Source organism: Ursus maritimus, unplaced genomic scaffold (genome assembly GCF_017311325.1).
Source record: "Ursus maritimus isolate PB19 unplaced genomic scaffold, ASM1731132v1 scaffold_1, whole genome shotgun sequence".
NCBI lineage: Eukaryota > Metazoa > Chordata > Mammalia > Carnivora > Ursidae > Ursus > Ursus maritimus.
The window spans coordinates 27,768,594-27,836,771 of NW_024423343.1; the positions used below are offsets into that span (position 1 = coordinate 27,768,594).

Below are 68,178 nucleotides of genomic sequence, written 5' to 3' on the forward strand. Positions count from 1 at the left end.
TTTTTTTTTTTTTTTTAGGGGAACCCTGTTTTTAATTTATATGTAGTTTTCTTAATTTTTAACTTTGTTGCATTTTGGCAACAAAATTTACCTTTGCTTTGGGGGCTTTACAATCCTAAGGTTGGCATTATAATGAAGTTCCGCTTGGTTCAGGTTTCTTTGAACTGTGTGGTCTAAATTGGGAAAATATATTTCCTATACTTGTGTCTTTAAAAAAAATGTGAACAGTGAAAGCTTAGGTTTGCTATGACTGGGAAGTTGTTGGGTGTGCTTTTTCAGCTTGTTTTCTCCTTTCACTGCTTAAAGTGTCCAAGATGCTTTAAGGTGTGCTGCTTGTTTCTGTTTATAGTCCCTAAATTAGGGGAAACCCCAATTCATGCCAAGGAGGGGGAGCATAATGTGGTTAGGGCCTCCCCAAAGTGACAAGGTTAGAGAGTGTTGAACGATTTTGTGTGCCATTCTAGCTTTGTTTAGTCATCAAACTTCCCTTTCTTTTCTCTAGTACTTGTAATCATTCTTATTCTTAACAGCACCCAGCGTTGTCTTGAGTAAGTTAGAGGTGGCATTATAGAGGGCCGATATAAATATTTGGAAAAGTGAAAACCTAAGGGATGGTGTTTGGTTGAGCTTGAATTCTAGACTGGTAAAATGGCAGCTTTGTGCCAGAGAAGGAGTGGGTGGTTCTTAATAGGCTTCAGTGATCCCAATTTTTTTAAAAAGGAACTTGTGTTCTGATTTTGGTAAAAGTAAACCCCCACTCCCTTCTTCTGGAAGTACTTAGAGATAGTTGTTAAATGGACTGCTTTTTAGATTTAAGGACTAAAATGGATATACCTCCAGTAATTAAGTAAATTTCCAACACTTCTCTTATCTGCTCCACCCCCACCCCACCTCCTTTATCATGTTAAACAGTCTTTTTGCTTTTCTTATTCCTCCTCTCCTGGCGAGCTGTGATTAAGAAACCACACCCACCCTTGAATGGGGTGCTTGAACTGGGGGGAGGGAGGCTGGCTACCTGTGAACAAACATTGGCAGCAATGAGGGGAAATAAGTGTCCCTGGACTTTGGACTAGTTTAATAGCCAGATATTCCCAAAGCAGCAAAACGGCTTTCTGCAGTCTCTTAAAACCAATGACACCCATAATACACTTGTGTAAGCTTTTAAAATATGGGTCAGGGTCCTGCTACTGCAGGAAAATAGCTGTCCTCTCTCCCCCACATCAGTTTGTTTCTCTCTCTCTCTCTCTCTTTTTTCCTAAGAAAGCCTATATATCGATGAGCACACACTTGCATGCACCCACATGCAAATACACATGCACTTTGCTATTCGAGAATTCTGTTTGCTTTCCTCAATCTGCTTAACCATTCCTATACGAAAGTCTCTGTATGAACACACACACACACACACACACACACACACACACACACACACACACGGGTTTCTTTACTATTAAAGAATTCTGTTTGCTTTTCTAATCTGTGTAACTGTTCCTTCGTGAAGAGTGTGAGGCCATGACTTGGGGAAGGAGGTGATAGTGCATTGGCCGGCAAAATACCAGTGACCAGGGTCGAGGGGGGACTACATTTAGGAAGCTAAAATGGCAAAAACAATTAAATTTTAGAATGGCTTCCTAGGAAAATGACGAGTCTAGGCATTCGTGCTTCATTTATACCAAAGTTGGAAAAGTAAGATTTAAATCCAGGTCAGTTTTTACTTCGTGGGTATTAAGAAAAGAAATGCATAGCTCCTATAGTGAATTGAAACACTTTGCTGCAGGGAGAAGCCTGGTATTGGAGTTTGGGGACTCTCAAAAGCGGTTTGTGTTTATAAAAATGCACAAGTTAAAATTTCAGTGGATTCAACACAACTTAGTACATAGAGGTACATAACTTCTTGCTCGTCTTGTTCCTGTCCTTACTCAGAAGCTGCTTCTTAGAACCTTGGAGGAGATCCCCTGTCTGAGGGCCAGTTCTTCTGTTTTTCAAATGAGGACCTTTCTTGATCACCTTGACCTCTTCCCTCATTTAGTGTGTCTTCCCAGAAAGTACAAAGATTGTTCTGCTGCCTTCAGTCCTTGTGCTTGATTTGCCTTGTCCCCCTTACTTCTTTTTCTTTGTGCAGGAATCTAGAAACGATGCACAGTGCATCTAAAAGTGTGGCATGAAATGGATGAAAGTGGATTAATTCTTCATTTTAAAAAATTATTTTTTCATTGTGGCAACATGCCAAGCCCGAAAGAACAACCAATTTACTTTAAAAAAAAAAAAAAAAGGCTGTTGATAAAGGATACTAAGCCACAGAGAGGCAATATAGGTAATGCCTTTTGGAGTCTAGCTGCAGAACCAACTTTCTGAGGTGCCCCTCTGTTTTCAGTCTGTGTTCTCACCCCTGCCCTTCCTCTCCCTTCCCTCGCAGGTAAAGCCTACCTTCCTCCCTCAAGTCTTACTACTGTCAACCACCCCGCCCCTACCCGGTGGAGAGAGGTCAGAGCTACACTATTTTCCCTTGATTTGCATTTTTATTATGCAAACAATCCATACTCATGAAAACAAATAAAATGGAAGGTTGGCGGGGGGAGTCTAGCAACTTCTTCACAGATAGCTTTGTGAAGTTGGAGAGGATTTATGGTTCAGTTTAATGTCACAAGCACAGCTTCCAGGCTGTCCCTTTCACAGTTGCCTTTTGAGCATTGTTTCACTTTATAGATTGGGGGTGAACACTTAGAAAGTTGTCTAAAGGAACTAATGTGACTTCTTAGTGAATCCGTTGGCCAGACTCTAGGAAGGCTCTTTAACTCGTGTTATTTCCCTCCTCACATTTTGATGTTTTCTAAATTGGCTGAAAATAATTTTTCTTGGTGCCTTATTGGTTTATCTTTGCAAACCTTTGTCATCTTTCCACATGACCGTTCCCAATGACAGGCCTGTGTGGGGGTGTGTGTGTGTGTTGTGTGTAATTGTGCGCATGTACAAGCTTCAATAATGTGCCGACAGCACTGTTTCCAAGTTGGTATTCATTAGGCTGTTTCCTCCTGGGCCAGGGCTGCACTAATCCCGACACTGGCTGCCAGGAGAAAACCTCATGGATCCCACCCTGAACCTTAATAACAGCATCTGTGACCTGCACTCTCAAGCACAGAATGGGAACCCCAGAGCTAGGAAATGTAGTTGTATATTTTAATGAACTGCTACCCCTGCTAACGGGGCTTCTTTCACTTTTGTGCTCTGCAGAAAGACCAAGGGGGGCAGGAGGGACAAAGCTCTGAATAACTGCTTTCTAACACCAAATGTGGCAAACAGGACAGAGAATATCACAAATCTAGGCAGGTGTGAGGTACAGTGGCTGAGAATTGCCTGCTCCCTCTCTCCGCATGCCCTTTCTTGCCTCCAAAGTCCAGTCCAGTGATCCTGGGAAGAAAATATGCCTGGAGTGGGGGAGGGTGATTCTGAGGGGAAAAAAGCTACCGAGACATTAAAGCGGGGCAAAGGGTGGGCAGGATGTAAGTAACTAAGTAACGTGACTCAGAACTCTGGAAGGCTTCTAGCAGCTCAATGACAATTATAGGATTTATTTCAGCCCGGATACGGTCTGTGCTACATCATTTTGAAACAATATTACTTCATGTATTACAAACTGTATGTATAGTGTGTGTGTGTTGTGGGTGTGTATATACATAATATATATTATATATATATGAGAGATTTAGTGACTTTCGATACGGGTTTGGTGCAGGTGAATTTATTACTGAGCCAAATGAGGCACATACCGAGTCAGTAGTTGGGAGTCCAGGGCATTCAGTACTTTTTCTGACGTTCACATATGTGGAGTGCCTATCATGCAGCGTCCTCACTGTCGTGTCCAATCCAGAACTCACAAATCAGAGCCAGCGATATTTTATTTGTAGACAATCAACTTGAATCTATAAATTATTATTGGCAGATGATTATAATTTTGAATCCATGACATTAACAAAAGGAAACCCAGAGCATCTTGGTAAGTTGTGTTTCTTGTTTTGTTCCTGGAAGTCCGTAGAACAGCGGTTGTGTTAGTCTCAAGATACTTAATTTGCTGACCTTATTATTTCAGAAAAGATTTTGTATGTATTATATTTGTGGGAAGGTAAAATAATGGTTTGAATTTTTATCAAATATGGAGAGTAGTTATTTATGAAAAACAAAGAAATGTCTATTTTTGTTTCTTTGTTCCCGATTGATGTAGATAAATTTTAAAGTGCATTAAAGCAATGGTAAAGAAAATAAAAAGATGCTGTACACGTCTTTTTCTCCTCATGCTTTTATGGAGACACACACTACTTTCTAAGAGTCCCTGAAGAGATAGGTGGATTCTGACTTCGTAATCAGATTTCTCAGAGGTACTTAAAGTGGCAGTGTTTTTTATTAACATGAAAATCAAGCAAATTCCAGTTGCCAGAAGTAAAACTAATGGACACGTTTTACTCGAATATACTTCATAGGTGTCTCCTGCCGATCCTGTGATCGTATCATGATTCACTTGAAGAAATGAAGGAAAATACACGTTAGACCAGAGACATTGCCTGAGATTGTGTCCTATTTTATCAGCCATCCCCCTGTACTCTCTACTGAACCTCTTTGAATAGAAGTGATGCTGTTGTTTTGTGTGTCTGGTTGGTGGGCAGGGACTCTTAAAACTGTTTATCATTCAGCAGTTAGACCTCCAACTTGGTATTAAGCTCTAAATACAAGCCAGGGAGCCCAGATTAGAGGATAGAAATTGATTTAGAGTTGGCACCTCCCTGATAATCTGGACAGATGCTTAGTAAACCTGAGATACCATTGTCAGCTTACTTTCTGCCGGCTGCTGCTTTGGCCAAATGCAGATTAGCCTCCAGGCTGTGAACCACCGCCTCGAGCTCAGGCCGGGTATGTCAGTGTTCTCCGGCAATGCTCCGGGGCCTACGTAGTATGTAGGAGGAGCTGGGTAATTAGGAGCTTAAAATTTTGTTAGGGGGAGATAAGACAAATCCGATAAGAGGTGAATAACGATATGAGAGTATATAATTTAATGTCAGAGTGAGTGCTATGAACGTTATCAGATTCCTGTAGAAGTTAGGGCAGTTGGGAGAAGCAGAATGGAAAATACACTAGGTGGGCTGGATCTCGACAGAAGAGCAACTGTACCTCACATGTACAGGACTCTATGGTTGGCACATCTTCCCGGGGCTTTCGCATTGCTCATTTCCCCCCAGTGGAAAAGGGGGTAAGGGCAAAGCCACAGGCTGGAGCCAAAGGGACTGTAGAAACTTAGCAGGTTGGAGAAATAGGTGGGTCCAGAGTATTACTGGTGATAATTCTTTTAGTGATCCAGAGGTCTTTGGTTTGTCACTAGTGGAGACAGGGTTGAGAGGCAGTAGAATGGTTATGCTTAAGACTTGGCAGCTTGGGGTGCCTGGGTGGCACAGCGGTTAAGCGTCTGCCTTCGGCTCAGGGCGTGATCCCAGCATTATGGGATCGAGCCCCACATCAGGCTCCTCCGCTGTGAGCCTGCTTCTTCCTCTCCCACTCCCCCTGCTTGTGTTCCCTCTCTCGCTGGCTGTCTCTATCTCTGTCGAATAAATAAATAAAATCTTAAAAAAAAAAAAAAAGACTTGGCAGCTTGATGGCTAGGGATTCAAGTTCCAGCTCCACCATTTATGGGCTGTGTGATCCTGGACATATTAATCTAAGGATTTCAGTTTTCTCATCTGTGAAAGGGGGAGAATAGTACTTATCTTAGGGTTGAGAGGATCCAAAGGATTAGATCAGGTTTAGGTAAGGCAAGGAGGAAGTGACTGTTCAGTCATGGAATGGAAAGGGAATTGATAGGATCTTTTGGGGTTCCCATTTAAAAATGTAGATTACCAAACTTAAGCTCCAGGAATTGAAATTCAGTAGGTCTGGGCCCCAAGAAGCTGCTGCCCCCCCCCCTTTTTAGTAAACTTTATTTTGGAATTATTTTGGGTTTACAGAAAAGTTGCAGAGACAATCCAGTTTCTGTATACCCCTTTCCTATTTGGCCCTAATGCTAACACATCATTGTAACACACTGTCAAAATGAAGAAGTCAACACTGGCACGTTACTATTAACTCCAGACTTCCTTTGGATCTCACCAGATTTTCCACTAATGCTCTTTATCTGTTCTAGGATCCAATCCAGGATTCCACATTGCATGTAGAGAAGCTTCATTTTTCATAGGCCCTTTCAGCTGATGAGAGGTAGGTGGTCTGGGGACCATATCCTGAGAAATAATAGGACAAGTAAAGGACCGAGCAAGGTCAAATTGCCCCATCCTTGCCTTCATTTGAAGGTGTGGTTTTGAAGCAGAAGGGGATAAATTGGTGGAGGGGTGGATATAGAAGGCTGGTATTAAAAAGTTGGAATGGAATCCCCCCCATAAGATGAGAGGGCTACCTTAGGAAGTGAGGCATCTGTTCCTAATGCCGGATGAAATGAGTCTTGGAGCTGGAAGGTGGAGATGCTGCTGAGACCCGAGGAGATCCACCTCAGGTTGTGGGCAGGTCAGGGGAGTGAACAAGGGTAGTGTGCAGGGATCAGCTGCTTTGGGGAAACCAGGAGCTCTCTCAAGTAGGTGACTATAGAGGATTCCAAGGGGCCGGTTGGCCTGGAAGCCACATAAATCCTGTATTTCCTGGAACCTGGTAGAAATGCTTGGGAAGTGGGTCATAGTAGTAACCAACATCAAGCATTGCCACTGGATACTAGCAGAGGGGAGATGATCTTATTGAGGGAGGACTCTAATCAGCGGGAGGGGAACACAATGAAATCTGCTTTTGAGACTCCATTCCAAAATGAGGAGATAATGGGGCCCCCATCTGGGGGGCTAGAAGGTTAGTAGAATTGAGAATGGTAAGATGATGAAGGAATAGATGTTTTAAGAAAAAGCTAGCAGGGGTACCTGGTGACTCAGTTGGTTAAACATCCAAGTCTTGATTTTGGCTCAGGTCATGATCTCAGGGTGGTGAGATCAAGCCCTGCCTCAGGCTCTGGGCTGGGTGTGGAGCCTGTTTAAGATTCTTTCTTTCTTCCTCCCTCTACCCCTATCCCCTGCCCCAATGCTTGATGACTCTCTCTAAAAAAAAAAAAAACAAAAAACAAACAAAAACCACCCAAAAAAACCCCAAAACAAAATTACTAGCAGAATAATTTGAGGTCTTGAAGTGGATGCCATTGATAACCTTCTTGAGGACCTTAGGTTCTGCGGCGATCACCAGATTTCTCTAATCCATTCAGATTACTTAGTTCCCTTCCCAGCAGTTAAAATCATTAACACCTAACCTGTTCCTTCTTAAAAAGAACGTTAAGCCTTTTTCATTTGATGTCAGATTCCTCTTCGTTTTTTTTAATTCTTTCTGCACCCTAGAGATCCCCAACCACAAACCAGTATTCTTAAAATTTGTATCACATTAAGTACGTATTCTTAAAAATAGTGGAAATTGCCTCTGAAACCAAGCTGCTTGCACCTGTGATCTACAGGAATCGGCTTTGCTGAAGGGCTCCTAGATCTTTTGCTTTCTTGCGGTCACAGTGTCTGGCCAACCAGGTTAGTAAGTGGCTAACAACTAGGTAAGACTTCAGGCAATCGAATCCTTACCTCGATAGATGCGGCATGTTATCTACAGATTCAAGTGCATTTCGAGGTAGCCCTGTACTCAAGAACGCAGCTTCTGGGTGAGGCAGCAGTTGTAGTCATTTCCCACGTGAGTAGAGAGGTCTTGGTGATGAAAGATTTTAGCTAATTCATATGCTGTGGCTCAAGACTTCTCCAAAAACATTGTATGGCATGGATAGAGAGGGAATGGTTCTCCCATAAATACTGGCTTCAGCATTCTTTTTTAAAATCAAGGAATAGTGTATTTATACATATGGGAAAACGAAACCAGGAAATGAACCTTGAACTGTTATAAAACCAAGATTCAGTGGTGTTGCATTTCAATAATGTATGGGCATACATGGGGTACATTAAGAGTAAATGTCGAAGAGAAGGTCGTGATGGAATCTGATACAGCAAGAAGCAAGTTTCTCTTTAACCAGAAGCATTGGGCCTTAAGAATGTCTGCTGGAGAGCAACCATTTTTGAGCTATAAAAATGTCAATTTCATTTGGCTCAGACATGTATTTCAGACCTTTGTCTTCCCCTTGTAAGACTTAAAAACTCAGTTCACAATATTATCAAAGTTTCACCGAAGTCAGTATTCCAATAAGGAAAAAAAAACTAAAACTGAAGATAAAGGAGTTGAGGTAGTTAAGATATTCTTTTATAGTCTTATTTGGGGAACAAACTCTTCCTAGTCACGAAGCCCTGAGAAAACTGCCGTAGTTACTGCTCTACTAGTGACTAGTTTCTATGCCCTCTGTCAGAGAACTTGCTAGCTTTCAGGGATGTTTATTACTTTTACCCTACGTTTGACTCAATTTCCTATGTATCAAAATGGCCGTACTGCCATCGAGAATTAAAGCCAAAAGGGAAAGAACGATTTGTGATTCGACTTATTCTACCAACTTGCGCTTGAAGCTAGTCATGTCCAGGGTTCCTCCCCTCCCAGATTTTTATTCAACCTTTGACCACTCCTGTCAGCACTATGCTTAGTAGTTGGCACAGTAAGGGGTAGTGTCTTACAGTGATTTCTGGTAGATTGCCCCTCTGAATGAAATCAGATCATTGAAACTCGTCAGCAGTTTATCAACAACAAAGTGATCTGCTGAAGATTTGACCTTCGGTAGTGAATTAAGGTGGATGAAAATACAGCAAGATTGTCAGGGTTTAGAGTATTGCTCAACCTGGGTGGCTAGGGTCTTAAGCCTTATGAAGATCTGGCCATATTTCTCACTGAAATGTGAGGGTATTTTAAAGTCAAAACATGTGGGTGGTTTTTCTTTACAGCAACCACAAATGTAGTTCTTCCATTTACTTTCCTAGATTTTAACTGCTTAAAATCCTCATATAACTCACATTCTGTTTCTATACTATTCCTGTAATTCCTCTCTCTCTGGTATATTCCACCTAATTTAATCTTCCAGTGTGCTTTTTTCCCTCTTGGCACAATAATTAGCTGTCCAAAGATGCCATCTCCTGCACAATGCCTCGGAGTCCTGCGGCCAGTGATTCCAAGTGTACGACATGATCTTCAGGTGGAAGAGAGCAGAAGCCAAAGAAATACACGATGACACTGTAACTAGAGGCAAGGGTCAAACCAAATCATGAATGGTGAGTTTGAAAATGCTTTAAGACCCCACTCGCCATTAGAGCTGACTGAAAGCACTGAAGTTAGGCAGAGATGTAATGCTATGTGAACTGAAAGGTTATAAACACACTAGCCATATTTTAATTAAAATAGAGTTTATTAGCTTTTAATATAAACATGAGGAAGAAAAACCACGTAAGTTGTAGCATTCTTTTCAAAATAAAACTGCAATCAATACTTGACTCTCCAAGCTCCGAACTCCATAAACAATTTTTTGAGGTGGTAGATTGTAATATTTCATATACTGTTATCATTTGTGTGTCTGTCCTTTAAAAATGATGGAACCTGCAGCACTCAATATAATATGAAGCCTTGCTATACTGAGAGAAAGTATTCCTGGCCCAGAAAGGCTATGTTTACAGGCAAAATTCCTAGGATTACATTTGAGAAGGTAGGAGAAAGATTTCACATGGTTAAGAACACTAATCTTTTTTTAACATTTCAAGTTTAAGTGACATCATTACCAATCTCCTAGAAGATTGATTACTTAATTCCCTGCCCTTTAAAGCCTGAGGTGAGGGTTGCTCTTAAACAGCAGGACTCGAAATGAGACCCTTCCAGCCAGGTTACCAGGTAGGCTAGAAGAGCTGTTTCAGATCACCTACTTTCAGATCACTACTATTAGAGTCCAGTTCCTTTAGGTTTGTTACATGTGAATTACCACTGCTCTTCATACTCTTTACAAATGTAGAAAAAAAGAAATTCAGGTGACCAAAGCAGGTAAACAGCACAGCCCTGCAAAGAATGATTTTAAAAGGGGAGGGCACGTCTATGAACGTACAAAGCATCCCTCCAGTCTTAGTGCAGTTTTAAGCTTTGATACCTGTGGAAGAATAAATGCTATGAACTTATAAAACACCATTTGAAAGTTTAGTTATTTCTTATAAACTTACCCAGTCTTGTAAATTTTAAATTTTAAGCTTTTCATTTTAATTTTTTGTTTCAGCCAATGTGTGCCATCTTCAAGAGGGGCTGAAACAAAAAATTAAAATGAAAAGCTTAATATTTAAAATTTACAAAACTAGGTAAGTTTACAAGAAATGTAATTAAACTTTCAAATGACATTTTCTAAGTTGGTAGCATTTATACTTCAGCAGTGCCCCAGAGGGCCCAAGCACACTATATTAAAGCTTAAAGTTGCACTAAGATTTTCAGGACACCTTTTCACTACCTGCTTGTTACCACTGGACCACCATGTTGGTTGGAATTATGAAAATATCCTTTAATATGTGTGTTTAATAAAGAGGAAAATCATCAGAAAATGAGAAGCACCATTATAGTTCACAAGAAATGCAGCATGGACCCAACAGAAGTAGATAATCACTGATAACATACTTTCTCTGTTTATGATCCTAAACATACTAATATGCTAATAAGTAGTGCTTGCAAAGAATTTGAATGACAAGTGTTATTCAGCAGCTTTTTGGTTTAAACTGATTGCCAATAATGACTAGCAGCTTCAGTGATAAAGTAGGGAGGAAAAACCCTTCAATACCTAACAATGCTACAGTCTGTTCCTAAGTGGCTTTATGAGTTGTTAGGAGTCCCATGTTTTCATCGTAATACTGCATTGATTCTAAAGAAATATGCAGCAATATTGGGGGGAGGGGGGGGGCAAAAAATTGGAAAAACATAAAAGTTATATAGTTAGTGTCTTTAAAGTCTAAAAATTTAAACTATTAAAAAAAAAAACCCTCACTTAGTTCACAGCTATCAGCCTACATAGTAAGCAAATATCTGTGTGTGGGTTGGAGCTTTTGCTTTGGAGTGGTTTTTGTAACTCTGTTTACATTAAAAAGGACAAAAGAGTGTTGCATTGACAAGGTCCCATTCTTTCCTATGAGCATAATCCTGGCGGTCCACGAGTCTCTTGAATTCGAGGTCTGTCTTTTAGATGAAAATATTAACTTTGCTGGTTTTTGAGCAGGAGAGGTGGTATTTCTCCAGTCCTTGTAGATTGAGGGGTTCATGATGTTACAGCCCCTCCCTTCTCCCTTAAGAGAGGATGGCATTAGAGCGCTGAACACCAATGAAGTTATCAGCGCTGAAAGACCTTCTCATAGCAGCTCTACACAAGTCTTTGTATTTGTCTTCACACAATCTGGAAATGGCCTGGGAAAGTCAATGAAATAGAACACAAGAACAATTTAAAAAAGGGTTCCAACCTTAAGAAAAACCAAAAAGCATCACTGATAGGCCACACAGCCACTCTCCTTTAGATAGTTCACAGTTCTGCTACTTTGAATCGTGGAGGTCTACACTCCCAGATTCTGGGGATGCTACTTCCTGCCAATTCACTAAGGTAATATCCTTAAAAGGCCATGATTAGATCACTGGGCAAAGAATTTGCTTATTTACAAACTGGGTTCCAAAGATGTCAAAGATATTTTGACAGGCTCCTAACAGCAGTATCACCTGCTCCCTGTACACTTGTTCCTTCAACTTAATGAACATACACCTGGGCAAAAATCAGCATTTACGCAGCCATTCAACTTCTAGTCTTCATTGGTTATTACATCCTCAAAGCAAATTCTAACAGGGCAGGCGTGTCTGGACTTTATTGGAAGGTCAGAGGTCTAATGACCGAAGCACCAAAAAGTGCATATTTCACTTGCACATTAACCATGGTAGAAAATACCTATTGTAAAACTACACCAAGGTACCACAGAAAGTGTCTATGTTAAGTGTGTTTTGAAATTTCAGTTGTGAATAATTTTGCTGTATGTTCACTAATAGTTACAAACCATAATTCCTTTGTTTCATATACATTACCATTTCCATTAAAAACCCATGGGGTCTCTACGGCAGTACTTGAAACACACATTATACAGTCTGAGTCTCAGGTGAGCCACGGATGCTTTGTCTAATAAACTCATGGGACTGAACTGTATTATCTGTAGAAAACACTGGCATGAATTTGCAAACTGAATAAAAGACTGTTAAGAATGGTAGGTAGAGGGGGCGCCTGGGTGACACAGTCGGTTAAGCATCTGCCTCTGGGCTCAGGGCATGATCTCAGGGTACTGGGATTAAGCCCTGCGTTGCTCCCCGCTCAGCAGGGAGTCTGCTTCTCCCTCTCCCTCTGCTCATGCTCACTCTGTCTCTCTCTCCCAAATAAATAAAATCTTAAAAAGAACAGTGAGTACAGAGATACGATTAGGGATACAATCACAAATTATTATGTACATAGATATGATTACAGATACAATCATAAGAAATTCATGTATGATTATATGGAAGGGTAGAGGTTCAAATGGAAAACCATTAAGAACACGTTAAATCTGAAAAAAAAAGGACAGGTTAAATTTGACTTAAAATATTCTGAATTATGGTCACAAGAAATATCTATATACTTTTTAAAAATAATGTGAGATCCTTATATAAATCATAAAAGACAGGAAATATGCCACCAAAGGGTTAATGAGTTCTCCGATGTGTTAATTTAAAAGCTTTCCATTTTGCTAATCACTGCTTAATGAGATTTAGCGAGAGATGCTGGTTTTGGTGGCTGACAGAAAACCCTGACTAATGATTTCACAGCCTTACCTCTAGGTTTTGTGCTCTTTCTTTGCTAAGAGGAGCAAATAGAAAATTCAAGTTGTTGTCATCTGCTAAGGAGCGAAGGTCAAAGTAGTATTTGGCATAAACACTGGCGGGAACATTAATATTAAATTGAAGTAGCTCCAGAAAATGCCTTTCCATCTCGTTCCTGGGGGAGGACGACAAAACCAACGCAAGACAAGTTTAGTCAACCGGGCTATCTTCAAAAGTATCATTCTGAGCCACTGGGAAGGCTCTACATTCTGTTTTGGAACAAACAGAGGCTACCCAGTGGATTAGTACACAAACGTTCAAACAAGGTGCAGCTATTTGTGGTCCTTTCTGCATCCCAGCACTTTGAGTTTGGGACAAGGGGGAAGAGGTTATGGCCCTCTTATGCACTCCTGCTGCTGACTCAGGGGCTCATTCTTCAGAGTTCCATTAGTGCAGCTGTACGATTCATGCTCCACGCTCACTCACAAGGCCCCACTATAGTGATCAGATGAAAGGAATGATGTATGCTGTTTATTAGCTCTGAAGAACTTGCAGACATTTTCACCGGGCCGATAACAGGAAGGGGCTTATTGAAGTAGAGCCGCGCCAACAAAAGGAGTGGGCACATCACCACGGCAACAAATGGATCCATCGAGAGCCACTGCTATTATCTCTGAGGGGGAAAAACTCTTGAAGCAACAAGGATTCATCTCAAATAAATAAATAAATAAATAAGCTACGTTGGATGGAAAAGGGAATCCCCTCCCCCTGCCCCAGCGCATGGGGCTATGTCAAAGGGCATATATAAATGCAAGTCTCTGTTCACCTTCATTTTACTACGGCTAGAAATTGTCACTCTGACAGGACAGGATGCACTTTTTTAAACTTTGGAGGGCAGAACGATCAGAGATGTCTTGGCTCAACTAAACTCACTATGATCTGACCTCTTGTAGAGCACTGGACTCAAACAGCCTTTCTCTCCCGTTGGGAACTCAACCCCAAGACGTGGCACCACCCCCTCGGCAGAACAGAAGGCACACACCCACAGGGGGCGAGCTGGATAAAACAGGAAAGGAAATGTTGGGAGCAGTCCTTTGCTCCACATGACCATACGGGCTCACTTGTCCAGTGTTTAAGTAAATTAATATAAAATTGACCACTTTCACAGACATCCTTTAGAGAATTACATAAAAACCATAAATACCCGAACAAACATGAGCAGCTTACTTTATAACATATTTGGTTTCTCAGTTTTAAAAAGTGTTAGTATTTTATCCATTGGCTCGCTCAACAAATGTTGATGTTCTCCTGTACGGCCTGGAGAACGTTCAGAATATGAGCAGAGATGAGCTTCTCATTTGTTGAATTTTAAACCTGATTGAACCTACTTCCAAATTTAATTTCCTGTTCATATGGCTGTAAGTCTATAGAAATGTAAATCAGATAATGTTTTGATAATCAGCTAATCAGGACTTAATTTATACAGGAATAAATGCACTTCACTATCCCTTTTATATTTTCTCCACTAATACATTTTAATTGTGTGGAAATACAGTACTTCATAGGATTAACATGTCTATTAATAAAGGTTTAATCACTGGAGAAAAGCATTATGCCTATAGAATGTGCATCTTCTGGGTTTTTTGTTTTTTAAATAGCCAAACGGCTGAATAGCACACCATTTACAGGCACAGCAAATCTTCTGAATAGCAGCTGCTCAGTTTAACGTATTCTTTTGAAGGGGAATATATTCTAAAACATAGATGTTGGAAAAGTTTGAAGAAAAAGCTGATAGACACCAATTTTTCAATTTAGACTCAAAATGAGACTATTACAAATCGAAGTCAACAGCGGGGGAATAAAATGTGTATTAAACACTTTGTTGTAATGCTTTCCAATTTCCAAAGATCATAAACAAAAGCAGCTTATTATTATTAACATAGCTCCTGGTGCTTCTCTGTTTATACACAAAAAATATCGTTTGGAATTGGTCTTCCCGTAGCTAGACACTGCCATCACTGCTCCTGGAAAGTCACTCTTACGAGCTCACACACTTCCCAGCATGTTCTGAGGTTTTCACTAGAATCAGAGTCCCAGCCAGTTTCACTGAAGGTTTTGAGAAAATTTCAGTTGCCACCATGGTAGGGCTAGTGTTCATGATTACAAATTTTTCTTCCTTCAAGGGACCAGAGTTTGCATGCTGATGACAGTGGTGATCAAAGTCACTTTAGTTTCTGCAACTTGCAAAAGTACTTTTATTCATTTCAAACCCATTATTTGTCATAACACCATTTGCTACCATGGCTGCAAGCAACAGCTTCATGCCCACTCAGTGTCCACTATTATCAAAAGCCATTAGGACGGCCACCACCATCACTGGTCTCTTCTCCCAGTCTTAAGTATCCTCACTTCAGTTGTAAATACGCACTTTGGTAATTCTGAATGACAATCTTATCTAGAGTAACGGGCAAAGGTAACAAAAACAAACTTGCCACTGCCTGCCATGATCTTAATCTTCCTATGCTGTCCCATACAATCAAGACGTGTTCTTCCACATTTTCCCAAATGCCACCCACAAAGCCATTTTCACTCTCAGGTGGGCACTTCGAGAATCTACGAATCTACTGGAAATACCTTGCTGGCTCATCCTGCCTACCACCCTCAGGGCCCTTCACGGAAGCCATTGTGGCCAGACCGAAAGCCCTCCTTAGTCTGGTGTTTGACTCCCATGTCAGCGCGCCACCTGTGAGGAGCACCCTCCCGGTTGACGGAAGGCCCCACGAAGCACTGCTATGGTTACTGAGTGCCCCAGGAGATTTTTGAATGCGACAAGCACTGGGTGATGTCCCAGTGATGCTTTTTGGGACCTGAGAAATAGGAGCTTCCTAACTGAGTCCTCAGACCTATTTTTAAACAGGTGCCATACTCCTAGTATGGGAGGAGGCAGGAGCACTGGGATCTGAAACCTTCATACACGTGGCTACTTTTGTACCATGGTTTCTGTAACAACAGAACTTCAGATAAAAATAGGAGAATCACCAGCAAAAGCTGGCTCAGGTTGAAGGTACAAACTCTCAATGTTCTAGAGGCCCTAAGACCTTAACAGTGGCCATTTATTTTAAAGGTCAGACATAGGCCTCTTTAAAATGGACTGGAACTGGTAGGCAGCTTTAAGAAAGCCATGAAGATATTTATAATACTGTATTGAGTGTAAGCCCGTAAAATGTATGCCAAAAACCAGCAGAAATATACACTTCAATTTACCAAGCAGATTATTAAAACAATAACACATCAAGACCTAGCGATTAATGATGGGAAATATGAATTGTTATACCATAGCCAGATAGGAAATCTGTAATTTTATACCTATTTCAGTTCTTTGCACAATGTAACCTTTAAAAATATTTCTTAAAATGTACACTTTACTGGAGCAAAGGAGGCACTGGAAAATGGTTAGAAAGTTCACCAAAACCTTACAACTCACATGTCCTCAACTGTAATGTCCTTGAGGATCTGGCAGTAGTCCACATTCCACACGGCCTGATCGTCCCAAACCTTGGAGGCAAGAAGAATGGCTCCCAAAACAATTCTTTTCCAGTTAGTGGGACAAATGTCGATCTCAGCATAAGTTAAAAGCCTTTCTAAGTAAACCTGCAAAAGTAGAGCACTGATCTTTGATTTTAGTTCAGTTTAAGTGCTGTGATAAGAACTGTTAGGAATGACAGATTTCATCTGTTTTTGACATGCCTTTTATTCTTACAAAGGTCTACAAAGACTCGGCCCCGCCAGCCAAAGCCAGAGGCCAGGTCACAGTTGTAGGTCAGATACTTCTGTTGCCTACTCTGCCCATGTGAATTTCCAGCCTTGGTCACAGGAATGAATGGACATCTCGGCAAAGGGCATCTTGAAGACAGGTTATTAACTGTCCCATTCATAAACGGAACTGATTCAATACAACTGACTGCAGATTCGAGTTGTTCAATAAACCCTTGAGTGCCTACCCTGTGCAAGGTACCACATCTGGCTGGTCATTACACGGTCATTTTACACAATACTTGAATATGTAAAACCCTGGTTAATACTGAGCACATGTTTGCTTTCCCCTTTTCACAGTAAGTAGTCCTTGTGTGGCACAAGTGTGAAGACAGAAACTGGTGGTCAAGAGTGCCCCCCAGTGGCTGCTGTGTGGCACGGCAGGACGGCAAGTACAAACAGGTGTGCTGGAGGCTTTACAACTGTTAAGCAGTCCCCTAATAATGTCTTTTAAAGGAACATACATGCATACAAAGGACAGTCCTCCTGTCCCCTCATTTTCACATCTCCATTATCATCTCACTATAATTCGTTTCTGTCTTACGTTACCTGCAGCTTAGTCAATTCTGTTGGTTTTAAAGGGCTAACAGAGCCGCCAGGTTCTGCACCCAAGACTCCTCTAAACCCTCTGTGTGAGAGGACTCCAGGATCTCTCTCCCACCTATCAAATGTCCGCTCCACCAGGCCCTGGGCAGAGCTAACAGCCGAGTAAAGATTACAAAGATAAGCCGTGATTTGTTGAACTTCAAAGGGTTCTCTGAAGAAGAGCATATATGCCATTTGACAAGAAGTCCAATTTCAGAGTGTGTTTATTGTCTGAAGTTTGTCTGATTGCCAGCTCAGATTTGCCAATATTTTCCAAACTCAACTGTTTGCAAAAACAAATGGTTCTTGAATGTTATATGTTCTTAGTGAAATTCTGCTCCCGTTCCCCCAAACAGCCCTCTCAGGGATCCTAAAAATGAACAAGCTGAAGTGATGGTACCAGTTCCCCTTCCCTAGGAATACATGGAAGTTGCAGTGGTTGTGCGTGCCTACTGACACGTGGTATTATCATTCTTTTTAATTTTAGTCATTCTAGTGAAATGATTTCTTGATGTGGTTTTACCAGGTTCAACTCTCTACTTTATGGGAATAATTAAAGGCACTTATACAACGCTGGCATCTCTCAACTTCCTATCTATTCCCTTTACTGGCAAACTTGGAATCTGCCCAGCCTCCTTGATACCACCGGCTCTCCTGTGTCTGTGGGAGTGAGATTTCCTTCTTCTCACTTTAGTAACTCTTCTTTCGGTGATCCCATCCCACTTGTGCAGAACTGTTCACAAAATTCTTTTTGAAGACTTTTTTCCCTCTCTGCCAGAGATTTTCTCCAATATGAATGGATTTACATTGCCCATTGCCCCCACCCTACCCGCCCCCTATGCCCCCCTCACAGCTCCAGCCCCAGCCTGCTTCCTCTCATTTTGCTCACAGAAAAATGCCTCATGCTGGCTTCTCATCTCCCATCAGCTTTCTAACCCGTGGTAGTCCGCCCTGCAGCTGTCACTCCCCAGGTCCTCGGTGCCTTCAGCCCAACTCTGCACTCCCAGAGCCTTCCCTAGTAACCGAAAGGGCACTGACACTGGCCTCGTTGCCGGGGCCTCCATTTGACTTAATCCCGTTCCAATCCACCACCAGTTTTTGTTACCTCTACCTGCACTGGTGATTTGACTGATTTCTATCCTCACTTCTCAGCTGTATCGCTGGCACTGCCTCCTTACCTCTCCGCCTCCACTCTGACTCGCACTAGTCTGTTGTCCCCAGAGCAGCCAGGACAGCCTCTTCAATGAAGAGCACTTCATACCCCTGCTCGAGATCTGCCAGAGGTTTCCCGTCGAACCCTGCTCGAGATCTGCCAGAGGTTTCCCGTCGAACAAGTAACAGTTTCCCTTCCTCCCAGGCCTGTGAGCTCCAAGGCCCCAGAAGATACGCCACTGCCCTCCTGTGACCTCACCTCGCATGCTGTTCCCCTCATCCTTCCTCTGACCAGTGGCCACCTCGCTGTTCCTTGAACACTCACAAAACGTTCCCATCTCGGAGTCTTGCATCTGCCCCCTGTGCCTGTAATGCCAGAGCTCACCCTGTTCCTCGGGTAGGCCATGGTTCAGGTGTTACCTCTTCAAAGAGGCTCGTCCTGATCGCGCTATCTGAAATGATGAGCCCCTCTGATCACTTTACCCCTTCACACTGCTTTCTCTTCTTGCTTTTACCACTATCTGAAATACTCAGATAACACTCACTTGAAAAAACAAACGAAAAAACAACTCCTCTCTTCCTCGCTAGAATATAAGCCACATAAAGGCAAGAACTTATTCCACCTGTTTTCCCCTCCGTCCCCAACACTTAGAGTAGTGACACAGACTTGGTATTCAGCGGGCATGCGACGGGCATTTGGCCTTTCAACCACTCTCTCCTTGAATCTCTCATCTTGGCATCTCTTTTATTCCCTCCTGGGTCCTACCACTCTAGCCACTCCTCTGAGGACATGTCCCTTAAATGCTGTTAGTCTTTACAGATCTAGCTTCTATTCATTTTTTATTCTATACTTTTCTATACTCGTCTCTGCATTTGAACAGCTACTACTCTTAACTTCCCTACGTCTAGCTCGGATTCATACTCAGTCCATATATTCAAGTGATGACTAGACAGTGTCACTCGGCCACCTCACGGGTATGTCACGCTTAACCTGTCTACAAGGAATTCCCCCTCTTCCAACCCAGATGCTCTCCTTCCGGCATCGCCTTGCTCTCCATGTGGGAGGACCACTCTGCCTCTCTCCAGCATGGGCTGAGCACTCCAAATGGTTTGTAGCTCAAAGAAAGGGCCCGAGTGCCCACTGAGGGGTTTCTACTCAAAAGCACAAGCCTCCTCTCCTAAATTCTAACTGGATACTAAAGGAGGACAGGCACTGACTTAAGTATTCTTTCCCTCCAGACCATGCAGTTAACTTGCCCCCATAGGTATGCTGTACAGAGGAGTGAAAATAACCCCAGCTGCCTCTCACTTAAATAGAATTTATTTTTCAAATGATAAAATCTTACCACAGGAATTCGGTGTGGATAACGCAAAGGTCCTTACACAGCTGTAGCTTAGTAGGCTAACTAGCAAAGCCTTTCTGAGTACTTCTGGCACTAGAATCCTGGGCAGCTTCACAGGCAGGCACAAGAGGACACCAGGGATGGATGAACACCCATCATCCAAGGAACAGAGAATTCAGGGCAACAGTTCTCAATCAGGACACACGTGAGAATTGTGTGGGAAATACTGAGATAATCTGGGACTCAGCTTAGACCTACACCACATGAGTCTCTGCCTGTGGACCAGATGGTTTTGTTACTGCCCCTGTCCTACCCCAGCTCCCCCAGCACACCTTCTGAGTGTGTGCGTGTGTGTACTGTGTGCACATCTGTGTGCTAAGGTATGGAGGGAGAAACCAGAAATCTCTCCTGCTGCCTTTAATAGCAATTCTTTTGTGATTAGAAAAGCAACAGCAACGTTTTGAAAAATAATGATTATATTATTAAGCTTGAAGGTGTGTATTTTACTTTCAGTAGGTTTCTCTTAAACTTCTGATGATCATTTCAGGAACCTACTTTTATGTGAAAAGCAGGACCATACCCTGTTCATAAGACTGAAATTGAAGAAACAAGTTGTTAAGAAAGAAGAAATATCTTACCAAAGTTACTATTGCACATTCAGCTGTTAGCTGTGCAGCACTGAAAAGAGTACGAACAAATCTGTAAATAAATTTGTGTTCAGGATCATGCTTAAAGTATTCCTCTGGAACCTTCTCTCGCTGAAAGAAGAAAAAAATGCAGTATAAGTATCCACCGAAGAAAAACACTTCAGTGCCCATAATACAGCAGTCTTTGCATTTGGGCCCACGTGCCCAAAATGATTTTGATTAGGTGACATGTCTTTTAGTTTTTTAAATACAAACAATGGGATCTTAAAATACCATAGTGATTCAATACTCACCACCATTCGTTAAAGAAAAATACAGGCGTGACCTCAGAAAATTTATATATATTCCTTTCTAAGTGTAAACTATTTTTAGGCTCAACAGTCTGGTTGATCACCATGTTGTATTTCTCTGCAATCAACTCTGAAAAACATTTTTGGAGTGCCTGGGTGTCTCAGTCGGTTGAGCAGCCAACTCTTGGTTTCAGCTAAGGTCATGATCTCAGGGTGGTGAGATCAAGCCCTGTGTGGGGCTCCACGCTCAGCAGGGAGTCTGTGTGAGATTTTCTCTCCCTCTCCCCTCCCCCTGCTTGCCTGTCTGCTCATGTGCACACAGCACACGCTCTCAAATAAATACAGCGTAAAAAAAAAAAAAGAAAGAAAGAAGAAAAGAAAAACATTTTCAGTTTCCTCTAAACCATAAGACTCTAAGTCTCTGCTGACCTATGCGATAGTCACCAGCCAAATGTGGCTGTAGAGCACCTGAGGAAGTGCGTCTCAAAATTGTTATTTTAGGGACACCTGGGTGTCTCAGTCAGTTAAGCATCTGCCTTCAGCTCAGGTCATGACCCAGGGTGCTGGGATCAAGTCCCGCATCAGGCTCCTTGCTCAGTGGGGAGCCTGCTTCTCCCTCTGCTTGTGGGCTCACTCTCTCTGACAAATAAATAAAATCTTAAAAAAAAAAAATTTGTTATTTTAAAGGATTTAATATTTAAATCATTTTCTAATTTTCTTCATAGAGATCATAACATATTTGTTAGGCTTATTTATAAATATTTATATTGTTTGCAGTTACTGAAATTTATCTTTTAAAAAGATACACTTTCTGTGATCTGGGTACATTCACTCACTCTGGCTCACCGATTCTACAAAGCTGCAGCTCAGCTCTTGCTCTAGCATATTCCTCATACAGCATTCCTTTGGTAAAATGATTAGACACAACATGGGGTAGGGAAGAAGACTTAAGACAATTTTGACTTCAGGCTGGAGGGAGTAATTTTCCCCTGGTAATTAATTTCGAATCAAACCAGCATGAAATAAACTCAAGTGCATGAAAGAAAAATACAACTTCAATAAAACTGACACTTACTGTGAGTGGATGTGATCTCTCATCAAAAATATCCAAGGATCTATTTGCATCTCTATAAAATAAAAACATGCATCTTAAAAATTAATTCAGGAATTAATACCTTAGTAAAGTACCTGCTGGGAGTAGAGAGGGGAGTGGAAGCAGCTTAACTTTCAACAAAGCAAACAGTTTTACAAATTCTTTTGCATTTTGGCCTTCAGACGGTTTCCTGACCTCTGAAGTCTCTCCTACCACAACCAGCCAAAGCAGAGCTGTCTTTCAGAACACTGACTTTCCCTGGCAGGTAATGCTAGTAAACCAAAAATATTTTCACTCCTCTAAGCCCACAGCGGACTACATAAGAACATTTTATAAAGCAGTACTGGTGGGCAAAAAGGCTTTACAATTTAATAAATGTGAATACGAAATTCATGTTTTCTCCGTTTTTTTCCTCTCTGTAGTTCTCTATATTATGTACTACCACGTATTTCTTCTAGTCTCTCTTAAATGGTTTGAGTTAAAATGTGATTTTTTTTTTTTAATTGTAAAAGACACCAGTCTTTTAAAAGGTTACCACCCTACTATGTTGTGGCCATTTACACAGTGGTTTTCCGGGGTGTGGTCTGTAGGCCTCTAGGGCTCCCCTTTTCAGAGCCTCCCCCATGAAGTCAAAACTGTTTTTATAGGAATACTGAAGATGTTACTGCTCATACACTTCTGACATCCGCAATGATTGTATAAACATAACAGGGAGTAGAACTGCTTGTTTCTGCGCATGAGCCAAGGCAGTGGTACCCGGCCGCACCTGGTCATTCCGGTCTTCGCTGCCGCTTGCAGTTGAAAAAACATTCTGCTCTACTTAAGAACATCCTTGAAAAAGCAGTAAGATTTAACAGTGTTATTAAACCTCGATCCTTCTAATATTCTGAATAAGTAGAAAGCATGTATGAACCACTTCTGCAGGCTGAAAGACAGCTAAGGAAAAGCACTTGTGACTTAGCTATGAGCTGAATAAGCCACTGTTTTCACAGAGCACCGTCTTTTTTTTTTAAGGTACAACTGACATTCTCTTAAAAATGAACAAAGTGAGGGCGCCTGGCTGACTCAGTCGGTAAAATATGGGACTCCTGATCTCAAGGTCCTGAGTTCAAGCCCCATGTTGGGTGTAGAGTTTACTTAAAATTAAATCTAAAAATATTTTTTTAAAAAATGAACAAAGCGGGGTGGGGGGGCGCCCAGGTGGCTCAGTCAGTTAAGTGTCTGCCTTCGGCTCAGGTCATGATCCTGGGGTCCTGAGATCGAGCCCTGCATCGGGCTCCCTGCTCAGCAGGGGAGTCTGCTTCTCCTTCTCCCTCTGCCCCTGCTCCTTTGCTCTCTCTTGCTCACTCTCTCTCGCAAATAAATAAAATCTTTAAAAAAAATGAACAAAGTGAGCCTGAAACTTCAAGAAAAATAAAGTATTTGTTGCCAATGATAAAATTCAGGCTATCAAGCTAAAAAAAAAAAATCAGGATTTTGGAAAACTTGTACCTTTTACTGTAAGCTTCATCTACTGTAAGCTTAATAGCTTCTCAATACTTACAGGCTTTTCTGATAGGACAGGTGGTGATCCTAACAGAAGTGCGTTTTTGACACTGTATAAAGAAACGTGAACTAGTGCTTTCCAACCGACCAATGCATAATATTCTAAAACTGCACACAAAGATCTATTCAGCATGCAAGATAAATCAATGGGTATTAACAGTACAAGTTCACTGATATGATTTAAAATTCTGTTATATATAAAAAAATTCCCTTATAATTTAAGAAACTGGCACTTGTGGACTTTTAGTGAAGTATCATAGAATATCCACAATATCTGAAGGCTTTAAAAGTACACCTTTTTCCAACTATATATCTAACGAGGCTGGGTCTTCATATTGTTTCTTCAAAACAAATCACTGAAGACAGGGTATAAGAATGAGCTGTCTCCTATTAAGCCACAGAGCAAAGAGATTTGTAAAACTGTAAATCAATGACATACTTTTCAGTCAACTTTTTTGTTGTGGAAAAGTTACTTTTTAATAATAAAAAAAAATGATTCACGGTAACACTGGGGTTCTCAATCAGGGGTGATTTTGTTCCCCAGGGGACATCTGGCCATGTCTGGGGACACACTGTGGAAGGAGGGAGACGTGCTACTGGGATCTGGTGAGTAGAGATCAGGGGGACTGCTAAACACCCTATCACGCACAGGACAACCCTCCATATTACCTAGCTCAAAATGCCAATAGTGCCATAAAAGCCCTGTTTTGACATACAGTGGTTTTAATTTTTAAATTCTCAAATTTAATTTCTAACACAGTAAATATCAATACAACCCACATAAACAAACACTTTTTGGGTCTTCAATAGTGTAATAAAAGCACTCTAAAAGTTTATTCTAATAATATCTATACTTGCTACCTAACACTAAACCTTGAAAATTAATTATCTGGAATAACAAGAGAGGTTTTAAAAGAGCTCACCTGTTCTTTATGTGGTAATATATTGCTAAGGTCACACTGTGGAAGGAAAAAGAAAATCGTAAGAACTGATTTTATCATGTTAGGCAGGAAGACATTTTTTTAAAAGGGGTTGGGAGGGAGACAGGATCCTTCCAGGGACTCAAGGGCCCTGAAATCCTCTAATTCAAAACAGTTCATATGGGCACTTTCCCCCTTGTTTGAGTCCTTTGGCTTTTGGTAAAAAAAGGAGGACCAAACTTCTTTTGCTTTTGGCAAAAAGAGGACCACCAACTGTTAGAAGACCTGTTTTGGTCCACAATTATAATATATAAATTATTACACATTTTCCCTGTCATTTGTCCTTCTACCCACAGAATCTTTCCTCCTCCTATACAAGTTTTATCTGTTTGTACACATGCTTAAATTTAACCCATACGGTAATTTTTGTTTTTATTAAAAAAAAAAAAAAAAAGTTAGGCCCTGCATTTCAACTGATTTAGTTTACTATCCACCAAACACACACACTTTCCATTGTTTCTCTAAAAGTAAATAATTAGTGTTCCATACCAAATAAAATAATTTAAAATCATAATTAGAAAATTTAATAGCAAATATAAGTACCCACAAAATCAATGATAGGTCTAGCTACCCCGAAATAAGCAGTGCTAACAACGCAGCATAAATCTACACAGTATAATATTGAACGACAGCTATTTCCAGATTAGTCTAAATATTAATGAACAGATAGATATAAGCCCTCAGATCCTCTTTAAGTTACTATATTCCTAAGTCATTCACAGATGTTTTGTACTAGGCGACAAAGGGATTCTCCTAGTTAAGTTATATGCTTCCCTTTGCCCTCAAAATGTCTAAAATGAAGCTCAAAACAATTGAGGGAAGGCAAATCTGAATTTGAGAACTAGGTCTACAGAAAATGAGCACTTGTGAAAAGGCCTAGAACGCTATTAGCATCAAAGATGGATACTTCTATAGTGCTTCAAACAGTTTCATCTTCAATTTGATTTTAAAATCACAGAATTCAAAGTTCTATGCTGAAAAGGACCATGAAACCTTAGATAGCATTTAATTAAACAATCCATCTTACACATAAGGAACCAAGGCTTAAAACTGATGTGCCCAAGGTCCCACAGATGGTCAGGAGCAGTTCTCTTCCTCCCACACTCTAACCAGGCAGTGGTTCTCCAAGCTTGGCTGTGCACTGAGATTGCCTGAGGAGCTTTAAAAACTGCTTGGCTTCCACCTCCAGATGGTCTGATTTAACTGACACTGGGTATAACTTGGGCATTAGAAGGGCTTTTAAAGTTCCCCAGGTGACCACAATATACAATGAAATCTGGGAATGAATGAATCATTTGGGATGCTTTCATCCATGCAATGATGTGTCGTATCCTTCCTCAGCCTATCACAAGGCTTGTGAGAATGTGGTAGGGGAGGGGGAAATGCATGTATTTGGAAACATAGATTTATGAAAAAAAGCTGCACAAGTGATTCTAATAAGGCTCCCCCCACTAAGAACAATACACTACCCCAATGTAAACATTTTTCAAATCATTCCTAAAAGCCAATGTGCCCTATCAATTTTCTCAGTAAACCTTTATTTCATCAATAATAAAGGCACTGAATTATTATTTTTAAAACTTAATGAAAGCAAATTAAATTTACTGTACTTCCACAAAGTAGAGTTAAGTTGGGAAAAACAAGCATGAAACCTACTTGTCTGAGCAAGGTTAATCTTTAAAACCACTTTTGAATTGTATACTAAAACATCAGAATCTTTTGAATTCAAAAGCTGGGGACTCTAGCCAAAGTAGAGTTTTTTTAACTCATGGATTTAGTGTCTCAGCTCAATAAAAACATTCAGTGATTACTTGTTAGATGCCAACGCTCAGGACTTTAGACTTTTGGGGCTCAGTTTTTGCTGATACACTATTTGATCTCCACTACTGTTATAAGGGAGAGAAGAAAGTTACATTATTATGACTGTGAACTTGCTGTTCTTAATTAAAGTAGAAGTTACTGATGATTTAATTAGCTGACAAAGCTGGTACATCAGAAACAAAATTAAGTTTATAAGCCAATTGTTTTTAAGACTGAAAAATAAAATTAAAGATGAGAATATTAATATTTTGAAGTAGTGTTCCAAACTGATCAACACTCACGTCCCAAAGAGACGTCGATAACATTCTTTGGCCAATCTCGATGAAGTCAGGAAGCTCTCCATATCCAGTTTTGGTTTTTTCCCCCCCTTCCTTAAATAAGCTTGAAAGGTTCATCTTAGGGTGTTCTAAAACTGCAACTCTAATTGTGGATTATAAGGTGCTCCCAGAAATTAAGGAATAGTTTCCATCATCACAACACTGTTCATGTTTGCTGAAGTATAAACCTGACCACAACTATGTTTCCAAAACGATCTTTTTCATTGTTCTCTGCTGTGGTTTTCATATATATGGACTGATATAGTCTCTTGGAGATATATTTCTATATCTATACACATATATAAAGTTGAAATTAAGTATACCTATTACAATTTTCAGTTGAGCAAAATTTCATCCATAAAGAAATTAAACTTGAGAATTTGTTCCTTAAGATTGATTTCCTCCTCTTTGGGAGATAAGAAGGAGAAGTTAATTTTCATACAGAAATAGTACGGGGGGAAAAATACATGATGGGGAAAATCTACAATCCAATTAAATTTAAATGCAGATACACTCTGGTGCCAGTAGGGGACAAACTGTTCCTTCTTTTGAGAGTAGCTTCCAAAGTAGTATACACATTGTTTTAGGCCTATAACTCATAAAGAAATACTTGTTTCTAGAAACATCCAATAAAAAGCACCCCTCCCTCTCCTCATTATGTTCAACAATGTCTTAACAACAGAAATGTATTAAGTAAGAGGTGTACTTTTCCTGGGATTTTTTTATTTGCTAACTGGCTTTCCCTTCTACCGTGCACTCTTAAGATTAAAATGGAAACTGAATATTCAGATTGAGGTCCTGGAAAGCAATATAAAATAGACACCAGTTTCTTAACCTGATCACTGAAAAGGACAATCAAATGACTGAAATGACCAAGTATGGCTAGGATGCTTTTAGCATGAGGGGGTCTGTCACTCAGCCCTTGGCAACCTAGTTGTACTCACCATTTTATTGTGGTTCTAAGATTAGGTTGGCTGACTGTGCTGTCATCTAGAAATATTGTTGAGCATGAGCTATACTTTTTAGTAAGCTGCCCTGGAGATACCTGAAGGGGAAGGGAAATAGAAGAAAATGTCACAGTAAGTTAAACCTATAAAAGTGTGTTTTTTCCTCGGTTAAAATGTCAAATGATAAAGCATTAAGATTTTTCTTATACTTCAGGAACTGCTTGAGTGTGTTATCATGTGCGGTTCTATGGGAAACCCAGTGGATGCTCTAACTTCCCACATGAGATTTAAGGAATGGGTTATAAACTACTGCCCTTGATGAATTACCTATTATCAAACCTGACAAGCACCTATTATAAATTCCCTTTATAATAATGTAAGAAGCTTAGAATAAGATTTCCATGGATTTTTTTCCTTAAGCAATGAAAAGCAGCTGAGATTTTCTATTTTTACTATTCATTTACTACAATGAAATGTAATGCCTAATATTGATGCAAGAACATTTTATTGCAGAAAATGAAAGCCCATAATAAATGTATCAGTTCAGGAGACAGTGTGATGAAACAAATGTTCTTGAATCAGAGGCTGTTTGTCCCAGGGTTGCTCTATCACTAATAAGCAAGGGGGACCCTAGGTCTCTCCGGGCCTCAGTTTCCTTATCTGGAGGGCAAGAGAGTACTGCTTTAAGATTCTCTCACATAAAAAAAAAACAGATAAAACAGCTTATGAGAACTTCACTTTAACTTCATGTTTAAATAAGAGTGCCATCACATTACTCAAGTGAGAACCTCAGAGTACTTCCCATTCATTTAAAAATTTTATTAATTCTATTCTGTAAGTGACTTGACATTCATCACAACAATTTCCTGCCTCGCTCATGCTGCTTTCTATGCCTACAAGGCCTTTTTCTTCCTCCTTGTGCCAGAAAGTTTGACCTCATCTACCTCTAGGATACCTTTGCTAGGAGACACACCACAAAACTTTTTCTGTATGCTCACACATCTAATCTGCCACTTGTTACATGCTACCAATTGCTTGAAGGGTGTCCCCCTCCCAAGAAAGTAAGCTTCTCCAGGGAAGGGAGGACTCTTACTCCTTCTACCTCCAGCTACTGAACACAGAATCTGACAAATTAGGAGTTCAATAAGTGTTTGACAAATTATTTAAAATCAGTTACAACTGGAAGGAAAATCTTACTACAAATTAGTGAGAATTTATCTGGAGTAGTGTCAGAAAGGTGACAATGAACTTCTGGAGACCCTTGGTAGAATAAACCATCTTTAAAACACTTTAGAAGTATCCATTTATCTGTGAAGAGCCTGAGCCTGAGTATATAGCAATAGTCAAATACTGAAAGAGCCTAACTATATGAGGACAATTCCCTTCTTTAAAGTAAGACCAATAAACAAATCCCAGTCACTCTAAGTAGTTAAAAGTAATAGCAGCATTCAATACCAAAGAATACCAACAATTTTAATGCTTGGTTTTGTTGTGGTTTTTTTGTTGTTGTTTGTTTTTAACTAATTCAGATGAGCCTTCCTTCCTCCTTTTAATATAAAATAGTGTTCACCACGTTGTCACACTCTCCTGTCAGCATCCCCCTCAAATACACAACAGATGGGGCAGTGGAAAAAAATCTAGTTGATAACTTTTTAAAATACAGAGCATTTAAAAACTGCCAGTAGCCAATAATCGGAAATATCCACATGGTATATAAAAACACCATTTTGCTTGTTTCAGATGTTTTCCTGCAAAGCCATTTACCTCTTATTAACAAAAAGTTCCAGATATTCTATTTTTGAAAAGTATCACTAAATTCTCCTTCAAGCTAGAAATGTTCAACTATACCTAAAACTGTTACGTTCTTTAAAGCTATTTAAAGTTAACATATAAGTTAATATGTAACTTATTTTAAGTATCTCAATAAATACAGCATGAAAAATGAAAATTAATTCATTTAAATACTTTTACTCTAAATGGAAGAAAGTTTCTTTTAAGGCCATGGCTAGTAAGGTATACTATGGTGTATATTACATCATAATAAAAGTCAATTCTGACCAAAAACCTGTACTGGGGAACCATAAGAAGAATAGGAAGAAATGCACCAGAATATAGATCAATAGGCGGAGCTTTGGGTTATATTTGCTCCCATTTTCCTCCATTAAATTTTTTTTCTCTTACAAATATATATTGGCTTGTCTTTGAAAATACTAGTGTGAAACATTTAAAAATTTTAATTAGATGTGGTCTTACAGCCATATGGTGGGTTAGTGAATCAACAACTTACAGTCTACTGGCTAGATCCAACCAAAGAAACACTGAACACTTCCCCATCAGTCTAGGCCTACTTTTCAGTATTCAGTAATAGCTAGTATTCAACTAGAGGGTGGCAGAATTAAGCCTCTGAACAGAGCCTGGATATATTAGCTATAATTATTTATTAGCTTAAAATTAGCTGAAATTTTAAGACAATTGTCTTCTGTGGTTAAAGGCTTACCATCACTGGCTTACCAGCCTCAAAAAACAACACTGACAAACATAGGGTCATAAAATGCAAATACTAAAAAAACAAAACAAACAAACAAAAAAAACCCCTCCAAAAAACCCCAAAAAAACCAAATAGCAAAAAACAGTATTGGCAGTTTAGTGTTCACAGATATTTCAGTTGGTTACTAGAATAGACAGGGACAAAGGCAGTGTTTATCTTCACTCATTGAGCACTAACAGAATAGATGGACTTTTACAATCTTTACAACAAAGGTTATTTCACAGACTTACGGTTCAATGGCAAAGACTAGAAAATAATCACACTTAGAAGTCTAGGAAATCACAATCCAAGCCTTACCATCAAAGGTCAAGCACCTGTTGAAATTCTGCCACCAGCAACTGACCTACCCATTGTGCCTACTGCTGAAGTTCACTATTGTCTCCCATTTTCACAGGACAAGTTGTGTCTTTTTCATAAGACAACTTAAAAATTTCCAACACCATGCATTAATGAAAACTGCTTCATCTATGTTGCGCATTAATGGGACAATATGACAAGGTGCATGGTTTAAAGTCTTAATCAAGGCCTTAGGAGAAAAGCTAATTACAGGTATAACTGGAAATACTGTCTGAATTAATATCAATTATATTGAATTTTAAACTTTAGATTTATACTTTCAAAACACATTCTAAGTTTGAGTTAAAAACATGGTGGGCTGATCACAAATCTATTTCCTCACCCTCTCCTTTCAGAGGTTACATACAACACGGGATAAATAGCAGGTGGTTTTTAATGTTTGAAAAGTGAAAAGTCTAGACAAAGGAGTGGCAACCGCCACGGCAGAGCAGAGAAAGCACAGAGAATGCGACAGGAACAATAAAGCCAGTTTGTCTTACAGAACCCAAGGCAGGCTCAGAATTTAGAGACTCAGCCCCCAAACACCCACAGTGAGGCCCATCAGTGAACAGTCCTGCTCACTCATGGTACTTCCAGTGAGATCCCAGACACAGGCAGGGACCACTACACATTTGAGAGAAGCCTCCAACAAGTAAGAGAGATCAAAATGGGAAAAAGGAATTGATGGGAATGATAAAATTAGGAATCAGATGAAAACTTAAAAAATTCTTAAAAACCCTCAGAAAGATGAGAAATTGCACTGGTCAAACAACTAGATGCTCTAAATAATGATAGGCTATAAGAGAACTCTATAAATTAAAAATAAGACAAAACTCAGTATTCAATGGAAGGAGAAGGGTTAGAGCATAAAGTCAAGGAAGTCCCCAGCAAGCAGGACAAAAAGACAAAACGGAAAATAGAAGGGGAAAATATTAGAGATCTGTGCAGGAATACTGGTCCAAGAGGCCCAACATCTGAATAACAGAAACACCAGAACAACAAAACAGAACAAAAAGACATTCACTAGAAGGAGAGATGGTCTGCAGACTTACTGGCCCCAGTAAAATGAAAAGGTCCATATCAAACCATATTATGAAATTTCAGAATCTCAGAGATAGAGAAGGTACTAGAAGGTTTCAGAGAAAGAAGGGATGGGAGAACAATGACTAAAACTGGTAATGTACAATGTATCATACAATGTCTATAGGACTGCAAAAATTAGTTTCAACCTAGAATTCTATACTTTATCAAATGGCAGGAGTTTCAGAGAAGCTACTAGATCTCTAAAAACTTCTGCCCATTCCCAGAAAAATGTGCTCCAGTAAAACAAGGGCATAACAAGACAAAGGGAAACAGAGAATCTAGGACATAGGGGATCCGACACAAGACAGCAGTTACGAGAGATCCCAGATGACTTCAAGGAGATATCCCAGGAAAACAGACACAGAGCCAGCTAGCGAAAAGCAGTCTACTCTACTGCAGCAGAGTGACAAAAGCCCATCTCCAAAGAAAAAAAAACGGAGATGTGTTTTAGTAAATGAAAAATATTTTTGATGGACATGTGACAAATGTTACAACATTTGGGGGGGAAATTAGCTGTTAGAAAATAGGCAAGCGAATATCATCAGGAAATTAATTCCACAAAAAAAAGGAAGAATGTGAAAGCAGAAAGACCCACCAGGGAGCTACTTAGAGCATTTGGCTGTGTGAGATCATGTTGGCTAGGAATACGGGGACTGGATTATTGCGGAGAAGTGCAGAAGTGCTCGGGTTTCAGAAATATTTAAGAAAAAGAATGAAGCATATACAGGAGTAGGCACAGGCAGAGAACTATATGGCTCAGGAGGGAACAATATCTGCATAGTCATAACAACATACACATTGATTCTGATTTAATAAAAACAATGATACAGGTTGAGGGAATAGAGGCAGGGAAATAAGGCCATGGTGGAGTGATGAAGCTAAGCTTTCACCTGGCACAACAGGAAGTCGATAGTGCTAAAAATTCACTTAGTTATTATGTTTTTGTTACTTTAGTTAAAAAATAAGATAAAAAAAAAATTAAGGCAAAAAAACTGAAGGTAGAGCTTTATACCACAGCCATGTTATTGAAATTTAAGTTAAATGTCAGAACCCTTAAAAACTGGACACTACCAAGCCAAAGACTTTCCTGAATACATTGATAATGAGGAAAATAGAAGAGATTTAGAAAATCTACAAAAAGAGGTCCTAACGGTATTGGATCCATTATATTTTTTAGGAATAATGGCAGACATACTTTTAATTCAAACTATTAATTTCTTACTTAACTTTTCAACTGTTTACTTACATGGTTTAAATGGTTGCTCTTCCTCTTTTCTCGCACTAAGAATAAAAAAAATTAACTGATCAATTCTGATACAAATGCCACAGAAAAGTAAAAGTAGTTGCTACTTATCTGACGGATTACCAATGCACAAAATGAGATGAAATTCCATTTTTAAAACATAATTTCCAACAAAATTTATCACTTAAATCACCTAGCAAGATGAATCCTATAAAGTAAAATCTAAAAACTTAGTCTTACTTTTTGACCTAACAGATAGTCTTTGTTAGGTACAAACGGAAGGCTCCCCATGTACAAAAGAAAAAGACAAAGCAAACTAGGCCAGGTGAAAAATTTAACTAATAAAAATGTTTACCTGTTGAATATCTGAACCACTACACAGTATTTTCTAATTCTATATTTACACACAACTTACTTTAATTGGCAGGTCTAAGAATCAGTTTCTGGCCAGGCACTAATCTCTAGATTCATCGGTATCCTGGAAGCATCCTGAAGCACTTATTGGTGATCTACTAAAATATCTTGCTAAAAAATAAATGGGTCATTACGCAACTGGAAAGTATCTATCTTAATTTATATTTTAATGAGTGTGCTAACCTAACCAAATGTATCTACAGCACACAAAATCACTCTGCTCTAACAAACACTGGAAGAAGAATAAAAGCTCCAATGAGGGTCTTGGATCCCACTTTGTTTCCCACACTGCCTCCTTTAATGTGGGGTGACATCACAGGCACACATTCCTTTTGACTGAGGAGAGAGAGACATGAGATAGCTTTGCTTTTACTGTCCCCACACTGTGTCTACATGTGGGCAGTCTATGTTTCTGGAAGAAACAGAGAAATACAGCAATCCCAACCAGAAGTGATCTGCTCACGTCAGGCTATGTACATACACTATGAAAATGCAGGTTAAAAACCCCCATTTTCTATTGTGCTGCATACTTCAAATATTATGGAACCCTCACTTTTTATATTCCTGTTGTCATAATCAACAGAAAACTTGGTCATGTGTGGCTTTTTAGTTCAAATAAAAGATCTAACATTAAGGAAAATAAGCAGGCAAGCAGGAGTGCTAAATACTCTACAGTTCTGATTCTCCTTATAAATCAAGGACACAGGCAATTCATACTAGTCTCGGTTGCCGAAGCTAACCTTCTAGGAACCCCACAGGGCATGCTTGTTCCCATGTATCCTGGCACATCACTACATCAGGATGGGAAAAATCTGAATAGTTCAAAAGTTCTGAGGAGAATAAATGTGGATGTGAGATAGGTTTGTTTGGCTGAGCATGGTATAAAATGGGGCCAAAATCACAGATTCAATCCCCATAAATTAACTGATTTTTTTTTTTGATTTGTTAAATGAAAACCTAACTGTGGCCTAAATCCTATTACTCATCTTTAAAACCTGTGTTCCTTGGAGCCAGGGGAAAAGGACAAGATGGTATGGAGAAGTAGACCACATCTTAATCATGTGGTCACAAGTGACTGTGTTGACAAAGAGGTGGCAAAATGTGTAAACAGAGGGTCTCCTGTTCTGCTAACTAAATCAGTAACAACTAAAGGAAAGTGTATCATCACATATTAAAATAAGAAATGAATACATGAAAAAGTGAAACATTTAAACCAATGTATGAGTTCTTCTAGGGACTTTCTATAATACACAAAACAAAAACAATTTTCAATCTTTTTCTCAGGGGAAGAAAATACTGTCTTACCATCCGTTTGAGATTTGCTCAGGAAAATTGTGCTTGCCCTCGGATGGTCAGAAGGGTTTGATTCCAAAGCTAACTCTGTATAGGAAGAAGAGAAACAGGTGTGATAATTTGAGTAGAAAAATACATGACTTTAAAAATAGCTACACATCAATTTTAATCACTTAGTCTTGGGAAGAGTTTTTAGTAATGATAAAAAGCCAATTTTAGTAAAGGCAACAATATAAAAATTATATTGGGAAACTGCAAAATTATAGAATCTCTCCACATATGTGAAAATAAAACCAGGCTATGTCTTAAACTATTCTTTAATCTGCACCTAAATAACCTATGCAACTTTTAGATGGAATTACATTGGTGTCTTACCCCTCCTACTTAACTATTAAAAATCCTGTCACCATCATTTAAGCTGATATTACTAGCATATTCCAGAAACAGTCTCAAAAAGCAAGTTATGCTGTGGCTATTACAGTCAGATACCAGCTCAATATGTCAAATATGCCAAAACCAAACAAGTTGCTTTTGGCAAGCAAATATTCTTTAGACAGTCAAATAGCTAATTCTAACTCCATTCAACAAATGAACTCGTTTAGTTAGCTGTGGTTTATGTGGGGGACATCCATCATGGCAGATTTTAAGAAACTATATAAAAGTTCAATGTTCTAATCTACAGGTACACTTCTGTGATGGCAAGTAATTTTTAACTTTTGCTCTCGATTTCCAAAGCTAAACTCCTGCTTCTACTATCCATGCTGCATGATTAATTTGGGGCTGCAATAAGAGTACTTTCTGGAGCAGATCATGGGGCTACTTGTAAAAAATTTTGTCCATACCTATGTAAACGAATGTCTGCCTGTAGTCCACCTTGCACCAAGATGGGAAAATTCTCTATTCCACACAAGAATACAAAACAGGCACTTGAATTTTCATAAAATAAGGTTTGCCACCATATGGGATAATAAAGTTTTCATTAAAAAAAAAACCCCTCTGGTGTGTCTAAGATTCCAAACAAAATGATCCCTGCATTTCCTCAAGATGTTTAGTGACAGTCTGGTAAGCAAAGCAGTCTGAGCAAGAAGTAGGAAATGTAGAAACAGGTTTTTGTCTGGTTGCATATAATCTTTGTTCTTTTTAAGCTCTGTGAGCTCTGAAATATATTTTTGGGCTACTTCATTCATTGTGTTTGACAAGACAGCCTGATACTTCTATCAAACAAATGACTTTCATAGTGCAACAACCTTTGTAAGAACCACTCAAAATTCTTCAACCAAAAAAAAAAAAAAAAAAAAATCCCCACTGTATGACACTCCTCAGCAATGTCCATCTCAAAGTATTTAGCCAATCTAAATTGGCTAAGATCCGGACCAAGATCCTGACAGAGTAATGGTTAAGTCTAGTATTTCCCAAACCACATAATAATTGTTCTGTTTTTAAAAGGGGTGTTGGCAGTCTAATAGAAAATACTATCCCTGGCTCTTAGAGAATCAAAATGTCCATTAAAAACGAATCAGTCTTATAGCAAATACTGTTTTATTCAGCATTTCACAAATTTATCTACCTAGAATCCTTTTTTCCTCCAAGTAATATAGTTAGAATCTTTCACAAACATCATTTGGGACTTCTGAACCATCCATTTTAATGGTACTGCCAGCACTAGAAATTTACATAGCTAAACATAGCTTTGTTCTTCATGGAAATTCCTTCACTGAATTTGAAGTTTGTTAGACTGCTTTTGGAGAAACTATTCTATTCAACATTTTTATGTAAAAGAACCATAAAAATCAAACTTTTTTCACATATTTGAAAAACGAGACAATGTTAGCTAGTTGTAAAATAAATGAATTCAGCTGTGCTGAAAGTGACAAAGACTTTCACAGCTGCCTCTAACCTAAGTCTTCCAAAAGAGTTCATGACCAACTTCCTACCAAAAAGAAAGCAAATATACTACATGGTGAATCTAAAAAATAAGCAGAAATGTTTGCAGAAGTAAACATGTTATGTATCAGTGCTTATGGCATGAAAGAAGTTTAATTAACACTTTTCAATGGGAAATCCAGGAAAAATAAGTACCAGAATCAAGGGGAACAGGCCACACACACACACACACACACACCCCCAAACCAAGATATGCTACTATGGATCTAAATACAAAAATCAAGAGGCCTTGGATAAAAGAAATAGCAACATGCAGAAAGAAAGCAAAACTAGCACAAGTGACAAGAAGGAAACTGGCACTCCCCCTACTCCATCTAGGCTGGCTGGGCCAACACTGCTGCCCTGGGACAACCCAAGAATCACTGAGAAAGGCAGAGCTGGGGCGCCTGGGTGGCTCAGTTGGTTAAGCCCCCGACTCTTGATTTCAGCTCAGGTCATGATCTCAGGGTTATGAGACCGGGGCCTGCTTAGGGCTCCCCGCTCAGTGTGCTGTCTGCTTGAGATTCTCTCTCCCTCTCCCTCTGACCCTCCCCCGCACTCACGCTCTTTCTCTCTCTAAAATAAATAAATAAATAAAATCTTAAGAAAGAAAGGTAGGCAGGCAGAGCTGTGGATTCTTGGCCAGTCTGGAGCTGCCCCAGGCTTCCTTTGCCATTAAGGGGCAGGGGGAGAGTTGCTAGGACATATCAACAGAGGAGAGCAGAACTGAGAAAGGCCATTTAATTCCTAGGTCAAGCAGTACCCAATTTACTCCATGAACTCTGGCTACAGAAATCAATTTTTTTTAAAGCTAGATTTTAATTTGTAACTGAAAGAGACCGGGCTAATAACAGTAGAGATGATCACATTAAAGGTGCAAACAGATAAACGTCATTTGCTCATTCCTTTAACAAACATCTTGTCATGAACAAAAATTTGCAAGAGCCAAAATAATAATTTGTTTACAATTACTCTCAACTCACAATCATTACTTTGTTACTTACACTTTAAAAAAAAACTCTGATCAGTGTGCCATTTATGTCCTATTTCGTTCCTGACATGCAATCTCCACCCCATTCTAATATATTTAGTATTTAATGGATACACAAGGGCCTACCAAGTGTTATTCCTATACTTAGTCAATCCCCTATTCTTAGGGTTTAGGTGCTTACAAACGTCTATTCTTATATTATGAGGAAAACCTTCATATACATAGTTTTTTAAAAATAATTTTGTTTTTACCTCCTTAGGAAAGATCTCCAAAACAGGATGATTAGACAGAAGGTTAGATCTTTGTCATGGCTCAATGTATAATACTAATTAAGTTGCTTTCTAAAAAAGGTAGGAGCATATTAGTGTATAATGCTATCAACTGCACCAGTTTTCACTCCCACCCTGATTTCCGATTCTTTTTTTTTTTTTTTTAAGATTTTATTTATTTATTTGACAGAGACAGAGACAGCCAGCGAGAGAGGGAACACAAGCAGGGGGAGTGGGAGAGGAAGAAGCAGGCTCACAGCAGAGGAGCCTGATGTGGGGCTCGATCCCACAACGCCGGGATCACGCCCTGAGCCGAAGGCAGACGCTTAACCGCTGTGCCACCCAGGCGCCCCAATAAATTGATTTCCGATTCTTGAAAGAAAAAATTCCTACTGATGTAAATGAGGAAGTTCACTGTCTCTAATTTGCATTTCTGATTACACAGTTTGACAATTTTCCCCACAGTTAACAATGGTGTTATTTCCACTTTGGTGAGTTGCCTATCACTTGTACTTATTCTATGTATCACACCTACGAGGACCCTAAAATGTTGTCAGTTTGCATGAGGTTTTCAGAAAATAGTAATCTTCTGTCTCTAGCCAATGACGATTTTCTATATAACTTGCACTTTTTGCTAATGACAAAAACCACATTGCTATTTTATAGAATGGATACTTAAGCCAAAAGATATTAAGCTCCAATGCACACACATAGTATTTCCACACTGTCCACTACTGTTTTCTCAAGAACCTAAGACAACTGTGATAAATTGCACTACCCTATTTGCACTATCACAAAGGTAAGACTACCAACTATTAAGCAAAACGTTACCACCTCCCACCGATATGCACATATGCACACATGTGCACACACAGTGATTTAGAGAGATGGCTTGAAATTACTGTACATCTTGTATGTGACTCTATCCCAAAGTTACTTCTTTAGAACCCTCTAAGAATGTTTTAACCTAAGAAAAATACTCCTGAGTTCATGATTAGAAGTTATGATTCAAACTGTATTTTAAGACCCATCACTTTTTTTTTAAATATCAATTTAAATTGCAACTTAATTTGACAGCATGACAGGTTGATGTAGGAAAAATAGGACTTAAAAAAAATTAAACTTGGATCTTAATGTAAATATCGAGGAAATCTGTAAGACCACTGACATCCAATACTGCTTTTCCCCTAATCTAAGATTCTACCAGTTATAAGATGCACAGATGTTAAAAATGTGAAAATACAGGCAACTTAGAATAAATGAAATGCATTATTAAAGGCTAAATGTGTAAAATTATGCAACTATAAACTGTCATAATGATTTTTCCTTGTCAAAATATCAGGGAGAGAAGGTAGTGACCCAAGAAACTATCAGAGCAGTGTATTTCACAAAGAGATTGATTTCAATAGATTGATTTCAATATATTCCAATTAAATAGAAGATGTCAGCAGTTTCTGGGCCAACTACTGAGCACCTGTTCACTTAAGGCTTCCCACATTTACTGAACTATGCTATCATCCCTATACAGTACACTGTGTTCATTTTATGGCCCATTAACACAAATATTTCAAGTCTTACAATTACCATGTACACTGATGATTTTATCCCTGCGACCACACCTTCCAGGTAATTACTAATTAATCCTTCTGCTTCCTAACTCGGGCTTCCAAACCACCTCTGTACCTGTGTCTACCCTGGTTCTCAGTCTTGCCTTGTTTTAATTCTCAATCCATGTTTAGCGACTGTAACTGAGGTGTGATGTTTCATATAGTGAAGTACACCTTTCTTCCTTTATACACTTCTCATAAGTATTTTTGCTCAGTTTCTTGAACTTCGAAGAACATTTCTGGGCTGCAAGTTATCTTTATTTCATTTCACACTGGGCAATGTTAACATTTTAATTCTAAAGCTTAATTACTTTAATACACATACACACACACAAGGGTGAGGAAAAAAAGCAGTATCCAAAGTAGCCCAGGTAAGTCACTTAATAAATTCTATTCCAGTATGCCATATATCTGTAATTTATATCCCTGATCTATTGTCTCGTTTTTTTAAAACTTGGACTCAGTTTATACCTCTGAGCCTGTCTTCTCATGTGTAAAACATTTAATTCTTATACTATTGTAACTCAAAACATTGTTTGTGAGGATCAAAAGAAATATAAGAGCAATCTATATAACACATAAAGCAAAATAAATGACAAAGCTTTCACAAATGAACTCAAAAGCAAAAACTGAACATTTAGCATTCCTTTGGAAAGTATATGAAACGTCCACTCATTACTCACACCCAAATATCACCTTAAGCAAATATGTGCTTTGGCTAACACTAATGGGAAAGGAATAAAAGTCACACAATCAGTAAGAATTCCTCCCAGTGATTTTGGTTTCTTTAAAGCAAATACCTAGTTCCCCTGCTTCTGTCATGTAGATTACTGTATGTCCTCTCCTTGCTTTTTCCATGTAACATATCCTGGAGATCATTTCACAGCAGTGAAGGCCTCGCTCTTTTTTACAGCTCCATAGCTCTCCACTACGTGGATATACCAGCTGATTTTACCAGCTCCTTACCGGACATTTGAGTTATTGCTAATACTGTGCTTTTGAAAATATTGCAACAAAAACTTTGTGAATATGTGGTTTTATATTTGTGGGGTACATCTTCAGAATAAATTCCTCAAGGTAGGATTTCTAGATTAAATGTATCTGCAATGTTGTGAGATTGTGCCAATTTCCTCCTCACGGGGTCAAACCATTTTGTATTTCCACCAGTGATATATGAATATAACTGTTTCTTCACAGTCTCACCAAAGAATGTGTCATCAATGAATTTTCTCCCAATAGGAGAGAAACTACAGTATAGTTTTATTTTGGATTTCTCCTATGCATGAAGACATGTTTAAGGGTCATGAGCATTTCTTATTCTGTGACTTGCCCTTCATATCTTTGTTATAAGTCAGTCTACATTTTAGGCCTGTATGGTTTTCTGTTCAGCCCACTCTTGGCTCTCACCTGAACTATTGCACCAGTCTTCCTTCTACCTGGTTTCCCTGCTTCCATCCCTGCCTATGTTACACATTCTCACACAGTGGCTAGTCTGTTGTTTTTGCTTTTTGTTTTTTAAAGAATTAACATCATTCTCCTGCAAATAATCCTCCAATGGTTTCCCATTACACCTAAACTAAGATTCCTACTTTTTGTGAAGGCCCAGTAGGCATACAAGGTCTGAATCCACCACATTCCTGCTGGCACCCCTCTCACCCTGCGGCAGCCATCCCCATGTCTTTCTGTCCTTTGCCTGCACCAGCATATTCCCATGTGAGGAACTCTGCTCGGAAGCCTCTTCTCCCACATCCTCCCACAGTCCCCTCTCACTTTTAGGGCTGTGTACTTGTCATTTGAGAGCAGCAGTCTTTAACCACTTCATGTAAACCTGCCCTCCTCCCATCCTTGACCTTCTTTCACCTTCTTTCAGCACGTCACTACCTGAGGTTCTTTTATTATTCATATGCTGTCTGCCCCTAGGTCCCTCCAGAATGTAAGGACTTAAGGGTAGGGGACTTGTCCTGTATACCACTGTCTGTCCCGCACCTGGAACAGTGCCCAAAAAACATCTGTTTCAGTGTACCCAAACCCAGTTAAGTTTCTCCCAATTTTCCCAACTAAGATTTCTTCTAATATTTCTTTTGATTAGTCATCTTAGACCAGCATTACTTTCAGATCTCGTAGAGTAGTAGTTATTCCAAATTAAAGACAAGACAGGCTACCAAGAACCATAAAAATTTCAAAGATGAATTCTAACATCCAGTGAAAAACCAACAATAACTTCAATTTGGTATAAGGACATTTAATGTTAAAGTACTTTACCTACAAAATGACTAAGTCATAAGACAAAGTATACCATCTGAATTCTGAACAGAGGTACAATGCACCAGTTTATCTGTGTCCCCAGAATAAAGCATGATAATGGGACTGTGTTCTGTTTTACTATAAGAGATGCCCAATCATAAAGGGTAGGTAAATGAATGGTGCTCTAACCATTCAATGGAATACTAAACAGTTATTAAAAGGCATGTGGTGGAGCTATGTGCAGCTCCATGGAAATACATCCTGGAGTGCTCTCTAGGTGTCAAGCACAGCTCCAGGAGCTTTAGGTCATTATTTCTCTCTAAAACAAAAAGCTATAAAGCAGCACATGAAGAGTTATCTCATTTTTGTAAGATAAACAAAATGTTATGTTTATATACATATGAAAGGTTTAGGAAGAATAAACACTAAAATATTAATACAAGTTCTGGATATTCTGAGTATAGGTGAATGGCTTTTTCATAATTTCTAAATCTTTTACAGCAAATGCCTATTGTCATTAAAAGAAAAAAAAAAAAGCTCCCCCCCCCCAAAAGTGTTTAAAATAGTTACTGGAAAGAGGAAAGCTCTGTTGCTCAGAGGTTTTTCCACATCATATTGCCAATTCCTTCCTCACTCACTCCTCAGGGGAAGGGGGAAGAAGGGGCCACTTGAGAGAGCACTTTTGGCCAGCAAATTAGCGAAGCCTGTAAGGTCGGAGCATAAAAGGTGTATGAAAAGCTGAGTAATAATAGGTTGGATAACAGGACTTTAGTGTTTTATTTTGTGTTACTGATACTACCATCAGTAATTGTGGATACGCTGTTAGATAAAGGTAAGGTAGTAGAAAAATTCTTTTGAGTCTTTCTGAAATAGACACTAGGTTCTTGGGACTATCTCTTTGAAATGGCTTGAAGAAATCATGTTCTTCTGAAATGTTTCAGAAAAACAAGGCACATTATTTATGGATGATTTTGTCTAAGAAATGAACCAATTAAATTCTTCATCATAGAAAAGCCAAAATAGTTTATATTTAAGTAGGTATTTCTTAGTTTCCAGGGAAACTGATATAAAATTGTCTGAAATAAAGATATTAAAGCAAACTTTCAATGTGCCTGTACTTTATATTTGGTGTTCTGACCTTGTTTCTATGGAAACCTAAGAGGCAAATGCTGAAATTAAGGCTTTTGTTATTTTACTGAACGCCAAAGAAAAGACAAACTGAAATGAAATTTTAACTATCATGTTAAACATAAAAGGTAAATTGTGTATTTATGAACTCTTATTTTTTTTAAGTTTAACACTCTTTTCTGGTTTAACACTCCTTATAGTCTTATGCTTAATACTGGGTACCTTACCTTACCTGCTTTTCATAATGTTCCTCTGTCCAGGGCATTCTTGGCTTTAATTCAAGATCACCAGAGCAAACTCTTTTAAATGCATCAACCCGTTTACCTGACTGGTTAATCTAGGCTATATCATGACTTCTACTTTTAGTCTTATCAAAATGATTACAGACATAGGAGGGAGAGGTAAAAGTTGCTTCTGAATTGTGAACAATAAATTTTGAATGGAAATAATCAAGACAAGTAAGTTGAGATAGGCCTATCTTATGGATAAATAATAAAATACCAGATGCATGCTAAGGAGTTTTTTAGGCACCCCAAGAACTGAATTTGGCGATCTATCACCTCCAAGTCAGTCTCTTCTGTTCAGTAGCTGTGTTACACAGTCATTGCCCATCTCCGAGTCTCTCCTCCTTCATCAGCAACACAGGGAGAATACACACAAGTCTTATTTGTAGTTGGAAGGGCCAAATCGGACGGAGCCTTATTTGTAGTTGGAAGGGCCAAATCGGACGGACGTGAAGATGTATTGCAAATCTTCAAAGAATTATAAAAAGGTCCAACTTTGGTTTCTCATCCAACACTATCCATCTATCAACTAGTTTGTCAAATCACTCAGAGGCTTACCTTACAGCACCAAGCAGAGCCGAAGTTTTCACAAGTACTTACATGCTTTGTGTTTAAAAGTACAATTAACTCATGTAATTTGTTCATTCTTTTACAATACTTCAATATTCTGAAAAAGCAGTACTTTCCAGTTACAAAGCCATGTCCATCATATAGGTAAATCCACAGGCTTAATTATTATAACTCAAAGAAATTAAGAGCCCAACTAACGTTTAAGCAGAAAAAAGAGCTATAAGACATTTCCTCTAGGAAATAATGAAATAAACTGGGGCACTTAAATGAAACAAATGGGCTAATGGGGCTTTAACATCTTTGTGATACAATGTTTTCTACTTCAAAGGAGGTAAGACTTCGTTAAAGAGCCAGGCGGTTACTCAGAATTATCTTTACCTAATCATCCCTTTCCAAAATTCCAGAGGCAAAAATTAAGCATTTCCTCTTTTCCCTCCCCCAACCATTTAGTCAGAAGAACTTTTACCCCAACATTCTTAAAGTTGAACAGGATTCTACAGACAGGAAGGGGAGGGGGGAAGAGAGAGAGATTTGGAGACAAACATTCTTGTGCAAGATCTGACACCATTTTTTTTTTTTAAAGATTTTATTATTTATTTGAGAGAGAGAGCGCGAGCGCTCAAGCAGGCGGAGGGGCAGAGGCAGAGGGAGAAACACACTCACTTCTGAGCAGGGAGCCTGATGCGGGGCTAGATCCCAAGACTCTGGAATCGTGACCCAAGCCGAAAGCAGACACTTAACCAACTGAGCGACCCAGGTGCCCCGAGATGCCACCTAATTGTCAAATCTTTATATTACAAATTAAGGTCTAAATTTATGGGGTTTTTTCCTCTTTGGAAACTTCTGACCAATAGTCTCATGAACCACCCCGCCTCTTATTTTTAGAACAGGCAACAAGTAAGTGAAGTCTGTTAAGGCACTGAGGTAGGTAGGGCTGAAGACACATTTGGGTCAAAGTGGGAATTTTAAAGTAATGAGAACTCCCTGGGTTCTCCACTCAGTATAAAAACTATTTTCGCAGCCCTGGCAATAACATTTCACACCGTTAAGTTATTTCAAGCCCCTTCTTCCCATCATTTTCTTTCCGTCTGTCTTCAAATTACAGTTAGAGGAGAGCAGCTTCCATGGAGGCTGTTGAGAACAGCCTACTTAAGCACACACCACATAGACTCTCACAGGCCAATCTCTATTTTGACTTTAAATAACAAATCCTTAACAGTATGTCTGAACCGTCCCGCGGTACCTTAACGGGTGGGAGGAAGGATACCATCAGGCCCTAACCTGGTGTCTTCGCTTTGGTAAGGATAGGGAGATGGGGTGGATACTCTGAAGTTGGGGTATTTACATTTTCATTGAGAAAAGGGAGAGAATATACCAAAAAAGTCTTTATCATAAAGTCCCCCCAGACGTTAAGGAGACCAACAAACAGGAAGGGGTTGTGGACCGGAGGGTCTCAGGCCGGGCTGGGAAATGGGAATAGGGGAAAGAACGGAGCGTTCGGGCAGGGAACCGGGAGAGCCACTGGCCGGACACGACGGGGAAAGAATAAGGGGTGGGGACGCCAGGCAGAGCCAGCCTTCATCCCCGGCGCCCAGCCTTGGGGAAGCCGGCTCCCGTCAGGAAGGAGCCCGAGGCGGCGGCTCCGTCCCGGGGGACCGCCCAAGAGCGGACAGCGCCGGCCCGCAAGAGGGACGAGAGGTGCCCGCCGCCTCCTTACCTTCGGGCATCTCCCGGTCGCTGATGTGCTGCAGGTGGTGGCCCTCGCCCGCTCCGAAATCCAACTCGGCGGGCTCCACGGCAGCAGGCGCTGGAGCTACTGCCACCGCGTCCCCGGCCGCCGCCTCGTAGATCTCAGACTCGTAGTCGGGCTCCGCCTGCCCCGTGCGCCGGCCCAGCTTGGGGCTGGCATTGGGGGACACGCAACAGGTCAGCGTGTTCCCCATGGGGCGCCTCCACTCCTCGCCGCCTTCACTCGCCCCCGACTCCGCCGCGCTCAGCAGCTACCCCCTCCCCCAACAATGGCGCGGTCGGCACCGGCAGCCCCGGGCTACGCCGGGGCTGCGCCGCACATTCAGGCGCGGCCTCGCCCGCTGCCCGCCGGTCCGCCCCGCCGCCGGGCCCCGGGCAGGGCTCCGGCCCCGGCCGCACCCCCACCGCCGCGCCGCCGCCGCCGCCGCCTCCCCCGAGCCAACTAGTCTGTGAGGGCGGCGACCAGCCCGGCTTATTTAAAAGGGGTGGGGACCCGACAAGCGCTGAGAGGCGCAGCCACTGCCGGGAGAGAGCGCGGTTGGAGCTCCTCCTCCTTCCGCCGCCACCTCCCGACTGAAGTCCGCTTGCCTGGCGGGCACCTGCCAACCGGAACGCATTCTGTGGTCACCTGGTTACAAAGGACCAATCACACCCAGAGTTTCCTCCACGCGCCCGCCTCGGAGCGGAGGCACGTGACTCATAATGCCCCGCCCCTGCCCCGCGGCTGCTCCGCCCCCCGCGCGGCTTGCCGCGGACTCCGGTTTCCATTCATCTCGCGCAGCCGGGAGCTTTCCGGTTCTGCGGGAAGCGCAGCGGGCGTTTGCTACTCCAAGCTGTCCGGGGTCGGTGGGCTTTATGGAAAGTCTTGTTAGTAAAGAGCCGATTCCGTCAGCAACTCGGTTCCACCGGGTCTGACAGCTGACTCATTTGATGTATTATTGGTCACTGAACTTAGTTCCACCCGAACTGTTGACCGTTTGTGTAACTAAATGCTCTTCGTCTCTTGCCTTCCAAGTGTTAGTTTCCGCCTGCAACTTGACCACAACTCCCGGAGCCCTGGTCCTGCTCTCAATAAAGCGCTGTGGCTGTGTGTCTTGCATGAGACTCAGGACAGTTACCCTCCCTTTCGTTATCGCTAAATAGAGACCGAACTCGTACCTCCCAGCCCAGAAACGCCGGGATTCACCAACTCCCTTTTCTCCCTTCTGTTTCTCCCTTCCACGACAGGAGTTTCCAGGTTTATCTTCTTTGACCAACAGCGCATAAAGCACGATTTTCTCATACAAAATTGAGAACCACAAAGTGGGGTGACACGGTCCTGATTTGATGAAGATGATGATAATGATAGTTAACGTCTGGCAAGACTTTAGTGTGTGCCCAACCCCATTCCAAGTGAGATACTCATTTAACCCTCAAAAACAATCCTTTTATAGATTTTACAGAAGAAATTGAGATGAAATAACATTCCCAAGGCCACGTGATTGTTCAGGTGTGGGGCCAGGAGTTGATTCCAGACAGTGCAGATCACCACAGGCACCTTATTGTGATTACCAGAAAATAGAGATAGAAGTAAAACTTGAGAGGAAGTGACATTGTATATCAGGATTTTTTTTTTAACGAAGGATAATTTTTTAATGTAGATTTTAAAATGTTTTCCTTCATTCAACATTCTCTCCCACATGCTAGGCACTGTTATGTGGGAAACCCTTCTGCCCTCAGTGAGTTCGCACAGATGACAAAACAAAGGCTTAGAGAGTCCAATTGTCTGAGGTCAGACTGCTGAAAAGGGCTTGAGACTGGGATTCAAACCTAGATCTAAGTGACCCAAAGTAGATGCTGGGGGAAAGAGGATAGATTTTATCCTATAACATGAGACAACTGAATAATATGAAGTCGAGGAGTCACTATCAGATGGTTTGTAGTGAGGTCATTCGTGACAATAAGGACTGAAGGAAGCAACAAGACCAGCTCAGAGACTTTATGTTCAACTAGGAGAGAAGGCAGTGGCAGTGACTGAAGTAGAGGGAAAGGACTTGAGATCTTTTGGGAAGTAGAATCGGAGGGCTTGATGACTAGATATGGAAGGAGGGAAGGGGGAGGCAAAAATGGCTGTTAGGGTCCTGGCTTGGAGGACTGGGTAGACAGCCTGACTTTCTCCTAGAGAGAGAATACAGAAAGAGGAACAGGTTTGAGGGGGAAGATAATCTTTGATAAAAAGGAGCTCTCTGGTGGAAAGACTCTTTTGACTGAGTCTGTTTTGTGATATCCCAACTTATATTTTCAAAAATAACACACATATCAAACCAAAAAAAACAAAAAACCAAACATGTAATTGGGGGAAGTTTCCTAAAGTTGACACACTAAGAATATAACATTTCCTAATGATTACTTTCATAGCATAACTTGGAATCTATGGTTTTAGTAAATGAAGCATTTTATGTAAAATAAAACTGTTAAATGAAAAAACATGTAAAATTGTGTTGTTATTAGGATATATAGAAAGTAATTGAAGCCATGGGTACAGAAATGATTGTCTTAAGAAGGTGTAATTTAAAAATCTAAAAAAAAGAGAAAGACTGGAGAATGGAGAGATTTAAGTGACACTTAAGCCTGAAAAGGTGAGCAGTGAATTCAAAGGACCCGAGTATTAATCAGGAATGGCTGATTGATCAAGTGAGTCCCATGAGGGTGGGGGTCACATCTGCCTCTCGTTACATGGCAGCCCCTAGAACGGTGCCTGGCCAGTAGCCACACAGTAAGCAATTCTCTGAAGGGTCACAGGTGGGAAAGCTACAAATGCCATTGGCTACGGCAAATGGGAGATTGGGGCTATGTGTGAGGCAGATGGCAGGTAGTGAGTAAAGAAGTGAATAGGAGGTGAGACGGGGTTCTATCCTTCCCAAACATTTGACTGAGAAGAGAGATGCGGTAGTAGTTCCGAGGGAGACATACGATTAAGGATTTTTTTTTAAGATGAAAAAAAAGAGTGAGTCTATTTATATGCTAAAAGTAAGAGTCAATGGAGAAAAAAGTTTGAAGTTACAGAAGATGAGAGAATTAAAGGAGCAAGGTCCCCGAGGAGGCAGAAGTGGACGTACTCCAGAGCTGGGATAGATTAGCTTTGGACTGATGGGAAGGCAAGGACGAAGGAAGGGCCTGTGTGGACACACAGATATTCCTGATAAAGGAGAGGCTTAGGAAGAGCTCATCTGGTGACCTCTATGTTTCTCTATTTTAATAAGCTTCTATTTGGAAAGCTCCTCTGGGAAAGAGAGGACAATGTGTAGAGAAGTCAACACTTCATAAAAGCTCAATATACTTATTTACAAAAAGTAAACATCTTCCCTCAAAGGTGGATAAGTTGAAGAGAGATTTGACCAAAAATCAAGGAGCTCTAGTATAAACAGGAATGCTGCAAAAGTAGATGGGGCTAATTATTTCCCCCAAATAGTTAAAAGAAATTGCAACAACTCTGGGGTGCAAATAAAAACAAAATTAAGAAGAAAATGACTCGTAGCTGCAAAAAGTGTGAACATTTACAAACACTTTTAGCCACATAAGGTACCCCAAAAAGGACCAAAGGGAGGAATGTCCTCCTTTATTAGGATGGCAGAAAGAAAAGGTAACCTCAAAAATCAGAGAAGCAGGCACACCTGAAATGAATGTAACATTGTGTGTCAACTAGTCTCAAAGAAAAAAACCAACAAACAACAACAACAACAACAAAAACTCTAGAAATCAGAGAAGCAGGGATGATTAATACTTAATTTGATTGTTTTAAAGATGTAAATAAGGTCTGGGGACAAAAATAGGCAATAAATTGAAATGTGGGAAACCACAGTAGAACAGGAAAAGATTTAGTAAAGTTCAAGTTTCAGTGAACATCTTGTTAAATCCTCAGTGACTATATTCCATGATAATAATAATAGTGTCTGAAGTTCTAGGAATGTCATGAGATGCCATTTAGGTTTTCTTTTTTTTTTTTTAAGATTTTATTTATTTGAGAGAGAAAGAGAGAGCATGAGCAGGGGGAGGGGCAGAGGGAGACGCAGACTCCCCCACTGAGCAGGGAGCCTAACGTAGGGCTTGATCCCAGGACCCCAGGACCCCAGGATCATGACCTGAGCTGAAGGCAGATGCTATATCGACTCAGCCACCAGACGCCCCAAAGATTTATGTATTTTAGAGAGAGAGCACATGAGCATGTGGTGGGGACAGGCAGAGAGAATCCCAAGCAGACTCTGTGCTGAGTGTGGAGCCCAACGCAGGCTCGATCCCACAATCCTGAGATCACGACCCCAGTCAAAACCAAGAGTCAGTCATTTAACCAACTGTGCCACCCACGGACCCCTTGAAATGCCATTTTGGATGATTCTTGTAGACTTGAGACAATGCCTAAGATTATGTTATAAAATAGTGCTTGCATTTAACAATAGACACACATCAAAATAGATACGCATGACCTTGAAAGTTAAAGAATCTTAAATCTTGCTAAGAAAACATTGGAAAGCATTGATATAAAAATAGATTTTAAGATATTTTGTTTGAAGAGGACATTGGAGAAAAAAGAAAAAGCTCTGTCCTCCAATGACAGAGCAAAGGGAAGCAAAGAGTTGTAATGTGATTTGAATTAAGCAAGAGTTTGATTCTGTGATAGAACCTGAGACCTTGCATGTGCCTATTGATGGCTGAATATCCCCTGGGAGGAATTTTTTTAAAAATATTTTATTTATTTATTTATTTATTTATTTATTTATTTATTTGAGAGAGAGAGAGAAAGTGAGTGAGCACAAGCAGGGGGAGCGGCAGAGGGACAGAGAGAAGGAGGCTCCCAGCTGACCAGGGAGCCCCATGCAGGGCTTGATCTCAGGACCCCGAGATCATGACCTGATCCCAAGGAAGATGCGTTTTAACCGACTGAGCCATCCAGGAGCCCTGGGGAGGACTTTGTGATTAGTGTTTTACATGGGTCCAGAATAAACTCATATTTTATTCATTCAATACCTGTTCAATACTTAAGCCCTTACCACATGCCACTCACTTTTTAGATGCTGAAGATGTTGTTTTGATCAAAATAAACAAGGTCTCTGTTCTCATGAAATTTATCTTCCAATAAGTGAGTCAACAGCCAGTGTTGTCCATCACACCTCAAAACCATGGCCCAGAATGACTACTGAATCATCATTCCACACATCAATGTGGAGGAAAAGAATGGAAATTTTTAAGATGCACGTAGCATAGAACCTACATATCATTGACTTAAAGCTTGGTCATATGGCCACACATAGCTGCGAGAAAGGCTCAGAAAATGTAATCATATAGCTGAGTAACTAATGCAGAAGGGATAACTGGGTATTGGACGGTAACTAGCACTCTATGCTACAATCTGTAAGGAAAGATTAGAGAAGTTTCAGCTTTAAGCAAAAGAGATCATATAAAATTTCATATTCCTTTGCAAGCATATATGAAAACTTATACAGAGAGTTCTGTAATGATCTTTTCTTAAGCTAAGAGGACAGAAAAAGTGGAGAGACGCTTAAACTATAGAATAAAACTAGCTTAGATGCAAGAAAGAGTTTATGGCAATCAGGTGATTAGGATTATATATTATATGTGTGTTGTGACTAATTGGATTCCACCTTGACTATTATGACTAGTCTTATAGAACAGGATTTTGTGTGTAAGTAATATGTACATTTTTTTTCTGGGCAGAGAGTCTACCCTTATCATCATATTCTCAATGACATACATGAACAAAAATGCTAAGAATTATTACTGCATCTGATTTGATGTGGAACAACTTGACTTTTCTCATTTCTGACTTTAGAAAATTATAATTGGTATTTTTTAGTAAGTGGGGCATTTGATAATGCTGGTACTCATATTTAAGTAAACTATCCAGTGCCTCTTCCATCTGTCTCTTTCTACACCTTCTGAACTGTTCTCCTACCTTCTCTCTTCTCATAGCATGCATGTTTCTTTCTGCCCACTGAGTCAGTTGAGATGAGGATGTTAATTTATTGAAATGATGCTCTGAAAAAAATTTAAAAAGGTGTTAGTTTGCTATAGCATTAGGGCAGTTAACGTTCATTGGACAGGTCAGTTCTGGCCTCAAATGTCCACTGTGATCACACCTCCAAACATCAGGGCACTTTCGAGGACAAGTTCTAGGAAGGGCCTACAGTTTTAAGAGCCCAGGACTTTCTTTTTGCCTTTCCTGGAGGCTTTTCTCTTCTTTGCTGTTTAACAGCTTATTTGCTTCCAGTTGCATTTGTCTAAGTGCAATAGGAAATTTAAAATCTTAGCGCACAGCTGTTCAGGCTCCTCGTTTTCTAAAGCAGATGTCAGCTCTACTCCCAGAACCAAAGGCTATAAAGGCATGTGATCTGCACTTAACTAGTTTCCAGAAAGAGCTGCCCTGCACACTTGCCCTGGACATCAACTCACTGCCAAATCCACTTTAGAACAAGGCCGAGTAGAGGGGCGCCTGGGTGGCTCAAAAGCGTCTGCCTTTGGCTTAGGTCATGATCCCAGAGTCTGGGATGTAGCCCTGCATCAGGCTCCCTGCCCAGAAGGGAGTCTGCTTCTCCCTCTGCCCCTCACCTCGCCCATGCTCTCTCTCTCTTGCTCTCTCTCGTACTCTTTCCCGCAAATAAATAAATAAAATCTTAAAAAAAAAAAAAAGAAGAACAAGGTAAAGTAGAAATAAATACATTAAATTCTTTCCGTTGTTTTTTCCCAATCCTGCCACTGCTCCTTACCAAACTACCTCCCACCCTGACCTCCAGGCTTCACTATTTCCACGTGTTTCACTTGTGTGGTATCTTGTTGCTTTTAGGATGTGTCAATGTTAGATGGATCAATTTTACTCTTAAAATGGCATCTTTGGCCAAGTTGGCTTACTGAAGTTAGAACCTTTTTCTTGCAACGATTTAACGAGTTCCCCTCAGTGTCTTCTGGTAGCCTTTTTGACAGCAGCCTCCTGAAGTCGAGCTGATATTAGAAACTCTGTAGGAGGAGGAGTCTCATTAAACTTGACAGCCGGGAGAAGTTTAAAGAAGTCTTTTTAACCAAGTTTGTCCCCTAGAAACAGAGCTCATAAGACTTTAGGGCACGCTTTTCCTCATGATGACTCTATTGTCCTATTGTGGAGACAAATCAGTTTTTCGCCTCACAGCGTGGAGTCCACCCTGCACTACCTCTAGCATTTTCTATCAGAAGGGATTAGGATGGGGGCGCCTGGGTGGCACGGTGGTTGGGCGTCTGCCTTCGGCTCAGGGCGTGATCCCGGTGTTCTGGGATCGAGCCCCACATCAGGCTCCTCTGCTATGAGCCTGCTTCTTCCTCTCCCACTCCCCCTGCTTGTGTTCCCTCTCTCGCTGGCTGTCTCTATCTCTGTCGAATAAATAAATAAAATCTTAAAAAAAAAAAAAAGAAGGGATTAGGATGGCAACCTTGATAGACGTAGGGACCAGGAAATTTGTCTTAAGAGACATGTTTGTAGAGAAAGTGCACTTAAAACAACAACAACAAAATGAACAGTTTAGATTGCATGGGGGTGGGAGGGAGGTTGCTAGGGCCTTGGCCCCTCTGCTGAGCAGGCCTGCCTCTGTAAGGTGCTTCTTTGAGTGATGCCCCACATCCCCTAGATAAAATGCCCCATGCCCCAGAAATAATATAGAATACTCTTCTGAAAAAAAAAAAAAAAAAGTCTGGTCATATAGTCAATGCTTGGCGGAGAAGAGGCAAAGACAAACTGAGACAACAGGAGAGGTAGCAGCTGAAGCCAGTGCCCCAACCCAGTCTGCCTGTTGGGGTGTTGGAGCTGCCCCACCTGGGCCATTCGGTCAACCTCTACTCATGCCCTGAGGCTTATATAAGCAGAGCCTATTGGCAAGCTTCTTTGACTCCCTTAAGGCTGTAAAAGTCTGCATCTTGGTGCAATCAGTCCCTTGGGCAAAGCTCTGCTAGCACGCAACCTTGTATCACAGGGTATGATAATTGCTTACTTGTCTGAACCGCCCCCTCCCCCCATTAAACTAGGCATTCCCCCGAGGACAGAGCTGTTTCATTCAGGTTTTGTATCTGCAGCGCTAAGTATAATGCCTGGCTTGCTGCCGCCTCATACACTCTTCTTGAGTGAGATAATGAATGAAAAAGTTGAATCTGAGAGGACCAACAATCACAGTTCAAGAGCGGTTATAACCACTCCTTATTTTTCGGTATATTCCATTCTCTTTTGTGCCTTTGCTTCTAGTTTCTGCTCCCTGATAGCATTTTTTAAAACAACAGCTATTTTACCATGCTCTCCACTGTGTGGGTGAGGAAAGCGGGCAGGACGCGGTGAGAACTGCGCGTGCGCGCTCCGGCCCCACGCGGCCTCCGGGCGGAGCGAGTCTGGCCACGGGAGCTGGCCAGGACGGCTCACCTGCGGCCCTAGGTCTGCGGCAGCAGTTCTGGCTGCCAGCTGGCCGCCTCCAGGCTCCCGCAAGTCGTGACTCCTGAGGCCGGAGGGCCCAGGCAGCTTCCTCCCTCACACATCAGCGGCCTGGCCTGCCGAGGCCGGAACATCCGGGACTGGCTGGAGATCCCTCACGGCGTGCTGGTCTCAGAGTAGTCAGACTTCTTATTGGACACAAATATAAAATCCCAGGGCGGTCCACTTCTCTGGTAAACACTATTTAATGTAAAAATGTGGGGGAGGAAGGGAGAGGTGTGGTGAGCAACATTCCTTCAATTAAAACAACCCCCCCCCCAAGCCCGTTCCTTCACTATTATGAAGTTCGTCCAGTTCATCACCTTACGATGGATCATGTGAAATGTACTGTAACCAAATCTAAGTCTTCTGCACTACCTGGCACCTAAGCAAGCCCTTCCCCCTGTCGCTCTCTGAGTGTTTTAATAGTTGGAAAGAACACAGATTTCTGCAGGTGCTTTCAGAAACAAGTTTGCCTTTGGTTACGTGCATTTTGTGATGTTTCAAATGATATGCTTGAAAATAGCATTCACCTTTAATCAAAATTAGGAGCAATAGGAGAAACCTAAAATCTACATGCTGAGAACGTCCCATTTTTCTAGTGATTACTTCAGTAGAGCAACTTAGAATCTATGGTTTCAGCAAATGGAATGTCCAGTGTAAAATGAAACCACCGCATGAAAACAAGACTGTAAATGTTACTGTCATTGCTGTGTTTAACTAGCAATATCCCTGTGAACGGGCACTGTGAAGCGCTTTACATGCATAAACAAATGTAGCCACCAAATCTCAGGATGTGCTAATATGATAGCCCCTCAAGGTAACTCTCCAGCTGGTACCATCAACCCATCTGATCCCATTACTTAAGGATTTTCCCTTCTCCTGGGAAGTAGATGGAAGGGGCATGCTGTTTGATATTGCCTATTTTTGAAGCAAGGTATGCCAAGGTCTATGTGCCCTTCCCCAGAAGTATCAGGGGAGGAGCCTGCCACATCTGCAAACTCTGCTTAGCACTCTTATGGGTAGAAATCATGCTTTGCTGGCATTTTGTGTTTCTATAAAAGCATAGGGAGACACTTGCCCCTCAAGAGTCTTTGGTAAGAAGGCTGATTAGTTAGCAATTGTGATTAGGTGTCTTTAGAGGAAAAAGAAATAAACAGGGTCAGAAAAATACGGCTTTCCCCATGAGTGTCCCTACAGGTGCCTGACTAGAGGCCAATCACAGAGTGAACAATGGCGATTCTGAGATCGGATAATTAACAATAATTAAGTAGTAATTAATAATGATTTGAATAATTGCAGGTTCCCTACCTTCAGGCTGTGGGCTGGAAGCAGTAACACACTGAGCCATAATGGAGCCTGAGGCAAAGGGGAAATGGCTAATACTTACCCCATCTTTATTAAAATTGTTGGTATTTTGTTCATTATCGATTTTTTACATATTTTTCAAAACGTGCTACTTATTTATTATTTATCATAATTACTGAGTGTTTGTGCCCCCTTACTTGGGGCTCCTGTGGCAAGTGCCTCACTCACCTCTCCTCAGGCCAAATCTTAAGCCCAGAAACAATGTTCCCTGGACAGGGAAGAGAGGGAGAGCCAAATCCTTGGACTGGTCTCTGATGCTTGGTGTCTTGAAATTTCCAAATCACTGAGATGAGAATAATCAAATCCTAGGCGGGGACGAAAGACAGCCCAAGTCTTCTGTGGACCACTGTTACTGCATTTTACAGATGAGAAACAGAGACTCAGTGCGTGTGATCGACATGCCTAAGAGGACAGATCTAGAAAGTGCAAAGTGAGAACTTGACTCCGTACCAGGTCAACTCTGTAGTCTGTGCTGCGAGAGACTGCCCACTCACTGCGCTCCCCACAAAAATGATTAATAATGTATTTTTTCCTCTTAATAGCCAGCTAAAAGTCATGACAAAAATATCTTCTGTTAACTTTTAGTAATTTTTTTCCTGGTACAAAAGTAGTATATATTCATTGAAGAGAAATAAGAAAATACACACAAGTGAGAGAAATCAAAATGAATCAAAATCCTACACCAAGAACCACCCCACTATTAGCATTTTGTTGCATCTCCAAGTTTTATTTTAATAAAGATAAATGATATGCATACAATTTAAAAATAAAATGATGCTACACACACAGTTGTTTTTAACATGCTTTCTTAACAGTTTCCCACGAGCATCTTTTTCTGCCGTTGCGTTTTTGCAGCGTAATTTGCAATAGCTTCGTAATATGCATTTACCGGCTCATGAATATTTATTGAGGGCCTGCTACTCTCCAAGCAGTGACTAGGCAGGCACTGAAGATGCGTCATTTAGCAAAACAAAGAATTTGTCCCTCTAGGGTTGACATTTAAATAGAGGAAGACCTTGGAAAAATAAATGAATGAACGTGTGTCAGTTAGGGACACCTGGGTGGCTCAGTCAGTTAAGCACCTGCCTTCGGCTCAGGCCATGATCCCAGGGTTCTGGGATCGAGTCCCACGTCGGGTTCCTTGCTCAGTGGGGAGCCTGCTTCTCCCTTCCCTCTGCCTGCCGCTCTCCCTGCTTGTGCTCTGTCTCTATGACAAATAAATAAATAAAATCTTAAAAAAATAAATGTGTGTCAGTTAATAGGGACACAATTTTGGATGTTGTCTGGGAGTCTTGGGTGATAAGAAGCTGTTTGGGGCTGAACTGTATCCCCCCCCCATTCATATGCTGAAGTCCTAACCTCCACTCCCTCAAAATGTGACTCTATTTGGAGATGGTGTCTTTAGAGAGGTAATAAGTTACAATTAGATCATTAGGGTGAGCCCTAATCCACATGACTGGTGCCCTCTTAAGAAGAGGAAGTTTGGACACAGACATACTGAGAGGGAAGACCGTGTGAGGACATGGGGAGAAGACGGTCATCTATAAACCAAGGAGAGGGACCTGGAACAGATTTCTCCGACACGGCCCTCAGCGAAAACCAGTCCTGCTGCACCATCTTGGACTTCCAGCCTCTAGAACTGTGAGAAAATTCGTTTCTGTTGGTTAAGGTGCCAATCTGGGTGCTCTGTTATGGCAGCCCTAGCCGACTAACGGGCAGAGAGTGGTCCGAACACAGCGAGAGGGTGCAAAACCCACAGTATCCGGGGAACGGTGAGTGCCAAGACCCTACAATCGAGCTTGCTTGCTTTGCATTAGAGGAAAGCAAAGGGGCCAGGTATTCTGGGGTCACTGAAGGGATAGTGGAAGGAGGTGAGGTCAGAAGAGGAAGCAGGTACCACTAGGTCCTAAAGCATTCTTCAGGCCTCAGAAAGGACTTCAGAGCATATTCGGGGAAATAGGAAACCAATGGAGAACCAATGGACCTGACATATTTTAACAAAGGTCCTTGGCACTGTGAGGAGCCCAGTCTAGATATATCAGAAAGTTTGTAACCCTCTTATCAATCAATGAAATTATGTAGCAGTGCCTGGTAGAGGTTTGCAGTGAGAGGCAGGGGGACGGGCTCCAGGGACACTGGCCCCGAGTCCTAAGCCCTCTGTGTACCTCCACCACCCCACTTGGCCCTCCCACTCCCGCACCTGATAAACTGCATAAACCATCATTTTAAACCCGCCTCAGACTTTTTTCCTCGAGTCCTTTTCCACAGGGTCATTCAGGGAGACCTCTCTTTCCCTATGTTAAGGCCTTCTGGTTGCTGTCCCCTCCTCTCCCTTATCTCTTTTCCCTCTTTCTGGAGCTTACACCCGGGTTCCCAATCCTCAGGCTCCCTCCACCCCAACTCAAGCCTTCCTAGCTCATTGGCACCAACTGCCATCTGCCAGAATTCCATCGTACTCTTCTCTCCCCCTCTCTCCCTCCCATTCCCTCATGCCTGGCTTCCCCTAGGGAATGGAGAAATGGAAGTCTTATCCGATATCTGCAAGTGGAATTTCAGGGCAGTCGACAATGTCGTTAGTCAGACATGGGGCTGAAGTCATGGCTGCTCTGCCCAGTCTGAAGCCTCGTGCCTTCTGTCCAATCAGATGTAATGGCCACAGGGAAGTAACTAGCTCAGGGTTGGACCGACCTTTGACCTGTGTGCCCCTCTAGGGAAGGTTTTGTTAGTTTCCAGACTCCTCATGCTCATGAGGGGTCCTCTGTCTTGGCAGGAGCCCTCCTCAGCAGCTTCCTTTAACAATGTGCGTATGTTGGCCTCCTGCTTAAGGTCAGTACATGCCCTCCCCCGCAAGGCCAACTGATGCCATCAACGTATACTTAATCTGCTCTGGCTGCGTTTTGACTGTTGCTCACTTCATGAAAATAAGAGATCAAACTGGTTCTCTTTCTCCAGAGCAATAAACACATAGAACTGGAAAAAAGTAAATGGATGCCGTCAGTCAGGGTGACAGTTCGGCCCACACTTTTGGGCTGATCTGTTCACTTGACCACAGATGAGAGTTGATGTTATAAAAATAGGCAGCTGGATACTCTCAGGAGCAAACCTCCAGGCTTAAGAAGGGGAACATCAGGAGGGTCACTGGCCTGGGTCCTCGTTGTCACAAAGGGCCTCAGTGCCTCCAGGTTATACTTATATGTACAGAGAAGCACTGGTGGGTTTGAAGAAGGAAGAGGATTTCCTCCCAACTTAACTCTGTCTCATTTCTGGGCCGCATCTGTCGTGAATGATGAACCAGTCTTTTTAACAAATCCTCTAATAATTCCCTTAATCATCTTGGGAATAGCATAGTTATATTGAACTGAATGTGTGTGGGTGTGTATGTGTGGGTTGAAATTGTTTACTTCTTAGATATTGACATTTAAAATACACCACAAACGTTGTAACCCTATTTTGGCATTTCTTTTTCTTCTTTTTGTTTTGTATTGGTTTGGTTTGCTTTAATATGGAAGTGGCCTGTGCCTCTCTTGACCTCTGAAAGGCCATATGAAAACCTGAAACCGAGGCAAGGTGACAAAGTCTAGCCATTCAGCAGTCAGGCCTCCTCATGTTACTTCTTTACTTAGAAAAATAAAATGTTGTTGCAGAAGATCCAAAGTCACAAATGTTCTGCCCAGGCCAGCCAGTTTCTGAATTCTTAGATTTTTAGTTTCATTCAGCTGTCAGGGAATTTTCTAGACTAGAAATATCTAAGCAAGACCAGAACAAAATCTCAAGTATGAATCCACATCCTCCAGGTTGAGGGAGAATCAGATATGCCTCTGGGATGAAGTGAGAGCAAGGGAGCTGATTTTCACCCTACACGGTCATCTCAAAATCAGAGAAGGTGAGTGGAAAGTTACACAGGTTTTGCTGCATATCTTACCAGATTCTCATTCCTCTTTTCTTGAGCAAAACAGCAAAGTACCTAGTGTACTCTGTTAAGAATGTTCGTAAAACTATAGTTGACTCTTTGCAACTACCATGGTTACCCCAGACACCACCGTGCCTCTGTGTTCAGGAGAGAAATGACAGCACAAAACTTTTTAGCAATGCTTGTACTTCATAATAATACTGTCATCTTGAGTTTGAGGGATCATGACACCGTCTGTATGTAGTTTTAAATTCCCCAGTGATGCCAAATATATTTGTGTCGACAGATACCGTTCCAAAATACCGGAGTTCAATTTAGCTAAATACCAGGGGACTGACTCAAATTACTTTGACGGAAAAAAAATTATATCTTTAACTCAGATGGCAAAACATTGAAAACTCAGAAAATCTGTGTTATAAAGAGTTGGAAAATAGTAAAGTGGGGCATTTCCATAAAGGCTAATAAATTTTGTATTTTCTTTAGTTATATTACTGCCACCCTTTTCAATTCCATGTGTGAAAATATTGTTTTTACCAACTCATGATAGCATCTAATTAATTACTCTTTAACACATCATCATTGTTAGAAATGTAGACGTTTGTTTTATATTACAGAACTATATATATATATATCTCCATATATATATATTACAGAACTATATATATATATGGAGATATATATATATGGTGAGATACCAATAATCACAGTAATAGTAATCACCAACTAATATGTAACTCTAATCAAGTACTTAATATGAGCTAGAAGATTTGCTAGTTAAGCACTTTTATGTGTTATTTTATACAAGCCTCCCAACAACCTCACGAGATAGGTAACTTAATTCTTATTCTAGTGAATGGCTAAGATTTTTTTTAAAAAGATTTTATCTGAGAGAGAGAGAGTGAGTGTGAGAGAGAAATCATGAGCAGGGGGAAGGGTAGAGGGAGAAGCAGGCTCCCTGCTGAGCAGGGAACCCGATGCGGGACCCGATCCCAGGACCGTGGAATCATAACTTGAGCCGAAGGCAGACGTTTAACAGACTGAGAGCCACCAAGGCACCCACTGGCTAAGATTTTCATTGAGAATTTACTGTGTGCCAGGCCCTGTACATGTATTAACTCATGAATTCCTCACGACTCTCCACAAAGCAGGTGCTCTCATTGTTCCCCTGTCAGGGATGAGGAGACTAAGGCACAGAGTTGAAGCAACCTGCCAAAGGCCACACAGCTATAAGTGACAGAGCCAACACTCAACTCTGGTTCCAAGCTTAATCTCTTCCTTACTAAACAGCTGCTCAACACAGCTTGCGTCTTCTTTGAACCTTTTGGGTGCCGGGCACTGTATCAAATGATCTTCATGTGTTAATTATTCCTCCTGGAGGAACTCATTGTTTTCCCGTTTTTCGGATGAGAAAAACAAGGCACAGGCCATTTGCTCAGGGTTCAACACCTGGTCTGGCCTGACTCCTAAGCTCATTCTTCCATTCTATTGCACAGAAAAAGTTGGTGGGGCTTCTAAAGGCACATGGTGACTCCGAGGGAAAAGTATACGCCTTGTGGGAGTCCAGTTAATCACGTCCTGAAGTAGGAGAAACACCCCGTAAACACAGCGTGCTGTACATTAGACACACAGGAGAGGAGAATGGGATGACACCCTCCCCAGGTGTCACCCTGCACCTTCCAGGGTGTCGGCCCGAGAAACAGCGAAGAAGAGCACGCGAGGCTGCCATCTTCAGAAACCAGCACTGGAAGGCTTCCAACAGCCCTGTGACAAGTCCGACTTGTTACGGGCTTCCCGGGTTGGACGACATAAGGTCTGAATCCATCCTCACGGGTCCCCATTCCACATGCTTTTAAGTCGTTTGTGTAGGCCAGTGGCTTGAAAGATTCCAGGGACAGGCAAGCAGTTGGAAGCAGCAGAGAAACCATTCTTGCAGAGTGAAAACCAGCCTGTAGTTTTCCTGTGATTCATTTTGAGTTTCCTCTTCCTCACCATTGAACATTGTTTAAGGACTTATTGAAGTGCTAAGTTGCAGTCATTGCTATTTTCTTAAATTACTTTTTGACATACATTCTTAGCTTCAGCTTTTGACAGCAACCTTTCAAAAGTGTGGCATCGTGCCAGCCCAGGCGTGTGCACTGCGCAAAAGATATTTCTCCTGAAACAGAGATGTTTCATTTTCCTGAACCGTTTACACCATTGTCCTTTTTCTTTGTTTCTTCAGCAATGAGGCTTTCCACACAATCATTCACTGTCATTTCTTCTTTCTGAAGTTATCTTAGTTTACTGTAGTTTACGCATGTAGTTTACGCATACATGCAGACATTTGCATAATCACCAACTGACTTACAATGCTGGAGTCCTCTGCCAGGGCTCACTGTGAATGGCGGCCCCTAGGATTATTCCGGGTCGGAGTGCATAACCATATGCAGTGTCTCCCCCCAGTTACAGCTCTGTGCAAGAAGAACCAAGCCCTAGAGCAGAGACCACCACAACAGAAATTTCCTATCCTTTTTTACCCCCTGCTTTATCCACAACCCTTTCCCTTATGTCCAGATTTTAGCATTGTGTCTTTTAAATTCTTTCTCTGCTATTGCAGAACCTGAACAGACAAAATAGTCTATCTACCTATGTGCATACGACGGAGTCAGTTGTTGGCCTATTTGAAGTAGGTTCCATTTACTATTACTGTTTAATTTAGGGTTTCTAGGAGATTGTTGCTGTGGGGTAAATTTGGTTCATTTGCTCAAGGGTTAGTGTTGCTTCTCTTATTTGAGATACGTCATGAAGAGCTGGAGTTTGTAAACTTCGCCCTAAGAGGTGTATGTTCTGGTCAAATAGACATTTTGGTAAGCTAACATAGTTTTTGAAGGTAGCTACAAAAGTTGTCATCAAATCCTAGAATTATAATAGGCAGAGAGTCTGGGAAGGGGGTCGTGTAACACACATTTCTGGTTTAACACAGGCATATTCTAAAGATCAAACAGATTAAACCAACACTCACCTTTCCATCTAACCAGGAAACTTGTTTTGCAAAATTTTTAAGTGCCCCAGAAAAATTCTTCTAATTAGAGTTTTCTCTTTGCTGGCTTAGATCCTAAAAGCTGAACACAGAAGTTAGCTGAATATCCTCGTGCTTCCTTTTTCCTGCTCTTGTCTTCTTACACACACACACACACACACACACACACACACAAGCATGCATGAATGCACGCCAAATTTTCTACCCTGCATATGATGATTCTGACAATCAAAAGAAAAAGAAACACACAATAATAGGTGTATAGGGAAAGGTTATATGGCACATAGCTGGTGCTTAATGAATTTTGTTGAAGAGAAATAAAATACACTTGAAAACATAAATTATAAAAGATCAAGGCTTGTCCTCCCCCCCCCCCCTTTTTAAAGTATCTCTATACCCAACATGGGACTTGAACTCATAACCCTGAGATCAAGAGTTGCATGCTCTTCCAACTGAGCCAGCCAGGCACTCCAAATTGTCCCTTGATTTAAAAAACAGAGATATAGCCTCAGGACATAGTCAACCCCATAAGCCAAGATCTATGCCCAGATATTTATTGCAGAGTTAGAACAATGAAAACACAGAGGCAATATAAATAGGCAAATTATAAAAGAATTATGAAATAAATGGTATATCCATGAGGAAATTTTTTTAAAGATTTTATTTACTAGAGAGAGAGTGTGAAAGTGGGCGGGGGAGGGGCAGAGGGAGAGGGAGAGAGAGAATCTCAAGCAGTGTCCACGCTGAGCACAGAGCCCGACACAGGACTCGATCTTATGACCCTGAGATCATGACCTGAGCCGAAACCAAGACACGGATGCTTAACCGACTCAGCCACCCAGGTGCCCCTATCCATGAGGAAATAATATGCAGCCATGTAGACTATACTAATAACATGTTTCAGAACATGGGGAAAGCCTACGACATAATGTAGAATTGATAAAGGGAATACAAAGTTTCAGTATAAGTTGAGCTTCGTAAGGATACACTGAATAGAAGCAAAACTGGAAGGGAATATGCTAAAATGTTAATAGTGTTTCAGGGTAGTGAGACTATTTATTTCTGCTGCCTTTTCATTTTTCACAATTTGTCTCAAATAATGAAGATGTATTATTCTGATTATTAGAAAAAATTTAAAAACTAGAAAACATTTCTATGGACAAAATTTATTCATACAGCAGCTCAAAATCAGTGAAAATTTATACGTTTATGATATAAGCTAAGCCCATCAGGTAGTTTTAAATATAATCCTATAAGAATCACATAGTCAAATTTCCATAATCCCTGCGGGTAATCTATTCCCAAGTATAATGATCAAAAAATTTCAAGCTTACCTTCAATTTCTTGGTTTCAGTTTCACTCCATCATGAATTAGTGACTTTATGGGATATGTGTGCTGTCGTATCCTAACATCTTTCTTTTACTAAACAACCTGTCATGCCATCTTTTCCCTCTGTGTGTTATTGTATTATTCTATTACCTCAAGTTCTTGGGGTGCTCAGTCTCCCATTTACTGTCTTCTGACCTCCCTCCTGTTGGATCCTTTCCTCATGTAGCCTGTAATTTTTCATCGTGAGCACATCTTTAGCAAGGTGCATTGTTTCTTTAGATGTTCCACGGGCCTTGAGTTATGAAAGTGCCCTCAAAGAGAGATTTTGCATTTGCTTCTGCCATGGCTCTCTGGGACTCCATCCCATTCACGACCTACTTTTATACTAATCTCTGGGCTTGGGAGTCTCATCCCATGTGAACACTATAAATTCAGATCTTAGACCTTTGCATGGGGTTTCCATGTCTCAAAGGAGACTCCTTCTTACACACAAAGTGCCCTGGGCATAAGCTTCCTGTGGGTCCTGGGTACGTTATGGGTAACATTCTTTTCCCAGAGGGGTCAACCCTCCTGGGCTCTGCTCTGAAGCAGAGGTCTTGGATCCAGCCCCCTACCTGGTGTGAGCCCCCAGTCACAGCCCTCGTCTTCATAAGGACAGGACTGAAATGCCAGCCCATGGCCGTTCGGACCTATGTCTGGCTACAGTGGTCCTGGGACTTTGTTGTCATCTCATACACCTGTTGCTCTCGTTTTGAGTTCCATCTTTTGTTCCGGCATCTAGGTGTTTCCTTTCAAAAGCTATCTACACATTTTTAAGGTTATTGCATTGTATTCAGGAATCCTGTGGTTTGGATGGGGAAGAGTTGCCTCAACCAAATTTTGAGTCCTCACACAGTGTTTGTGAGAAGAGCCCCGAGACTCTGTGATTAGCACACCTGCTGCATTGCCGTCCCCTTGGAGGAAAGTCACAGGAGACTAATCATTAACAACAGAGCATCTATGTTTTCCCAATTTTTCATCTTTCAAAATAAATTCAAGGCTCAGGGCACCCGGCTGGCTCAGCCAGTGGAGCGTGTGACTCTTGATTGCAGGGTCATGAGTACAAGCCCCACGTTGGGTGGAGAGATTACTTAAAATAAATAAATTAATTAAAAAAATAAACTCAAGGCTCTTTCATGTATAATAACATGATCTTCACTCCTTAAATTCTTCCCTGGGTAGAAATGTTCTAAGAATGTCATCCTTTATGTGTGTCGAGGTGAGCAAAAAGCTAAGAAGTTTCTCTGAACTGTATTTACCACCCTCTCAGCATCATCGAAAGACATCTTCAACACCAAACCATCATCAAATTAACTCTTTAAAAGTAAACACCATGCTCATCACAACAAGCGGAAAACTAAATTTACCTTCTGCATCTTTCCCAAGATTTTTCTTATGATTAATTCCAAAGTGCAGTTTCACCCAGATGAAACATAATTTATAAAGTATGTGGCCGTGCTGCCCGGTTACCATAATAGGGAACTGGACTGGGCTTCCTCCCTGGCCGGGAGTCCAGCCCCAAGCTGAGGCAAAGAGCCCGACAGAGGGAACGTGAAACCAACCTCAGTGGGCATCCCTCACCTGATGCCTCTCCAACACGACGGCGGTCACTGTCGCTCCTGAGGTCACAGGCACTTGCGCCCACGTCCTCCTTGGTGGAGGAAAACTTAAGGTGGGGGAGGGAGGGACACTGGGTACAGACAAGCACAACCCAGGGATAATTGATCAATAGGTTCTGATTTTCATCTGCATCAATAAAATGAGTTTTACTCAAATGTATGACACCTGACCAGACAGTGACGGTTTGATAAAAACATAAAATTTGTTTCTCGCTAGGCAGAGCATCACCAAGATTTTTGTAAGCTCTTTTTGTCACCTGTCACCTCATTGGCTCATTATTACGCATTTCACAGCTGCAGCTGCTCAGGGCTGAAGGCCGCCAGGTGTCCGCTGGGCAAACCTGGGGGGCATCCAAGTTAGCGCCGACCTGCAGCCTTCCCCTGCCGCGAGTTTTCCTTTGCAAGCATGACCTCCCTTCCGGGCTTCTCTCCAAACTTTCTTTCTCTTAAGCTCAGGTGCTGGGTCTAACCCTGTCCTTCGCATCGCTCCGTGTCCCAGCTCCACCGCTGCTGGAATTCCCACACATGTCCCTGCCCTACCACCGTAAATCTTCCCCTGTTATTCCTGAAATGAGTCCACGTGGGGTTTTCCACGAGCCAGCTGCGCATTTCACCTTCTGTGGACCATTGGCCACAATGTTCTAAGTCCTAACACAGGAACCAGCATGATTCACGCAGGAATGGTAGAAATGACTGTGACAAATCTTCGGAAAGACAAACATTACTCAGTACCTCACTTGTGATGGAAAACTATGCCGACATAGAAAAGGCATCTGAATTTATGAGGTTGGCGCGGCGACCGTGTAACTACTAATAGATGGGGTTTTTCTCACAGTGTGCTAACAGCTTTATTGCATGATGGCCCTTGTCATTTATTGCTTCCTACGGCTATAAACACTGAAACGAGCATATTATGCCTTGACTGGCTGACTTGGATTTGTGATTTATTGGATCAGAAATGGGTGCTCTAACCATAGCATTTTAATTTATGGTCGTAGTTGGCTGGACCGTAAATTAAAACACATAACTAGAGAGCACGTAGGAAATGGAGCTGCTTCCCTAAAGCAGAGTTTCTAATTTGCTTGTTATTTCAGGCCCAAACACTGCTTGACTTTTGATTTGGGCCCTATAACTTTGTAAAAGTTATATGGATGAGTCAAAAGGGCTAAGGGGGTAGTTAAAAGGCCGTGAAGGCTCTTCACATGGCTTCGGCCTGAAGAGAAGGACCTGTCCAGGGTCACACTTCCGTGGGTGAAGAGCAGGAAGCAGCGGGGAGTGGAAAGGGAAGGGGCCATGAGCAACAGGTCTCTGGTACAAAGAGGAACACAGCTGTGCTGGCGACAGAAAGGAGGCAGAGAGGAGAGAGGCCAGGCCTCCAGCTTTGCCCCGGGGCCCAGGCACAGGGCAGTGGTGCAGTATCAGCCCAGGGAGCACACGAGAAATGCAGGTCTGCAAGGTCACGGTGCTGAGGCATGGCTGCTGCGTAACGTTGGTAGGGATGGTCCCGGATCATCTGAGGATCCCAGAGGAGAGCCACTGAACCTGGCAGAGGGATTATTGATTTCTTTGCAATACTTGGCGGATATACTGCATCTGGTTTTAAATCCCCCCGCCTTTATTTTCTTTCAATCAAAAGATTGGTTGAAGCTGAGACAATGACTTATGAGAATAGGTGAGAAATTCTGAGTTGGTGCTGATGGGTCCTTGTTCAGAAAAGTCATAAAAATCCCGAGTAGACACAAGGTTGAAATGTGAGAAGCAGTTAACAAAGACAGAAGCTGAAAAATGGGGAGGAGGTCCATAGAGAAGACACCGAAGGCCCTTCAAATGATATTTCTCCCAGCAGTTGAACTTTTAAAAATCTATCTTCATAATCCTCAAAAAACATCATTCATCTCCTACTTAATGGCTGACAAAGGGCTATCAATTCCCCACAGAGGCCATATGATAGCTAATTTTATGTGTCAGCAGGACTGGGCGAACGGATGCCCAGGTAGCCGGTGAAGCATTATTCCTGGGTGTTGGCCACGAGGGCGTCTCTGGAGGAGATCAGTATCTGACTCAGCAGACTGGGTACAGGAGATCCACCCTTATCAGGGTGGGTGGGCAGCATCCAATCCACTGAGGCACTGAATGGAACAGAAAAGGTGAAAGAAAGACAAATTCTTGGCCTTCTCGAGCTGGGATGTCCACCTGCCCTTGGACATCAGAGCTCTTGGACTCCAGGACTTATACTAGGCCCACCCCTACCCACCACACACAGTTCACAGCCTTCAGACAGACTGAATTATACCACTGGTTTTCCTGGTTCTCCGGCTTGCAGAGGACAGATCGGGGGACTTCTCAACCTCCACAGTCACGTGAGCCCATTCCTTAATTCCTAAAATTCCTACAATGTATATGTTATGCTATATATAATATATATACATACAATGTATATATATTATGATACACACACATTATATGCTATTGGTTCTGTTTCTCTGGAGAACCTTAATATGGGCCATTTCTTCACCTAAAAATCTTCTACGATAGGGAGACTATAAACCACACTTAAAAGAATAATCAGTCTTCTCCTTCTTCTTCTTCTTCCTCTTCCTCCTCCTCCCCTTCTTCTTCTTCTTCTTCTTCTTCTTCTTCTTCTTCTTCTTCTTCTTCTTCTTCTTCTTCTTCTTCTTCTTTTCTTCTTCTTCTTTTCCTTCCTTTCTCTTCTCTTCCTAAACAATTCAGTCTTCAAGCCATGAAGTGGAGCAAAACAAGGTATGAGTCTGTGGTGGTAGGAGATCAAATGGGAGCCATAATGGTCCAGTGTGGGGTAGTGGTGGGGTAGTTGAGTCTGGGCAGAAAGAACAGGTACCCCACCAGAGGGGCAGCCTGGCGCAAATGTCAGGGCCGCAGTGGAGTGTCGAGCCTGTCCTAGGGAGAGGTGGCCTCATACAGTGGGGGTGAAGTCCTAGCCGGAGTAGGGTGAGGAGGTAGGGTTACCAGATTGGGGCGGGGGGGAAGCTAACAAAGCAAAACATGACACCCAGTTAAGTCTGAAGTTCATATAAACAATGAATATTTTGTTAGTATAAATGCTTCTCAAATCGTGTATGAATTATTTGTAGTTTATCTGAAATTCAAATTTAACTGGACATCCTATATTTTATCTGGCAACATTGTGAGAAGGACATCAACACAGAGGGCGACCTGGAGTGGGGTGTGTTAGCTCGGGGGGGGGGCATCCATGAGGAAGGCAGGAAGTGGCCCAAAATGGGGGGCTCGGAGCTGGTGCCGAGGAAGAAGGGCCTTGGCCTGGGAGATGGGACGGCAGAGGGGCTGTGAGTTCCTAGGGCTGCCGTAACAAAGGACCGCAAATCTGGTAGCTTAAAGCAAGAGCGACC

General features: G+C 41.3%; 1 protein-coding gene across 3 annotated transcripts; it reads right to left on the reverse strand.

Annotated features, from left to right (window-relative positions):
* Window positions 1–9,929: 9,929 nt before the first annotated feature.
* Window positions 9,930–45,300, reverse strand: CCNYL1 (cyclin Y like 1). Of its 3 annotated transcripts, none has more exons than XM_040641382.1 (10): window positions 45,000–45,300; window positions 34,279–34,353; window positions 32,563–32,597; window positions 27,347–27,447; window positions 24,208–24,243; window positions 21,722–21,773; window positions 20,348–20,467; window positions 16,301–16,371; window positions 12,829–12,991; window positions 9,930–11,394 (listed from the first exon to the last, which is right to left on the reverse strand). In XM_040641382.1, exons 1-10 carry the CDS (start codon window positions 45,223–45,225, stop codon window positions 11,278–11,280), a joined length of 996 nt encoding a protein of 331 aa, XP_040497316.1. In that variant the 5' UTR covers window positions 45,226–45,300; the 3' UTR covers window positions 9,930–11,277. The 3 variants fall into 3 exon arrangements, with proteins under 3 accessions (XP_040497316.1, XP_040497312.1, XP_040497322.1); XM_040641378.1 differs by having other exon boundaries at window positions 16,301–16,467; window positions 45,000–45,295; XM_040641388.1 differs by lacking the exons at window positions 21,722–21,773; window positions 27,347–27,447 and having other exon boundaries at window positions 16,301–16,467; window positions 45,000–45,298.
* Window positions 45,301–68,178: the final 22,878 nt, after the last annotated feature.

What these genes read in the sequence shown, in the direction of transcription:
- CCNYL1 (XM_040641378.1), bottom strand. Translation starts at nt 45,225, where the DNA reads ATGGGGAACACGCTGACCTGTTGCGTGTCCCCCAATGCCAGCCCCAAG. An exon ending in AATGTGCAATAGTAACTTTG is followed by an intron (nt 16,468 to 20,347) that starts GTAAGATATTTC and finishes CTACTTTTGCAG; the next exon opens with GTTTACTTAGAAAGGCTTTT. An exon ending in AAAGAGCACAAAACCTAGAG is followed by an intron (nt 11,395 to 12,828) that starts GTAAGGCTGTGA and finishes TGACTTTCCCAG; the next exon opens with GCCATTTCCAGATTGTGTGA.